General features: G+C 50.7%; 7 protein-coding genes; 3 read left to right on the top strand and 4 right to left on the bottom strand.

The window, feature by feature from the left end:
• Positions 1-7,631: 7,631 nt before the first annotated feature.
• CHC_T00007200001 (hypothetical protein) lies at positions 7,632-8,611 on the top strand. XM_005710673.1 is given in 2 exon segments: positions 7,632-7,994; positions 7,995-8,611. The coding sequence occupies 1 exon segment, from the start codon at positions 7,632-7,634 to the stop codon at positions 7,992-7,994; it is 363 nt and encodes a 120-aa protein (XP_005710730.1). The 3' UTR covers positions 7,995-8,611.
• A 253-nt stretch (positions 8,612-8,864) lies between these two features.
• Positions 8,865-9,283, bottom strand: CHC_T00007199001 (hypothetical protein). XM_005710672.1 is given in 2 exon segments: positions 8,865-9,043; positions 9,044-9,283. The coding sequence occupies 1 exon segment, from the start codon at positions 9,281-9,283 to the stop codon at positions 9,044-9,046; it is 240 nt and encodes a 79-aa protein (XP_005710729.1). The 3' UTR covers positions 8,865-9,043.
• A 16,186-nt stretch (positions 9,284-25,469) lies between these two features.
• CHC_T00007198001 (hypothetical protein) lies at positions 25,470-27,119 on the bottom strand. The gene has a single exon (XM_005710671.1). It carries the CDS (start codon positions 27,117-27,119, stop codon positions 25,470-25,472), a length of 1,650 nt encoding a protein of 549 aa, XP_005710728.1.
• Positions 27,120-28,458: 1,339 nt separating this feature from the next.
• Positions 28,459-28,736, bottom strand: CHC_T00007197001 (hypothetical protein). XM_005710670.1 is given in 2 exon segments: positions 28,459-28,556; positions 28,557-28,736. 1 exon segment carries the CDS (start codon positions 28,734-28,736, stop codon positions 28,557-28,559), a length of 180 nt encoding a protein of 59 aa, XP_005710727.1. The 3' UTR covers positions 28,459-28,556.
• Positions 28,737-56,385: 27,649 nt separating this feature from the next.
• CHC_T00007196001 (hypothetical protein) lies at positions 56,386-57,939 on the top strand. XM_005710669.1 is given in 2 exon segments: positions 56,386-56,793; positions 56,794-57,939. 1 exon segment carries the CDS (start codon positions 56,386-56,388, stop codon positions 56,791-56,793), a length of 408 nt encoding a protein of 135 aa, XP_005710726.1. The 3' UTR covers positions 56,794-57,939.
• Positions 57,940-58,092: 153 nt separating this feature from the next.
• On the top strand, positions 58,093-58,203 carry CHC_T00007195001 (hypothetical protein). The gene has a single exon (XM_005710668.1). The coding sequence runs from the start codon at positions 58,093-58,095 to the stop codon at positions 58,201-58,203; it is 111 nt and encodes a 36-aa protein (XP_005710725.1).
• Positions 58,204-59,488, bottom strand: CHC_T00007194001 (hypothetical protein). XM_005710667.1 is given in 2 exon segments: positions 58,204-59,260; positions 59,261-59,488. The coding sequence occupies 1 exon segment, from the start codon at positions 59,486-59,488 to the stop codon at positions 59,261-59,263; it is 228 nt and encodes a 75-aa protein (XP_005710724.1). The 3' UTR covers positions 58,204-59,260.
• Between the last annotated feature and the right edge of the window lie 11,294 nt (positions 59,489-70,782).

Raw genomic sequence — 70,782 nt, 5'->3', positions numbered from 1 at the left:
TCAACGAAGGCGCTTGCGCCTCTTCAGCGAGCCGTGGGTCACTGGTGGAAAGTGAGAGGTCATTTCGGAGCACCGCATTGATCCACCGTATTGATCCACCGTATTGATCCGTGCGTCGGAGAAATGGAACAGGCGGACTGTGGGCGGGACTTCTGAGATGCGTTTGAAATACCAGCCGAGAAAGGGACTGTGTGATAGGAATTACAGTGTTTGACGGTGGTTGAAGTTATGATACCGTGCCAAGCGAAAATGGTGCTCTTACTGCGAGGTCGTTCTTACTCAAAGTGCTCTTATATCGCGACCCCCCCCCCCTGTAATGGCAAGCGAGGCAACTTTTTCTTTTTCTTTAAATTTTGTGGTGCACGGAACGATTCCTCGTTCATTTTGTTCCCTCAAAAGTCCACTCACCCGAAGAGGCAGACGCCGAAGTCGAGTGACGGACGGCATGTGTGCGCGTGTTACGTGGACACGTATGACTGTCTATGGCGTTCATGACAAATTTTACTATTCCATTTTACCATAATTTACCATAAAATTTGAGCTTCCATTCTCATTCACGATTCACAGACATTCCCCTCCTCCATCGTGCCCCTCCTCCTTCGTGCCCCTCCTCCTTCGTGCCAAGCAGCGGCGCAGCGGCTCGCCAAGTCTCTGCCATCCGACAACGTCCTTCCCTCTCCCTTTACGGAACGTCGGCCTCGTCACTCAATCCAATTAGGAACACCGTCTCTGCAAGGGGCATCGGTGAACATGTGGGAGATCACCACTGGGCAAAAGGGAGAGTGTCGTGGCCGGCACAGGTGAAACAAGCGGCCCCCAGTGACAGATCCACCGCTGTCCGATACAGCCAGCAGCGAGACGGATCAGTAGGAGCGATCGTAGAGACGACCAAGTAAAGAGGTTGCCTGAGTTTGTCGATTCACCAGTGGAATGAGTTTATTTTTCTAACTTTCAGGGGGGGCCGTGGCAGCTATGCAACTCTGCTGAAACACGTGTTACACGTTTCCACAGAAACTATCCTCGCTGTTACTGTAATTCACAAGGGGTGCAAGTAATACTCCTTCCACGCCCTCGTTCCCGCTGCTCCCTCTTCCACGTCTCCTCCCCTGTCCCACCCCATCAGCACCTGCACCTCTCGGCGAGCGCCCTCGTCCGCCACACCAGCCGCTCGTTCTCGCGCTCTACCGCGCGCATTCCCCCCGTCTTCCACGCCCCCCGCACCTTCTCCCTCCCGCGGCTCCGCCTCGTGCTCGCCCGGTCCCGCGCCGCCCTCGCCCTCCACACTGCCACGCGCGCCGCTTTCGCCGCCTTTGCCGCCTTTGCCGCCTTTGCCGCCTTTGCCACCGCCGCCCCGCCGCCACCGCGCTCCGCCAGCAGCGACAGCAGTATGTCCAGCTCCGCGAGCGCGCCCCCGCCCCTTCCATCCCGCTGCTGCTGCTGCCGCCGCTCATCCTCGCACGTTGCCGGTGCCGGGCGGGGCGGGGGGGATGCTTGCCCGCGCATCGCAGCGCGCGGCGGCCCCGACTTCTGTGCACACCGCCCGCGCGCGCGCGAGCAAGTAGAGTCGCAGTGGGGAAGCGTCCGTCACGCGAATACGACGCGGCGGGCGCACGCGCGCTGTCCATGCGTGCGTCGGGTGGGCTGCGCGCGCGCACACACAAGGGAGAGGGGGGAGGGAGACACGACGCGTCGAGGTTAGGGCGCGCGCTTCTGGCGGCCGGCGCGGGCGGCGGCGGGGATGCGCGCATCGCTGCGCGCGGGCGGGAAGCAGGGCGGCATTGTGCTTGCGCCGCAGGTCGCGCGTGGTTTGAGCGGGAAGCGTTTGCGTGCGGAGATGCAGCAATGCTACGTGCGGCTTAGAAGACGCACGGCCGCGCGATTCGCGCTACCCCGCCGGCGTGGGCCACCTGCCCGCACCTCAGCGACTGCGGCCGGCCGCTCCCCGCGTGGGGCGCAGCAACGCAGGCACGTGGAGAGAGGGCGCAGTTGCACGCGGCGGACGGCGGCCCGGGTAAACTGGAATGCCTCTTGTATCTGCAGCAGTCGCGCGGGGAGGCCGCCGGGCGCCACAGGTGGCCGCGCGCGCCTTTTGATCGCGCGCCCCCGCCGGGCGGCCACACACTCGGCGCGCCGTCTTCTTGGCTGGCGGCCGAGAGGCTCCGGAGGGGCCATGCGTTCTATGCAGGCCGTCGCTTTACTCGCCGACGACATGCACAGCAACGGCGTCATGCTCCCCACCCGGAGCAACTCTCGCTCCACGTCGGGATTGCCAATAATCACATGCCGTCCCTCGCCTACGCGTCCCGGAATGCCCTTTCCAGACGCGCACCACCCACCCACCGTCGGTGACGAGTTCAATAAGCGCTCTGCGTACAATGCCCCCACAATGACTGATCCGCACACCCCTGACACCGCCGACAACTGTCCTGCCTCCTCTGTCTCTGATCTCCCCGTCCCCGTAGCGTGCCGCCTACGCCAAGCCATATATTTTATAAATACGCGAACGCGAGATTGCCTGGGTTGTTTTGCGTTGCTTTAGAGCTGGTGAATCACTGCAACTCTCCTGGAGCTTCACGCGGTGAAGCAATGCAAGTCCCGTTTCCAGTGTGGTGACAAGAACGCTGCGTCGGTGTCCGTGAACATGTGAAGGAGATGGCGAAGGATCGAAACTGCAAGAGGGTGTGATCTCTGGCACTCGTGTACTTGGTGTACACGTGAGGTGTGGGTGAATCATGACTCTGCACGCCTGCCTGCCTCTTCGTATAAATACAAAATCGGCATTCCTCCCTTCACCCACCCCCAGTTTTACCATTGCACAGTTCATTAACAATCATTACAGCACAGCACCGAAATGTTTAATTTATTTCCTTTGTTTTTCTGGGACGAAGTCCCACATCTGTCCCCCGCAGCGGCGGGCCCTGTCCCCGCATACATCCGAGCCCCCGGCGAGCCACGCCGCCCACCCGGCCCCGTATGGCTTGCAATGCAGAGGCAGATGACGCCATTGCATAGCGCCAGAAGCACAGTGGGAGTGCACTTGCTGTGAAGGACGGGCGACAGGGATGCCATCGCGGCGAGGGATGGGGAGCTAGGTTAGAAGGAGGATGTGTCTGGTGTCATGTGCCTGGAGCGGGGGGGACACGTCCGCATCCGTGCTTCATTGCTCGGCCGCCCCTCCGTTAGGGTCTCTCAGCGACCTACTTGTACGCCGTCTCTGCCAGCGGCACGGCACTGTATGACTTGAGACAGTCGCGCGTCACTTTGCATGTGGGCGAGCTTTCTGTCTTGTCCATCCAAGCTCACAGACCGGTTCACGCTGTGACGGTGTCCAGCAAGTCCAGCTGCCCACTCGGCACATGACTCCACTTTGGGGGAACGTTAAGGCAGGATACCGTACGTGCCCTCCGCGAGGGTACTGTAGTCGTATCGTCCTGCGGTACCCTTCGAAGGGTACCAGGGGAAGGGTACGGCTTTCGTTGCAATACAGTAAAGTACATAACTGTAATACCGATGCACAAGCCCCTGGAGTACAGCACTGCATCATACTGCATCATACGCCTCCCTGGATTCCCTTGGAGCTCCCACTGCTGACGTAAAAGTCTTGTTTGTGCGTCGCGAGAGCAGCCTTACTAAACTCACGATGTGCCAACACCGCAGCGACAATCCGCACAACCGCCGCCCTCTCCTTTGACGACCGTAGGAAATCACTCCAAAACTCACTGTCAAGCGGGCACTTACCGTAAAACAGCTGTGGGCCACTGAATGCGCTGCACTTATTCGCAACGCGAAATGTGGAAGCATACCTTTCCCGCCCCCTCTGCGAGACGACCAAGAACGAAACACAACGACTACCAACGACTGGCAACGACAAGAGAAAGAAAGATTCCGAGAGAGGGAGACATAGAGAGCAGCTAGCGCCGCTTTGCCACCGCCGCCAATTCAAATCAGAACAACACGCCCTAATCCCAAACACCATGGCTGATCCGTACAGTATCTTGGGCCTCACCGGCCTCGTTGAGCAAGTCGTCTGCCTCATCGTAAGTCTCATCGAACGACACAAAGCCTACAAGGAAAACAAAACGCTCTCTACCGAAATTGTCACCGCCTACACCACCTTGTATGCGGACATCACCAAGCTGAAAGACATGCCGATCCATGGAACTTCGTCGCAGCACACGGACTTGCTCCAACGTGAAATCGAGGGCCTCTATAGCTACATATTGAAGTTCTTCGATGAGCTGCGGAAAGAGTCGGACAACCCAAAAGCGAGACTCGGTGCGTTCGCCTCTGCAGTGGGAGATAGAAAAGTACCAGAGAAGCGCAAGCACCCAAAAAAGAGACTCCGTGCGTTCGCCTCTGCAATGAGCTCCGCAATGAGAGATAAGGAAGTCCTAGAGACACGCAGGGAAGAAGCGGACCGCCTTCACGATCGTATTCTACGAGCAAGCACGAGCATCGATACTCGCGCAGCAGTCGAGCAAGAAGCGGACCGCCTTCACGATCGTATTCAACAGGTAAGCGCGGCCGTCAAGTCGATCAGGGGAGGAACGGGTGATGTGTTCAGGGCGTTGATAAGAGCCGAACGTAATGCCTCGTCGATATATGTGAAGCTTGATTCTCAGGGGAACGATGGATTACCGAACACGTGTGAGTCGCGTCTAAAAGCGGCTGTGCTACAGAGAGATAGGAACGAGCAAGTGGGTGCGACAGCAGTGGGGCAGGGCGGAGTCGGGAAGACATGCGCTCTACGAGCGATCGCACACGACGTTGAGATTAAGGCAGAGTTTTCGGGAGGAGTGTACTTCATGTCGTTGGGGAAAGACGGAAACGTGGGACGGCTGATTGAAGAACTGTGTGTGATTGTGGAAGCGTCCGGTGGCATCCAGACGGCTGCGGAAATGCGAGAGCAGAGCGAGTTTGAAAGGGTGTTAGCGAAGGTACACGCATGGTTTTGTAGTCATGTGTGTCTGTTTATCATTGATGATGTGTGGGTGATGAATGATATAGACGCGAATATCCTTCAAAAGTTGTCTGTTCTGGCTGATACTGCAGGGGGCAGCGGGGAAAGGAGGAGCAGACTACTGTACTCCACGAGGGATAGGGAGCTGTGTCAGATCGGGGAGCGGGTTGCTTTCGAGTCGAGGGAGAAGGTAGGGAAAGAAGCAATTGACATGCTTGTGCACGCGAGTGAGGCGAATCGAGAGGAAGTGGATGATGCGAGATGCAAAGAGGCCGTGGGTGAAATACTGGAAATGTGTGGCGGATTGCCGCTTGCGCTGAACGTGGCGGGAACGAGTGTGAGGTACATGAGGGAAAGATGGGAGGGAGAAGTATCAGAAGCATGGGGGGCGTATCTTTCGATGATGAAGAGTCGTAACACGATTCGCGGGAAGAGTCCGAAGGACGGATATTCGTCGTTGGATGGGACATTGCATACGTCACTAGATATCCTGGAGTCCAATGTGGGGAGCAGTGGGGAGGCGGTTGGTGAGTTTTCGTTTCGAAAGATGCACCGGAGTCTGTGCGTTATGAAGAAGCAAGACCGGATACCTTTGAGTTTGGTTGGAGATTTGTGGGAGCTGGACGACGAGAGGACGGAATGGTGTGCAAAGGAGATGGAAAGGGTTGGATTAGTAGAAATACAGTATGAGAAGGGTTGTGGTGGGTTACGGGTGCATGATCTGACTCACGATTTCGCGGTGCAAGAAGCGAAGAAGGAAGAGGGTGTAGAAGAGTGGTGTAAGAAGATGGCGGATGTATGCAGGGCAGGAGGAGGGTTGCTTGCAATGAGTGAGGGCGGAGACAGAGAGGGCGAGAGCGCACGGGAGGAATATGTTTTCGAGAACATATACCGTGTTCTGAGACAGGGTGGGTGTGTAGAAGAGCTGAAGAGACTATTTTTGAGTGCGCGATGGGTGAAGACAGTGCTACAGAGAGGCGGGGTTTGGCAATATGAGGAAGCTGTGAAGGGATTGAGTAGAGACTTGAAGCGGAAAAGAGGGAGCTCGAAAGTGGGAAGGGGACGTGTAGATGAGGATGCAGTGGATGCAGTGGATGCAATGATTTTGATGATGCGAGCTGCGCGACTGAGTGTACCGTTTTGTGGTGAAAGCAGTGCTGGGATTTACTTTCAACTATACGGGCGAGTGAAGCACAAGGCACGGGATTCAGGTTGTGTGCAAAAGATGCTGGAGGAAATTGAGAGATACGCACCTCGGCCTTGGGTGCGGCCTGTGAATGAGTGTGTAGCGCGAGCCGATGGAAGGTTAGTGGAGCAGATTGTCCTCCCGTTTGACAATTGCGAAGGCATTCAAGTGGGCGTAGATTCCAGGGGTGAAGTGTATGGATGTCTGATAGACTCGTCCAGGGGAGAAGTAACAGTTTTCACGCAATCTGCTGAGAAGGAGACGAAGATGGTTCGATTAGAAGGCGAGTTCGAAACGGAGAGCCAGAGCCCAGGGTACCTTGAAGCACGAAGTGTAACCTCCCAAGTGACCCCACTGTGGGAGAGATATCCCACAACACCATACCTTGAAGCACGAAGTGTAACCTCCCAAGTGACTGGAAAGAGACGGAGCGTGACGAGAGCTACCTGCGCTTCTTTCTGTGAGAGGAAGGGGTATGTTGTTGTGGGATATGAAGACGGGACGTTAAGGCTGTGGAGTACGTCGGAGAGGAAAGTATTGAGAAGTTTCCGCGGTCACAGGTCGGAAGTGAGTTGCGTTGCGATGAGTGGGGACGGAAGACGTGTGGTATCTGGTTCCCAGGACAAGGGCGTGCGGGTGTGGGACGTGGAGACGGGAGCACAAGTCGGGCATGCGTTAGTTGGACACACGAGTTCTGTGTCTAGCGTTGCGATGAGTGGGGACGGAAGACGTGTGGTATCTGGTTCCCAGGACAAGAGCGTGCGGGTGTGGGACGTGGAGACGGGAGCACAAGTCGGGGACGCGTTAGTTGGTCACACGTGGTATGTGTTAAGCGTTGCGATTAGCGGGGACGGAAGACGTGTAGTATCTGGATCGTCTGACGACAGCGTGCGGGTGTGGGACGTGGAGACGGGAGCACAAGTCGGGCATGCGTTAGTTGGACACACGGATTGTGTGGTTAGCGTTGCGATGAGTGGGGACGGAAGACGTGTGGTATCTGGATCCCGGGACAAGAGCATGCGGGTGTGGGACATGGAGACGGGAGCACAAGTCGGGGACGCGTTAGTTGGACACGTTGAAGAAGTGTCTGGCGTAGCAATGAGTGGGGACGGAAGACGTGTGGTATCTGGTTCCCAGGACAAGAGCGTGCGGGTGTGGGACGTGGAGACGGGAGCACAAGTCGGGCATGCGTTAGTTGGACACACGGATTATGTGTCTAGCGTTGCGATGAGTGGGGACGGAAAACGTGTGGTATCTGGATCTTGGGACGAGAGCGTGCGGGTGTGGGACGTGGAGGCGGGAGCACAAGTCGGGGACGCGTTAGTTGGACACACGCGAAGGGTGGTTAGCGTTGCGATGAGTACAGATGGAAGGCGTGTGGTATCTGGATCGTCTGACGACAGCGTGCGGGTGTGGGACGTGGAGACGGGAGCACAAGTCGGGGACGCGTTAGATGGACCCACGGATTGTGTGTTTAGCGTTGCGATGAGTGGGGACGGAAAACGTGTGGCATCTGTAACGTGGTACGATGAAGAGCAGATGTGGGGCGTGGATGTGTGGGACGTGGAGAGAGGGATCAGACTTCATGACGGGATGGAACAGGTAGAGGATTTGGAAGAAATCACGAGTCGGTTCCTGAGGACGGCAGACATGGGTACTGCTTCTCGCGCAGGACGAACATCACAAATATTTTCAACGGAGCGAGAAATTGTGCAAAGGCGAGAGGATGGGTCTGAGACTGTCTTGGTCCAGTTGGAGGGTGATGCAGACTTGCAGATAGACCAGGATCATGGGGTCATATTCGGATGGTCGGGTCATTTGGTTGTTATCATGAAGCTAGTGGTGTAAATTGCGAAAAGCGATAAACGCTTGCCGCCCGAGACATTAGTAATATGCGTTGCAACTGCGCGCGGTAGTAGTGGGGAGGGTTTTTTCTGTTTTGTTATGCTTGCCTGAGAAGCTTGCTTGATAGACGTAGCAGTCCATGTCTTTGTATGTATGAACTACCGACCTGCTTCCCGTCATCGTGCCCTCTTGTGCTCACTACGATATCTTGCATCTTGTGCAATAACGTGCAGGCACCTGGCCGTCAGATGCGCCAGTTGCGAGCGAGTAAAGATGTAGAGTTTGTAAGTGAATCAAGGGTGTGTTCAGAAGCGTTGCAGACCCGCTCAAGGTGGGGCGTGCATCTCAATGTTGAGAGGCGATGGGTACACGTGCACAGGTCCACACGTGTGAGAAGAATAGTGGCAAAGGAGGCCAGCTTAGGGTGTGTCTTAACTTGCCCGGGTTTGCTTTGCTTGCCCGAGTTTGCCGGTCATTTATTAATTTATTAATGTAAGTACACGCCTTCCCCTTACGTTAGTAGTGGACAGGTGTCCCAGAGCGACGGTGCTGACTTACAGAGGCATACAGCGCCATAAATTGCCAGAACACAACGGGGAGGACACTGTGGGTTCTACAAATTCGCTCCGAGGACGCATCGACAGGGACGTGACATGCTGCAGCGTCAAACAACTTCGCCCGAGGGACGCGTCGACATGGACGCGAGACGCTGCAGCGTCGCTCGCTTCCGACCCAGAACGTGGCCATTGCGGGTGATCCCAGATCACCGGGATAAATAATTGATCTCACCCCCTACTTCTCTCCTTACTACTCCGCGGGATAGCGTATCTATCGCCGGCGCTGTTTGGTCAAAAAACGGATCTACAACCACTGCCCAGTATCGCCGTTCGCCTCCCCTCCTTTCTTCTCAATCTAATCACTCCTACGCAATGCACGGCAATAGAATCATCACTGCTACGACCGCACTAACCGCAACCGCAGCTCTATTCTCCCTCCTTTCATTTCACCAAGCTATTTCAAACTATCCTCGACCCCGAAAATTCACAAAGCCCTTAGATCTCCGACGGGGATGGACCTTTGTCAGAGCCAACAGAATTTTTAACGACAAAGAATTCAGTCGTACATACCGTATGGAGGGGGGATAATATTTGGTCAGAAACGCCCGCTGCAGACGAGGAAGCAATAGTGAGAGACTTTGCGTTGGTGGCCCCCGTCTTCCGAATGGTGGGAGTCGGAGAGATGCGCCAGAGGCGCGGAGAACGGCGCACGTGGCATTGAGGTGTGGAAGCCATTTTCAGGAAAGTAGTAGGCAGAGAGGTGCTTCGTAGAGTTGGGTTGCCTTTGCGAGATGGCAGGTGCATAGATTTTTGCAAAGGGGGAGTTGAGGATGTTTTCGGCAAGGGGCAAGCACTGCGTCCACCGGAGCACAGCGTCCAAATTCGAAAGTTACAAACTTACAAAAGTAGCCAATATATGATTGACATTTGTCATTACACACTGACATAACTTGAGCTTGCAGTGTAGGGTCGTACTTAGTTTCAAATCATATATTAACGCCCAGTAGCCAATAGTAGTGCAAATCATGGCTCCGGGCAAGCAAACCCGGGCAAACTCGGGCAAGTTAAGACCCTCCCTTATTTCTTCAATTTTACCATAAACTTCAATTTATATAAATTTGAGCTTCCATCTTCTCATTCACGGCGCACAGGCATTGTTCCCCTGCCATTCCCCTTGCGGTGCGAGGAACGATACCCCATTTATTGTTGCCTGGAGCCCTCAGGCTCCTAAGAGTGGACACCGTCGTCGTGCAGGGACGGTGTCGGGACATGGCTATCGTGTTACATGTGTACACGTGTTCCCATTTATGGCTACAGTGGTGCTCCTCAATAGTTCGCAGTTGAATAGTTCGTTTGGTCAATAGTTCGCCTTTCGGACCATGTCACGCCTTCTCAGACGTGTACACGTGTACTCGTGTAGACGGTTGTGGTCCCGACCGTTGTTTGAGGGAGTGGAGGTTTTAGCAGAAAGGACAGGTCTTATTGCAGCCAGCGAAGGGCTTCGCCGGGCAAAACGAGTCTTTTTCGAGACCTACCGAAAGCAGACAAGGAATAGAACACGGCAGACAATCATTTCAGAGCATTCTAAGCAATAAATGGACATGTGCCAGAAAGGCGAGCATAATAGTTCGTTCTGTCAATAGTTCGTATCTCTGGGTCCTGGCACGGGGGCGAACTATTGAGAGGTACCTACTGTATCGTGACACCCCTCCTTCGTGCCCCTCCCCTCCTCGTGCCCATCCCCTCCTCGTGCCCCTCCTCCTTCGTGCTAAGCAGCGGCCTGCCAAGTCTCTGCCATCCGACAACGTCCTTCCCTCTCCGTTTACAGAACGTCGGCGCCGTCACTCAATCTAATTAAGGGCGCCGCCTCTGCAAGGGGAATCGGTTGTCGTGTGAGAGAAAAGCACTTGACAAAAAGGGAAAGTATCGTGGCCGGCACAGGTTAAACAAGCGGCCCCCAGTGACAGACTGACCGCGATAAGCTGTCCGATCACAGGCAGCAGCGAGACGAATAAGTAGGATCGTGAGTAGAGACGACCATGTATCATAAAGAGGTTTTACAGTATGAGTTTGTCGATTCAACAGTGGCAGCTGCAACTCTGCTGGAACACGTGTTACACGTTTCCGCGGAAAACTATCCTCGCTGTTACTGTAATTCATGTTACTGGCCCAGTAGTACTCTTCCACGCCCCCGTTCCCACTACTGTACTGTTGTGAACCAGCCTACGTGTTAGCGCATAGTATTTGTGAACTGGTAGATACAGGTTGAACACGTTTTACACATTACGATTATGAAACGGGGTCATACTGAAAGTGCACGTGTCACAATTGACGCAGCCGCAATGCGCCGTGGCCGTTCAGTGAGGGGTCACATAGGCAGAACTCAGGGAATGGAGGCACTCTAAGAGAGTGCAAAAGGCAGCGAACGCAAAAAGAAAGAGCGCAGAGAAACGGGAATCGCAGGACGAGAGGAGGGAAGAATGATAGGTACTTAATAGGGAAGCTAGAGTACGATAGTCTAAAGAAAAAGAGTCCGGGCAGTGGGTACCCTTCCCGGAAAGGTCAATTCCTGACAATGGTCAATTCCGGACAAAATTAAACCCGCGTCCAGTGAACCATCACCAATGAATGCAAGGGCCACAAAACATAGCCAAAGGGCAGACAACAGCAAGGACAGTGCGCTGGTAGCTTTCAAAATCAGAAAAGGCGGGATCCCTGAGCGTGACGTAGATTCGTCGAGAGGGCGGTGCATTTATAGCGGTCTCCGTCAATGAAAATTAGGGATAGCATCTTATATAGTCTTTTACAGTCGCCAAGTCACCTTTTGGCCACACCGCAATGGCATTCTCAATGAGACAGCAGACAAAACGGATCAAAAGGCAGAATGAGAAGGCTTCGAAGCGCATGAAGAGCAAAGCTGCCGCAGTGCAGCTTTTGAGAGACACAACAATATCGTTGCGTGCCATATCGAAAGCGACAGGTTTGAGTAGGTCAGTTGTTGGGGAACTTAAAGAGCTGGTCCGGAGATTAGATCCTGAAAGTATCAGCTACCAGGAGACAGATAGGAAACTGTCACAACCAGGGAGACGGACGGTTCTGACAGAGGATGAGGAAAAAATGATAGCACAGCGCCTTGTTTTTGCTGCACAACGTGAATTTGCTGCCGATGTTGAAACATTAAGGACCATGATGGCTAGAATAGCTGCCGATGGCCGCGTGAATTGGAAGAATGGCATCCCTAGTTACGATGCAGTGCGATCTTGTAGATCACGTCATCGAGAACTAACATTTCGAAATTACGAATGCAAAGACAAGGCAAAGCTGAAAAGAGAATTATTCGGTCATGTGTCACGTTACTTCGAAATATTAGAGACTATTAACGACAAACATCCCGGAATCCTGCTTGATGGGGATCGCGTTTGGAACATAGATGAAACTGCGGTGGATGCAACATTCGGCAAGCGTGAAAAAGTGTTTGGTCCCTCCGATACGCATCATGGTGGTTTCATAGCCTCTTCCAAGACACAAGGAGTAGACAAACACATAACTGCCGTTGTTGCACATCTGGTCGAGTCGCTCCACCGTTCTTCATAGTGGCTGGAAAATATGTCATGTCAAGTTGGCTGGAGCCTTTGCCAAAAATGTTTGGCAAAAGTGGAAGCGATTGCTATCCGTTTCAATGCCATGGATGGTTCCCGGCTGACGAAGTCGTAAAGTGCAGTGGGAATGGATCGATGGAAATGGATCTACTTGCCGCATACATGACACACCCCAATAATTTTGTCCGAAAGTTTGTCAACACAAGCCAACACTATGTTGTTTCTCTTGATGGCCACGCATCACGTAATGGTTTGAAGTGGCTCGAGGTTTGTGAAAAGAACAACTGTGAAATTGTGTGTTCACCCGCTAACACATCTCACTTTTTACAACCTTGTGACCAAATGGTCAACAAGGAGTTCAAGGTTGCTATTCGCGAGATACGAGATGAATTCTACAAATCTCAAACGGTGTCAACACGAGGCGTACAGTTTAACCTTATATGCGGAGTCTACGCATTCTCACGCATCACAACGCAAGGCGTTCGGGATTCATTCAGCAGAACTGGACTGTATCCTTTCAATCCAGGATTTGCTCAGACGTTTTTAGATCGGAAGCAGACTGCTGTCAGCGACGAAAAATTACTTGGTGCGGCGGTTTCGAGACCAGCAGTGCCTCAAAACACGGATTTATTTCCCCACACGAAGGAGCGCACACCGGATTTGGAGACTGTAGAGAAGGTTGACAGCATTATGAACGGCGAACTTGGGCCCTCTTTAAAACTGCAGCGCTTAAGCATGTTGCTGCAAAATTCAGGCACGGTTAACAACATCGTAATGGACACTGTGTCTTCACAATCGACATCTACTGCAAAGAGCAGCAACACAACACCAAAAAACGTGCGACTCTACTGCGGGGCTCCCGCTGAACATTTGACTGTCGGACTCATGATTCAGCGTCGTCTTGACAGGGAAAATGCCTAACAGGTGGCAGAATTGGCAAATCATGAGCGTCGAAAAGCGGCTGAGAGCCTGCGTAATGCTAAGAAAGAGGCAGCTCTGAGGAAGAGGAAATCTCGCGAGGATGAGCGAAAGAGGTTAAAGGACCAAAAACGTCAGGCTACTGAGGGAAAAGCTTCGAAAAGACGCAAAAAGGCAACGGCAAGAGGCTCTGAGGTGCGCTTGAAAGGGTCAGAGGGTTGTAGGGGAAGTCGAAAGAAGTGGCGAGCACAAAGAGAAAGCTGGAAGATATCTAAAGCTATTGTCGGGCAAATTGTTTCGGCTGTCCTGGCGAAGAATGTGCTGTCCGGAATTAACCGTTGTCGTAAAATTTTGTGAAACGGGTAGTTTGTTTTGTCACGCTTGTTGTTTTAGTTCCTGACCCTAGTTTGGCGCAAAAACCCACCAGGAGATAGCGAGAGGTGTGCTTTCTGCATTGGTCAGCTCGGAATTCGTCACGGGGATGTCACGAGAGTGCAAGGGCTGCGGCGCCAAAGTTGTCCGGAATTGACCTTTCCGGGAAGGGTAGGGCAGACCGAAACACGCCAGCCAAGTGCTGAATACATCGCAACGACCACAGACACGACCAGCCTTACTGTAGACAGAAGGGAGTCAGCCATATCAACATACGCTCTCTGTTGGTATGACAAGCAACGATTTCACAACTGTACTCCCTCTTCCACATCTCCACGTCGTCTTCCGCGCCTCCTGCACCTTCGTCCTCTCGCGGCTCCTCCTCGCGCTTGCCCGGTTCCGCGCCACCCTCGCCCTCCGCGCCACCCTCGCCCTCCGCACCACCACGCGCGCCGCTTTCGCCGCCGCCGCTGCCGCCGCCGCTGCCGCCGCCGCCGCCGCCGCCCCTGCGCTCTGCCAGCGGTGACAACAGCACGTCCAGCTCCTTGAGCGTGCCTGCCCTCCATCCCGCTGCTGCCGCCGCTGCTCATCCTCGCGCGCTGCCAGTTCCGGGGGGAGGGGGGGGGGAAGGTTGCCGCAGATTGCGGCGCGCCGCGGCCCCGACTTTTATGCGCCACGCCCGCGCGCGCGCGAGCAAGTAGAGTCGCGGCCGGGAAGCATCCGCCACGAAAATAGAACGCGGCGGGCCCACGCAAGGAAGAGGACGGGGGGGAGCGGGGGGAGGGTGCCACGGCGCATCGAGGTTAGGGCGCGCGCAACGGCGGCGGCGGCGCGCATCCGGACCTCCGCGCCTCGGGCGTGCGGGGCGGCGGCGGGGACGCGCGCACTTTGAAAGGGATGCGCGCATCGCTGCGCATGAGCCGAAAGTAGGGCGGCGTGGTGTTTGCGCTGCGAGTCGCGCGTGGTTTGAACGGGAAGCGTTTGCGGGCTTCATGCAGCGGTGCTATGTGCGGCTCAGAAGACGCACTGCTGCGCGATTCGCGCTACCCTGCCGGCACGTGCCATCCGCCCGCACCTCAGCGACTGCGACCGGCCGCGCCCCGCGTGGGGCGTGGCGACGTAGGAACGTGGAAAGGTGGCGCGGTTGCGCGCGGCGGACGGGGGCCCAGATAAGCTGAAATGCGACTTGTGTCTGCAGAAGTCGCGTGGGGAGGCCGCCGGGCGCAACAGGTGGCCGCGCGCGTTTTGATCGCGCGCTCCCGCCGGGCGGCCGCACACCCGGGGCGCCGTCTTCTTGGCTGGCGGCCGAGAGGCTCCAGGGGAGGCATGCCTTCCATGCAGGCCGTCACTTTACTCGCCGGCCACACGCACGGCAACGGCGCCATGTTCCCCACCTGGAGCCACTCGCTACACGTCGGGATTACCTATAATCGCATGCCGTCCCTCGCCTACGCGTCCCGGAATACCCTTTCCAGACGCGCACCACCCACCCACCGTCGGGGACGAGTTCGATAAGCGCTCTGCGTACAATGTCCCCACAATGACTGATCCGCACACCTCTAACACCGCAGACAACTTTCCTGCCGCCTCTGTCTCTGATCTCCCCGTCCCCGTAGCGTGCCGCCTTCGTCAAGCCATATATTTTATAAACACGCGAACGCGAGTGGGGAAACTGCGTGGGTTGTTTTGCGTTGCTTTTGAGCTGGTGATTCTGTATGCGTCACTGCATCTGTCGCAAAGAAGCTTAGATAATGTGGTGCAAGATCGATGACTCCGTTTACTGATGCCTATCGTGTCTCTACCTTATAAGGGAATGGGAGGGATCAGTGAGACGGCGGTGAATAAAGATGATCTAATTGCGCTGTCATGCGTGTGCTACGTGTGCACGTATGGCTCTCATGACAGATAATGGGTACAGCAAACTTAGAACCGATCAACTCCTCCTTGCTTACTACATCTTATTGTGATGGTAGCACCTCCTGCTATGAGTACCTCGTCCTTGCTTGGCTCAGGCGAAAAGTGATTACTCTTTCGTGTTAGCATGTGGAGAGAGCACCCCATTCTGTAGCCAAAATGATTGTAGTGTCTCTCCTTCTGTATCGCAGCTTGCGTCAACAACAACAGTCTCCAGTTAGATAGTTAGATACTGGCTGAGCAGCTCCGCCTCGCAAGCTGCTGGCAAACATAACGGAACTGCGACCTGATCAAAGTAAAGACATGGATCTATGCTTTTCTTCAGAATTCTCTATACCGCTCGCTCGCATTAGCAGCTCGCATCCGTCGGAGACGATGCCGCCGTGCGTCGGAAAACTGCTGCATCCGGATAATCAGAAGACTTTGAAGAGGACACCGCCGCGTGTCTGAAGCAGAAGATCGGTCACCTCCGTGCGTCCGTCGATAAGCAAGGTCGCCTCCGTGCGTTCCGGAGGAGAAGCTGCAGCAAAACGTCAGCGTAACAATCTCAAGCGCCTACTACATTTAAAAAATGGCTATCACTGTACCTGCTACATCGCGAATAGCAAGAATGTCGAAGGCTGAGGTGCAATTGACGTTGATGGTCGCTACAGTCAGTCTGAGAATAACAATTCTTCTCCGACGTTTCATGAGTTGTTCGGCATTCATCGATGTCATGGATGAGATGTGATTTGATGCTGGAGAGTGTAGGTTTCAGTGAAATGTAGGGCGCGCGGAATGGTGTAGTCGGTTATGACTAAAACAGATAAAGAGGTGAGTTTTGTTTTTGTTTGTTCAAGTTTGGAAGGAGGGAATAGAAAAAGTGTGTTGTGTACCACTGCAACTCTCCTGGAGCTTCACGCGGTGAAGCAATGCAAGTCCCGTTTCCAGTGTGGTGACAAAAACGCTGCGTCGGTGTCCGTGAACATGTGAAGGAGATGGCGAAGGATCGAAACTGCAAGAGGGTGTGATCTCTGGCACTCGTGTACTTGGTGTACACGTGAGGTGTGGGTGAATCATGACTCTGCACGGCTGCCTCTTCGCATAAATACAAAATCGGCATTCCTCCCTTCACCCACCCCCAGTTTTACCATTGCACTGTCGTATCTTACACGTGTACATAGCACTCCCACAGTACTTAACACCGTCGTCGCTCATGTCCCCAGTAAAGACGACCTAAGGTCTAGAGTCTCTCCTACAGGTTATAGGCCCTTTTCCTTTCCCGCTTCCACTGCCCACCCCCCTCATCCCCTTTCCCTCAACCCTCATCCAACCGGCCCACGGCCGATCATCACCTCACACAAGCACCCCAACCGGCCCACGGCCGATCATCACATCACACAACCGCCAAAACCGGCCCACGGCCGATCCGCACACCCCCCACACCAACCATTTCTTCTCCTGAGACTCCCCCACTATCCCTGACCTACTACCCCCCCTCCACGTCCCCAACTACCACCAATCATCCACCCACCATGGCATCCCCGCCCACACCTGACGGTCCCCACATTTCCGTCACTCAACTGACACTCACCAATTTCAACTATTGGCACAACAACCTGATCCTCGTAGCCTCCATCAACAATTGCGACGGCCACCTGGACAACAACCCTCCCCTCCCTACTGACACAGAAGACATCCGATCTCACACACGCCAGAAACGCTTTGCCCTTGCCCTTATCTTCCACAGTCTGTCCGAAGAAGTTCGATCCCTCCTATCTGACGACGACCTCCTTCTCTCTCCTTACGATTTATGCAACAGACTCCACGAGATTACCACCGCAAACCCCAGCAATGCTCCCTACCTGCTGACCGCCCTCGCTCGCGAGACAACTCTGCACCCCGGCACCCCTATGCTCGAATACCTTACACTCCACAAGAACATACGGACCCGGATGCGTGCCGTCAACTATCCTGGCATACAGGACAAAGGCACCGCTGCACAGTTTCTCCTGGACGGCTTACGTGACCACCCGGATTACAACCCGATCGCTCTCACCCTCCATGCCCAATCCAGCCTCCTCCCCATCGAACAAATAGAAGCACACCTTCTCCACGCAGAAAACTATCTGTCAAGGCAAACACCCCAACTTGCCCACCAAGCACACCCACCTCAACCCCGCCCGCACGGCCAGTACAACCCTCCCCGCGGCAACCGCAACGCCCGCCGCCCCAACCACTGGCGCGGCAAATGGTGCTCCTACCACGGCACCCCATCACACAACACGTACGAATGCATTTCAAAAATGCGAGAAGATGTTCACCACAGTGCACTTCAACAACAAGCCCTCAACCGTCCACGCCCATCCAACCACGCCAAATGGCCACAACCCCCGATCCGCCCCACACACGCCAACTGGCAACAGGCCCCGACTCGCCCCACGTCCCCACAGCACCAATACCACCCCAACAAGTGGAATACCGATCCCGACCCCATCTCGCAGCCACCCCCCACATCGTACGTACTTGACTCTGCTGCGTTCCCCACACACCTCCGTACTGCACCCCCCCACATGCCCCCTTCCTATGGCTCCACCCTAACCGCCAACGGCTCCCCCTCACCCATATCTCATCAGGGACCCGTGACCCTGCATCCACGTACCAACCTGGCCCACCCGGCCTCCATCCCACTCCGCCGAGCCATTGTGACACCCCACATCAAACATAATCTGCTTCCCATCCCACAACTATCCTCCCATGTCGACACAAATTTTCAAAAAGACAAGGCATATATTTGCCGTCGCCTCCCACCCCCACCCCCTTCCTCCATTATAACCACCGCCAAACTACGCCAAGGACTGTACCACGCCCAAATACCCACCTCCTTCACACCCCGCACGAGCGCACATGCCAATCTCACGAATCCCCCCCCCATTTCATCATACTTCCGCTCCGCCAAACCCCGATCCTCCGCACCCCCTCTCCCCAAACAGAAACCCCCTCATCATCCTCATCATCCCCATCTGACACTCCCCACGATCAAACACTCCCCACCCCCCTCCAAGATAACGATCACACCCCGCAAACCATCTCCGCCCCCCCTCAGCAAACCCCCATCTGCCTCCGACCTCGCCCACCACAACTATCATCTCAAACTGGGCCACATACACCCAAAGAAACTACACTACATGGCAACACACAACCTAGCCCCCGGACTGCCCCCTGCCCTCAAGTCCACTCCACCCCGCCTCACATGCACTGGCTGCCTTGTCGGGAAAAATTCCCGTGCCCCATTCCACAGCCACCCCCGTCAGGCACCCCCGGGACAACACATCCACACGGACATGTGCGGCCCCATCACACCCCTCTCTCCCAACAACAATCGCTACATGATAACCTTCATAGACGAAGGCAGCCGCAAGCTCTTTGCCTCCTTCCACCCAACACGCACTACAGCCGCTACCCACGTCAAATCATTCTTGACGTCGATCAAACCAATTCACGGACACACAGTCCGCCATGTCACAAGCGACAATGCGAAAGAGTATATCTCGCACGACCTCCGTGCATACTATACCGACCAACACATCACCCTCCACACCACCATGCCCCACATCCCGCAAGAACATTCCCGCGCAGAGAGAGCCAATCGCACAATTTTTGATCATGTCCGCGCGGCACTGTCCTCCTCTAACATGCCCCCACAGTTCAGGGAATATGCTGCTCGTGATTACATAGACAAATACAATCACACACCCCATCGCTTCAGCAAACAACTACCAGAGAGCCTCCGGTCTCCCACACCAGTCAATATCACTATCCTACTTCCCTTCGGACAACACGGATACGTAACCAACCCCGCACCAAAAACAAAGCTCCAACCCCGTGCCCAACTCCACCGCTATCTATACCGCGCAGACGCCACCCATTACGTCACCTGGAACCTCTCTACCAAGAAAACCATCCGCTGTCGAGCTTCCGATTCTATCTCGTACGACCCCCACATGGACTCCGTCCCCACCCAATCCAGAAAACAATTACCCCCACCCCCCACCCACAACAGCTCCCCCGTTCTACAGAACCACAACAACATCTGCACCCCCACCATCATACTCGATGATCACATCGAAACCCTCATGTCCATGCCCACATTCTGCCTCAACACCCTGAACTACGACGCAGAACCCGGCGACACGGCAACAAATCCACGCTCCCGTCGCGCGGCGCGCCGAGCACCGGACTCCCACCTATGGGAACACTCACGGAACGCCGAACTGGCCAGCCTTGAAAAACACGGCACACTCTCGTACATTCCCAAATCTACCCTTCTCCCGCTCAAATTCACATTGCGCCTCAAACGCGATGAAACCGACCATGTAATCTCCCGGAAAACTCGCTGCACAGCTCGCGGCGACAAACAAATCCCCCACGTCTATCACGACCCTGACAACGTCTCAACCCCCGTCGCCGACCGAGATGCTGTCCGCTGTGCCCTCGCCCTCGCTGCCGGCACCGCACTTATCGCTGAACACTGGGACCTAGAGTCCGCATTTCTCCACGAAATCCTCGGCCCGGAAGAAACAATATACGTGCACCAACTCCCGCAGCTGACGAGTCATACAAACACCCCGGCCATGTTGGTGTACTAACAGGCAACATCTACGGCACCAAACAAGCGTGCAAAATATTCACCTCAGGTCTCGCGAACAACCTCAAGCTATGGCACTATAGATGCCTCACCAGTGACAGCTGCACCTTTATGCTCCGCAATGAAGACAATCCACACTTCGTCCTCTTTGTTATCACTATAGGCGATCTTCAATCATCAACTCTCCACGCTCCAAATGACCGCAACGCCACCATCAAGTGCGGCGACTGTCGTATCTTAATTTTCTCCGCTTGATGCCGCCACCGATCATCCTCCACTCCTTGTAGTATCTTACACGTGTACATATCACTCCCACAGTACTTAACACCGTCGTCGCTCATGTCCCCAGTAAAGACGACCCAAGGTCTAGAGTCTCTCCTACAATTTATGACGCAGCCAACTTCGCCTACATGCAGAAGGATGATCTCTCGACTAAGTACGTAGTCTTGAGACCTCAAGACTACCACTTTCCTGAGCACTCTAGTGTCTATCAACCTAGCGTTATCATAACCTAATAGTCTGCGAATTTTGTTTCTTTTCAATTTTGATGTCATCCACCGTTTCAATTTTTCTTTTGGGAGGTTTCAGCCACCAAATTTTGCCAAAACAGATCGGGGTGTTCAAAGCTCACTATATGAATTTTGAATTTTCACTTTTTGATTGTGATGCAAGATCGATCGCTCGGTTTACTGTGATCGCGTCTCTATCTACCTTATGTAGGGATGGTAGCGATCCGTAGGCCGGCGGCGATCGTGGTGAGTTGATCGCTGTTGTACGTGTGCTACGTGTGTGTATATGGCTCTCATGACTGCTGACGCATTGCTGTTGCGGCGTCGACGTTTGTTTTTATGGCTCTCATGACACTCCCCCTGTCGACGGCGCTGCAGTTTTGCCGTCTGCAGTCGTGTGGTTTCTGAGCTGTAGTTTGGGGAGGAGGCGCGTGAATGCTTGACGACGCAGCGGTTTTGTGAGGATGTCCGCGAGTTGGTCGTCCGTGGGGACATGTGCAATGGCAATTGTGCCCTTTTGAGCCTGATGCGTGAGGTAGTGATGCCTCAGATCTATGAATTTTCGCCTCTTCGTCGGTCCCGTGCTGTTGGCAACGTGGATGGCGGACTGGTTGTCTATCATCAAGGGGGTCGGGGATTGCGGCAGCATTTGCACGTCCTGTAGCAGACGTCGGATCCACGTGGTCTGCTGTGCGGCGGAGGTGGCCGCAATATATTGTGCCTCACAGGTGGATAGGGCTGTGATGTTTTGCTTGAGGGACCCCCAACATATCGGTGTGCCGTTGTATGTGTGGAGGGTCCCCGATATGGACTTCCTGTCCGTGATGTCGGCAGCGAAATCGGCATCGGCATACGAAACAAGGAGGTTCTGGGGTTTCTCTTTGTCTGGTTGCTTGCCGGCTCGGTACGTGAGGCCTGTGTTTGGTGTGCCCTTGAGGTACCTTATCAGGCGTTTTAGTGCGTTCCAGTGCCTTTGTGTCGGGTTGTTGGCCGCTACTGCTAGTCTGTTTGCCAGGAAGTAGATGTCTGGTCGCGTCGAGTCAGCGACATAGCGTAGGTACCCAATGATCTGCTGGTATTTTTTGAGTGTGTGCAGTTGGGTCTCGTCTTTGTCTGTTGGCTTGTGGAGCAGGACACCGTCGCAGTATGGGGTGTCTTTGGCATTGCATTTGGCCATGTCCACTTGCTGTACTATGTACTTGATGGCGTTGGGCTGGGAGATGTGAATGTCTCCATTTTGGTGTCGTGTCACCGTCCATCCGAGAAAAGTCCTGTGTTCCCCTAGGCGTTTGATGTTGTACGCTTTCGCTAGGGCTGCGGCGAACTCGTCTTTGAGTTTCGCGGTTGAGGCGAGTACTGTGAAGTCATCCATGCTGACAGCAGCAATTATATGTTCTTTGCCTTTTTTTTGGACCAGAGGCACAGGTCTGCTTCGCTTTGCTTGAAGTTGTTTTTTCGTAGGAGTGTGAAGACTGCAGATAGGTATGTGTGGCCGGCGGATGGCGTCCCGTATATGTTCATGTTTAGTTTTCCGCCTTGGCAGGCATGTTTGTATGTGCCATTGAATCTGGCATGCTGTCTCACATATACTGTTTCTCCTCCGTTGTGCGCGAATTTTTCGTGTAGGTACGCTGACTTGATATCGATGTGTTCGATGTGCATGCGGTACTTGGCCGCTATTCCAAACATTGCGCGTACTGTGGTCTTGTCGGCCATGTACGTTGTAGTTTTGGATGGGTCGTAGTGCTTGTGTGGTAGCATTTTGTCCCCCCTTGCAGAGCATCGGGCTTTTCTCGATGCAATTTGTCCTTTGCTGTCCCTCTTGTAACGATATCCCATTTTTAGGGGTATCAGTTTCCGTTTCTGGGGGATTTCAGAGTCGGGTATCCACTGTACTACGTTCATGGCGTCGAGGTTGTCGAGTTCGGCGTTGTGGGCTTTTTCCCATTCGGCAGCGTCGGGGTATTTTTTGGCTTGTCCGGGGTGAGCTGGGGCGGGTGTGGTGCGTGTTATCTCTGTTGGCGTGCGATGCGGAGTGAAGGCTTTCGTGGCATATGTGCGTGAGGCTACAGGATCGGTGGTGCTGTGGTATGGTTGGAAGTTGACGCATCGAACTCGTCGTGGTCTGTTCGTGTCGAGTTCGAGGACCATTATGTGGTTTTCGTCGATGCCGTGGAAGTACCGGGCGGGTGTTGCCCTGTGTGCGAGTTTTGATATTTGTTTCCGATTTGCTAACTCTGGTACTGTGCCGAGCTGTCCGAACAACAGGAATTGTGGGACGTCGGGGGTTGCATTGGTCCACATGGTGTCGGGAAGGGTGTTGATCCCGTGGTGGAGTATATTGTTATACTTAAATGCAGCGTCCCTTACTGCGTCTTCCCAGAGCGTGTTGGGTAGTGAGCTGTGGTGGAGGGCGGCTCTGGCTGAGTTCATGAGTGTACTGTTTATCCTTTCCGCGATCCCATTTTGTTGGGGCGTGTGTGGGACTGTAGTGCTGTGCATGACGTTGTGCGATCTGTATACGGCGCTGGCGCTGTCTGATACATATTCTTTCGCGTTGTCTGTGTGGAACAGTCTCGGTTTGCACCCTTTTCGTTTTTTGAGGGCTATGACGATGACATCCAGCCTGTGCGGTGTTTCTGCTCTTGATTGCAGGAAGTCGACTATGAGGTAGCGGGATCGGGTGTCTATTACTGTGAGTATATATTTGTTGCCTTGCCTGGATGTGGGGTTGAATGGTCCACATATATCACTGCTAAAGGCGGCTCCTACTCGGTAGTTGTGCGTCTTGGGGTAGTGCGGTGCGGGCTGCTGCTTCGCTGCAGCGCAGCTCGAGCAGGTGATCCGCGGTGGTCGTTGCCTGAGTGTGGGCGGGAGGTTTGGCAGGAGGCCGAGTTTGGCCATTTTCTGGAGCGTTGCTGGTCTGATGTGATTGAACAGTACATGATAGTGGTGGAAGTCCCTTTCTACAGCTGGGTGTGCTGGAGTGTGCGGTGGGGGCGCTGGGTTGTGCATTTGGTGTAGTGGAATTTTTTCTGCGCGTGGTGCGGTGTGGCCACGTGCTAGTGTGCGGCTTGGCTTTGGCGTCGCTGTCTTCTTTTTTTGTTTTTGGGTTGGGGGCTTTTTTGGTTTGGGTATCGGGTCTTTTGGAATTTTTTATTGACCGTGGTGGTATGGTCCGGGCTGCCATGGCGTTGCCTTTGGTTTTTGGGAGATCGAGGTAGTACATGCCTTTCCTGAAGCGTGCTTGCGCTACTATTTGTGGCGGGTGTGTGCTCGTGTCGAGTACAGTGGCCTGTGTGGGTGTGAACCGGACCTCTCCCCATTGCTCGGCTATGTCGTGAACTGATAGCAGGTTGGATCGCATTGCTGGGTTGGCGATCGCTGGGACTCGTATGTGCCTATTCGTACTGGTACGTATATGTATCATCCCCTTGTGTGTGGCGGTGTGCGTGATGTTGGTGGCCGTGTTAGTTCGGATGATTTGTCGGAGTGGTTTCATGTTCGTCGTGGGTTTGCGAACATGTGACGGATGCGCTCCTGAGTCGAGGGCATACTGCTTACCTTCGCATATGTCCTCGTCAGTCACCTGTTGCGCGATTGTGTTGTCGTGTTCGTCGCGGGTGCTGGCCATTTTTCCAGTGGTGGTTTTGGGCGGCGGACTTGTTTGCCGAGGGGTTATGCGCTTCTTATCGGTATTCGTGTACCATTGTTCCGCATTTTCCCTTGTGGCTGCATTGCCGCGTTGGGGTTGATCGGGGTGGGTCGTTGATCCTCTGCCTTGCCTCCGGCTGCGGGTTCGTCGTCTCATTGCCTGGTAGTTGGGGCTGTCTGCCCATTGGTCTGTCGTGTTCATGCCTTGTGGACGTTGTTGCCGGATTTCCTGTTTTTCGTCTTCTCGAGCTTGTATGGATTTGAGTCGTTGGACGAGGTTGGCTATGGTTGTGGGGATTGTGTTGTTCGCGATCCACATGTCGGGTAGGTGTCGCAATGCCGGGTGCCGGGTGCGAGTTGAGGCCGTGTATGATGAATTCTATTGTGACAGATTCATCATTTTGAATGCTGGGGTACTCTTCGAGACACATTTTTGTCCGTATGGTTCGGTGTGCTGCGATGTATTCATCGATGTCCCCTCCCGCCTTGATCTTTGTGCGTTGTGCTTCTTGTTTGAGGATGAGGTGTGTGGTTGGCGTTGAGTCAGTGAAGTGTGTTTTGATCTCTGCCAGAAGCTGTTGAGGAGTAACGCTGAGGTCCATGTCGATTGTGCTTGCCAGATCCGCAGGGAGGCTGGTCATGATGCTCATGCGTAGGAATGCACATTTTCTGCGGTATATGGAATGGTACGGGCTCTTTACTGTGGGGGGTGGTGAGCTTTCGTCGAGGGCTGCCTCGACGTTGTTGATTATTGCTATGTCGTGGAGGGTTTGCGTCCATAGCTTGTAGTTCGTTCCGTCGCTTGCGAGTGGAGGTAGCTGTCCATGCATTCTTGTGTCAGCTTGGGGCATTTTGGGTGCTATTTCTTGCTGGTTTGACATTTGTGGGCGCTCTGCAGGGGTTGTCGGGGCGTGTTGTGTTGGCTCTACGGGGGTGATCGGAGCTTGGTGTTGTGGCTCTACGGGTGTGGTCGGAGCGGGTTGTGTTGGCTCTACGCTTGCTGGCGGAGCTTGTGGGGTTGGGGCAACGGGGCGTCGTGGTGCCGTGCTCTCGTTGTCCTGATGTCGTCCGGGTGGTCGGTATACGAGATGATCGTCTTGTAGTGGTGCGTGGTTAGGGTCCATAAGCTGTGATGCAAGATCGATCGCTCGGTTTACTGTGATCGCGTCTCTATCTACCTTATGTAGGGATGGTAGCGATCCGTAGGCCGGCGGCGATCGTGGTGAGTTGATCGCTGTTGTACGTGTGCTACGTGTGTGTATATGGCTCTCATGACATTGATTATCATGTTGAGCCGGTGGTGCCAAAGCACGAAGTCGGCACCTTGGCTACTCCTGCCCCGGCCGCCCCGACTCTGTTGAATGTTGCATGGCTGGAGGCAGCGTCATAAAAGCTGGTCCCGGTTGGGGCAACCGCTGCGGCAGCCCGGACGCAGACCACGAGCTGCTCACCGCGGCCGTCTGCGATGCAAAGTTGTCAGTCGGGGCCGCCGATGATAAAGTCGACGCCTGTCCTTGCAACCGCGGATGCACATCCCCACGCCACAGCTCGTCGGCCGGAGCCATCGTGCCAGGCGCGGAGTCTGGCAGCGCACTCGCTGCTTCTATCTCCGTCACCACTTGCGTGCAACCACACACGTTTGTAAAGGAGTCAAAGCCCTGCACTGGGACATCTCCATCTCGCCCGATGAAGCCTTCATGCGCAGCACCAGCGCCGCAGCGCCATTTGCGCAAGGGCAGTTCCATCGCCTCTCCGCGATTCGAGTTTTCTTCCAGAGGGTTGGAAGTCGTGTCGTGCCCCAGTGCTTCCTTGATGATATGGAAGCCCATGTCGAAAGCGTTTCCGCGCCTGGATGTGTAAATGCTAACGAGTACGTTGATGATACCCCACAAGACGAGCATGAGGGCGAGCGGGAGGATGTTGACGATCGGGCGACTTACAACAACGTCAATTGGACATGCCGCCGTTTCACGCACTTCGTCGGTGAGGGGATTCAACTCCAACCGATTGTCCATTTCGCCACGACGAAGCTTGTTCAAAGTCAATGAGCCTGTGACATACGCTTGGACCCTTGCTATGAGACTGAGGGGATCAAAATCGCAATCCAATATCTGCGCTTTCGCTATAAGGCTGTTGTCCTCTGACGGTAACTTGTCAGAAGTACCTTTGGCTGTGCACTGCTGTACTGTCTCTGAACGGAGTGCGTTGGCAATGACTTGGAGATGATCATCAGAGTCGATCTTTTCAACATTTGTGAAGAGGAGCGATTTGTCATTGTCTCTTTGCCGTCTGTTCTTGACCCACTGGATGTAGAACGCACTCGCCGCTGTCTTGTTCTTACTCACCAATGCGGTCCATAGTTGACCCGACTCTGTGGTGATTGTAACTATTCCGCCTTCGCCTTCCGATACAGGGACGTTAGATCCAAAGTCCACCAAGCAAGAGCAGTACGACACACGAGATCTGACTTCGCCTAGTGTAGTTGTCAGCGGAATGTCGGCGCAAACCCTATTTAAATCCGGAGCTGGCTTTCGAACGTTAGGGTCCATGTGGATTCGAAAGTCGCCCTTCTCACACCCACTCAGACGCTTTTCACTCGGGATGGAGATGGCAACAGATGTGATGGCAGTAACCAAAATGAAGAGCCTCGCCAGAAGGGGGAGGAGAAGCCTGCGGAGTTGGATTTCGTTCCTGTAACGTGTGCAGCCCTTCTCCTTGTATGAGTACCTGTGCCAAATCCAGGAGAAAATGCGGATGGGGTCGTCGCTGTTGACAAAGATAAAGGAACGGACCCAGGAGAGGTACTCGAAGCTTTTTTCGCGAGAGCTGAAGATGAGCTTGGAAGTGACTGACAGGATGTTGGAGATAACGAAAACAGTGAGCAGTGATATGATGAGGGCGTTGATGATGTCGCTGGACGTTTGGACTGTAGAAAAGCTAAAGTCGGGCGTGGCATTCAACTCCTGGAGGAGAGTCATAGCTGCGAGACGGAGAGGCGAACGAGAAGGATGGATTAAAACCTGGGGAGGAGGAAGTGGATGGTTAAAAAGTGTTGTCTTTATGTTCGAAACAGAGGGCGGTTGGAAATGTGAAGCAAGGAAGTGCGGTTTGTTGGGGAGATATGGACAGCTTGCCCGGGGGCATGAGACGGGATACACCTCTTACGGGCGCGGTGTGGGAGAGCGGTGTTCTTACTGCTGGTGTGCATTAACTCTGAGACAGCTCGCTAGCATAGAGTCTGAACACGGCAACAATGCGCCGCTCTCATGTACAGTAGCCGCGTAGTCGCGGATGTGTACAGTATGACGGCCGTCGGCCAAGCAAGAGGACTCGAGATCTCTTCGGAATGCGCAGCATGGACGTCTGGGCACTCGAGATCTCTTTTGAATGTCCAGAATGGACGCCTGGGCGTATTTACAGTGCGCCGCCATGCGTGTACGATAGTACCACATGTTCGACGTCATCGTTGCCGCCGCCGATTGTGCCAACGTGCACATCTCTTGATCTCATCAAAGGTTCCGTTTCCCATACCCAGGCTCTCTTTTTCGGCCACACTAAAACACCGACATGCACGTGTCCGCCGCACCATCTCGTCGTTTCACAAATGGGTTTCCGCTGCAACGCCTTGGTCACCTGAATAGAGCAACCAAGCACTCGGGGAGTTTAGAACTTGCGACACTTTTAAGACTAGGATTGGCCCAGGGAAAACGTCTTACAAGGCCATGAATTCGTTCCAGTCGTAGCACAACTCTGTGCTGTAGGACTTGATGCACACAGCGACAACAGTGAATGTACAGTTCGTTCGTGGTACAGGGTATCATTTTAAGGGGGCTGCAGCGACAAGGGTAGCGAGACAATCATCAAAAAAACGACTTCTGCTCCCGGTACAGTATCCAAACACTAGTAGTCAAAAGCCCCACACGTCATCCCAAACTAACCGCCCGAAGAAGTTGGAACTGCAACCTTAGACACAATAAATCACGCTTCTTCGTTATATATCTCCTAGGGCAAGAGCCATCTCGCTCCCTCATGAAAGCAAAATCAATCGATGGCCACATCGCTAGGGAACTGCCGTACAGCGGTGTGATAACGTCGTAACTTAAAGAACGCAGAAGGTTGAAGGTATCATTGGAAACCTTGGTTATCGCAACAGGCGTCGATAAAATCACGGTCTCGCACCTCGCTTTCTTTGGAGTTGATGGAGCAGCAATGATTTGCGACAAATCTGAAAGGATCTTTATACAGTTCCTATTGCGCTAAGAGCATCGCCACCGCCGCGGTTCTATAGCGGGATAGAACTGAAACGTGTAAGCTTACAATTCGCCGGTTGTTCCAATAGATTTACAGTATGTGACGTGTAGTCAATCTATTCACGCTTATTCTAACCGCGTCAACCCCAACGCCAGTTTGCGTTTCTATTGCAGCAGATTCACATTGCCAACGCGCGCGGCGTCGCCCGCCGCCTGCCTTGAGACTTTTGTCTGACTATCCTTCCCCTGCTCACCGCTCTCCGAAGCTTGGTCGACGATCCTCTCTGGTCTTCCCCCAAACCCCCTCTCCACGAACTGCACAAACTCTTTCCCCAAACACAGCATCTCCAATCAGCGTCCCCCGTACAACACCTCCCTCATCCCCACACGCATCCCCTCTACCCTCGCGACTTTCACCGCCTGGCTGTCTGAGCACGGCATAGACGTACTGCCCGGGAGAGGCACCGTGTTGTGTCTGCCACCTGGTGTCCGCCGATCTCCGCTTGCAGTTGTGGCGCAGGGTGCGCCCGCGCCGACTAGAACGCGAGGTGTCTGGCGCGGCTTCCAGCCGCTAGCTTGACTGAGTGACAGACATGGACCCGCGCAAAAGCTCTCCCGACCGTTCTGCAGTCGCCTTTCCGCCAAGAGGAACTGAAGTTTGCGGGAAAACATTGGAAGGGCAGCGGACACGCCGTCCACGTGGCATTCTATAGGGAATTCTATCTGAGCTATATATATATACTGTAGATCGTTTTCAGATCTACAGTATAGGAGCGGGCATAGAATCAGAAATCGTCCAATACGATCTTGGAAATGCACAGAATTTCGCGTTAGTGTTCCAAAATTAATTCTATGCAACGCAGAATTGCGCGTTGGAAATGCTCTTACACTTTCAACGTGGGGAGATTGGTCTGTTGTCGGTGGCGTCGTCTGGTTGGTGTACATACTGGGATCAAAGGAGGTGCGGCAGCGGCGCAACACGGAGGTGTGGGGGAGTTTACGTGATGCGTGGTAGAGTCAGGAGAACTGTATCGCTGCATAAACTTTAAATGTTATTGCAGGTTGGCTTGACCTCACTCCGGCTTGATCTCACATTGGCTTGATCTCAGGACCGTTACTACTGCAGCAGGGACGAGCACCGAGGTCGTTACTCCAAACAACAGGACCCATTTCCACGCGCCTGTGCCGACGACACTAATTTGCGACATCCACCTCTGGTCTCCATCCGTACGCTGTGCCGGCGTAGCCTCTCTCTCGAGTACTCTGTGAGTACTCTGGAAACACGTAGCACCTCCAGCTTCGCGCGCCACCACTGCACAATAAACTCAATTACAGTAGGGGCAAAAGAAGCCATTGAATTTCTTGAAAAACTCAAAGTATTGCAACCTATCACAGCACTCCGCCTGTCCAGTCCAAATATCCGTCAACAAGTAAACATTTACTTGCCAACAAGTAAACATTTACTTTCCACGGGGTAAAAACCTATCACAGCACTCCGCCTGTCCAGTCCAAATATCCGTCAACAAGTAAATATTTACTTGCCAACAAGTAAACATTTACTTTCCACGGGGTAAAAATTGACCCCCGATCAACAAGTAAACATTTACTTGCCACTGGGTAAACATTGACCAACCGTCCAATTTTCTAGTAAACATTTACTTGCCACTGGGTAAACATTGACCACCCGTCTAATTTTCTAGTAAACATGTTCCCGCTACTGGGCAAATCAATATGAGAATACCATTTCCACTGCTGCATGCGCATGGACACTCTATATTACCTATGTACCGCACTTGATCTTCTGGATGATATAAACTGGACTGTTTTCGGTAGTGAAAAATCGATACAATCTTGGTAAATCATACAAATAGATGAATTTTTAACAATTCTCATGAGTTCGATCTGTAAAGTCCAGTTCTCTACCATTGGTGAAGCTGTCACGGATTACGCTGCGCTAATGAGATTAAATTACTTAGTAATAAAGCGCAAATGAGAAGGCAACATCCTGCAAACTTTAATATACTTAATGCGACTTCAAGATAGTGAGTGTTTTTCTATGGCAAAGACGCTTGATCGTGGCGACATACATACTGTGCTCTCTTCATGTGTATTGAAACTCCAAAAAGGACCCAAAACTCATTATGAGATTTGGAAGGCCGAAAAGGGACCCAAAACTCATTATGAGTTTCGAACCCCCACAAAAAGGTATTCAATATTCAAAATGAGGTTGACACTACATATTCCGTAAACAAGTTAACATTTGCCTGCTGCTCACTTAACATTAACCATTCAATATTCAAAATGAGGTTGACACTACATATTCCGTAAACAAGTTAACATTTGCCTGCTGCTCACTTAACATTAACCACCTCAGCAAAGGACAAATGCAAACATCGACCCTTAAAACAGGTGGCTTACTCAATTCATGAGTATAGGACCCATGAAACAGGGCGTTCCATACTCGAAGTGGTAGTTTAGTCAGTCTTTTAACAGGACTATACGCTTTTTCAAAGTCCGTAGGTCGCTGAGTGATCTTCAGAAGAAATATGGGACTCAATAGGATAGCACAGATAGCATCAACACATAAGTCTCGATACCATTTTACTTTCGTGCCTACTCAGAGATCTCTATCAGAAGCATCAACATCAATACAGTTTACGGCAGAATCATTCTTTTCCAAGCCTTGAGCATTCTTGATATCGTCGCCACTCGTTTTAATTTTCAAGAACAACGTCGAGATAACTTTGCGCAGGAGAAGATCCTGTGTTACTTCCTTCAGGCAACTCAGAATCTCAATTCGGGCATCAAATGCTGATAACGCATTTTCAACTTTCATTGTCAGATCGGTAAGCTTTTCCATCTGTACAGCTGAAGCTTCTTCGACAATTTCGTTCATTGCCTCAGCTACATTCTTCTGAATCATTTTCATTTCCAACAAGTCTCCCTTCATTGTGTTCCGACTTTTATGCTTCGTGTCTGAACGAGATACGGAGGCTTTAATTTTTCTTTCGGAACTGCCTGGGATATTACCAAGAAACTTGGATCTCTTCTGTTTTTTCTGCGGAGATTTCGATCCAGATGGGGCAACCAAAGAGTCAAACCGCTGTCGCTTGCGAAGGATGTTGTACGCGCCAACCCCGCTATCCAATCCAAGCGATTCCTCGACTGAAATGTTGTCGAGATCTTCGAGTCGTTTGGCGGCAATGGCTGGATTAATCTGCACGCCACAGATGTGATGTCCTCTCCTATTTTGGCTCTCAACGATGTTTGTGTCCTGAAATCCAGTGCGGAAATTTTGATCAGCCATATTTGAAAACGCTGTAATTGCCAACGTCTTGAAGGGATATTTTAGTACCCAATCTGCCCAAGACCTGTCCAGCGATCTGACGTAGTCCAGAGCCTCGTTTGCCTCCATAACGCTTCTGCAGTTGCGCATTTTCATCATCGTTCTATAGAACACATCTCTGATATTCACCGGTAGTCGGGCCGCTCGTCGCCTTGCATCCCTGTCAAAATGAACAGTACAACCAATCATGATGTTTTCCACATGCATACGTGCTGAACCTCCGATTGTCGATTGAAGGGCCAGGGCAATTCCTTCTATTTCGGCGGCATCGAAGTCAGTAGTTATTGACCTGATTTCGATGCACCGGATCCCGCATTGGTCTACATTGAACACGTATGGTACGCGTATTAAGCATAAACTTTGCGGCGCACTCACAGCTCTTCTCCAGTATGTCTGCATGTGATCCAGGAACAGTTTCCATCCCATACAGTACGAATCACGCGTAAGTCGGTTCATCATGAATCTGGCGACGACAATTCCCTTCGTTCCTGATAGGCCGGGATGAGCTTGTGCTACAACATTGTATAAATACCACGAAACTTTAGCCGACAATCGAAATGGCTTGAAACTTTCTTTTGTCGACATGACAACCTTCACCATAGAAACGTCATTTTCCAATGTCTTGAAGGTCGCATCTCCGGCAAAGCTAGATGACGTCGCTCCTTTTGCGATCATTGAATTAGTTGCTAAAAGAACCACCGCTCCTCCTTTTTCCACAGTTCTGGCTTCTCTCACATATTCGTTTCTCTCATCCGCTGCCATTTCAAACAAAGTTCCAATGCTTTCTCTTTCTTTTGCGCCAGATTGCATTGCCGTGCAGATATCGTAAATTCTGTGGTCACTTACAGAAACCCCGGAACCTCTAGCTCCAAAGCTATGCAATAGTTTCTTCTGAACCTCCAATTTGATGTGGGCTGCGGGGGCTCCTCTCGACTTGCGAGCTTCTTCAACAATAAGAGTATCTTTCGCGAAAGAGGATACAGGCGGGGGTGGCGGGGGATGGTTGTGTATTCCTTGAAAGTAGGCAAAACAAATTGTGTTTTGTTCTCGAGGCAGTCCTCGCAATATATCACCTCTTTTGTAGACCGCGGTATCGCACGACACCTGACCGACCGGTTGCATGAGGATTAATTTTACAGGGCAAGCCCCAGTCTCGATAAGAGATGTTCCGTGATCCGGACATTGAGCAGTTCTCTTTCCCTTGCTGAGGAAGAACATACAGTCCTCTTTGCTGCAGTCTGCGACTCTCCCGCTATGTAACATCTCTTGCAATTCAACCAGAGCCTCATCTGTCAACGCATGTAGAGATTGAGATGAGTGCTTCCGCGACGCCCAACCTTCGATGCTAGACCGTTTATCCCCATCTCCCTTTCGAAAACCAGAACAACCAAGGAAATATTCTCCAGTGGATCTGTTTTTCCTTAATTTAGGGACTCCTCGACATTTTTTCACTACCCCTGGAGCTCCTTGTGATGCAGTTGGAGTCCTGATGTATTGACAATACCCACCCGCACTGTTGACTTTTTTTGTACCGACAAAAACAAAGTCCTTGCCAAACGCTTAGCGGTATGCTTCGCAGAAGCGCTACCATCCTTCCTCTCCCTCTGTTCGGAAAGAAGCTGCTCAAACGTTTCACTATTTCCATGGCTTCTCCCGCTAAATGAAGATGGTACCAGCGCACAATGCTTCACTCCGAGGCACTTGTATCTCCGCTTCTGCATGATTTCGCTGCTTTCCAGAAATGGAACGCGCCCATCCCAATTTCCGTTAGCCTTGAAGCGATAAACCAATTGATTTAAAACCTGACTGCTTGTCTGACCGCGGATTACATGCAGAACGCCATCTTCACTTGTTTCAAGCATGGAAATAACGAGAGAATTATGAGATTGCAGGCTCTCTGCCATCATTCTTGAACAAACATGGTACATGACAGACGCAGACTCTCTCATAATCCCAATAACAGAAGTCTTTGGGAGCCACTTGGTCTCCTTCACGTCCATGACCGAAGTAATTTGTGACTTATCATGACATGACGATGTCAGTATAGGAGTTCCAACATCAGAAGGGAAAGAGGAGACTCTCTGGTCTTCACTTTGGGACGTCTGTGGATGAGTTAGATCAATGACTTCCTCTAGCTCATCCACTGTTGCGTAATTGGTACTGCTCATCCTGTTCGATCTGCAAAATGCGACTTTACAAATCAGTGAGACTATACTTTTCTGAAGATAGGGATTGACGTACAAAGCTTCTCTGACTCTACACAGTTTTGGTAAACAAACACCACACTAAAATGGTCTCAATGAAAAGGCTACACTCGACGAAGAACCACAAAAAAGTAACGTTACAAGCGAGTACAGGAATTGTATATTCTACAGTCAAGAGTTAAGAGTAAGCAAGAGTTATAGCTCGGGCTCGAAAAGGTTAACGGCTTCAAAATGGTCTAGATCAAAGAAAGGCCCACTCTACCCCTCTGCGTGGGTACGGGGTGCGTGGGGGTATGCCATACCGTTCTCTTTGGGGCATTCAACCCAGCAACAACGGTTCATTAATGATCAAAGGTACAGGTATATAAGTTACAAACCACATCACCCACGGGGTCCCGACCCACGGCAGCTATCCTGGCTTATTTTTGGTCCAAAAGCAAACGCAAATAACACTGTGCGTGGATTATACAAATGAAGGACAGATGATGTACTCTCATTATGAGTTTACCAAAAAAGCAAAGCAGGGGACTCGAAACTAAAAATGAGAATGGCCTCGAATCATGCGCCGGGCCCTTTCAGGGGCGGGGCAGGTACTGTACTGTGCGCATGTACAGTATCGCCATTTTGAGTTTCGAGTACCAAAAAAAGGGGCTCGAAACTCATTTTGAGTTTCGAGTACCAAAAAAAAGGGGTTCGAAACTCATAATGAGTTTCGAGTACCAAAAAAAAGGGACTCGAAACTCATAATGAGTTTCGAACCCCCGAAAAAAGGTACTCAAAACTCAAAATGAGAATTTTCTCGAAGTATGCACAGGGGGGCCAGGGGGCGCTTCAGGGACGGGGCAGGTACTGTACTGTGCTCATGTACAGTATTGCCATTTTGAGTTTCGAGTACCAAAAAAAGGGACTCGAAACTCAAAATGAGCTTGAAACCCCCAAAACAAGTGATTCGAAACTCAGAATGAGTTTTGGAGTTTCGAACCCCACGAAGGGACGCGAAACTCAAAATGAGAATTGACCTCGCAGCATGCGCAGGTGTGCTCCAAGGGCGCAGCAGGATTTGCAATTTTCGCGTGTGCTGTAGGTTAATATTGCGTTTCGCAGCCTCAAAATGGCGCGTGCGATTCTCATGTTGGGATGCCCTTAGTGTTTGCTTGGGAGTGTGCTGTGGCCTGTAGAACAGTACACTAAATATGCTTTGGGAACCCATGTTTTTTTGCTTTGAAACGCAAGATATGTTTCAATAAGTCAGATGTATGTTTAGTTAGAAAGAAGGTTCGGTCTCTACAGCTAGCGTCAATACCTCTTCCCGTCTGCGACTCTTCATTTGTGGTTCAAGGTACAAGAAATCTTTGACGTCAGAATCATCAGATTGAGGGAAATGCCAGTGACTTGTCAGGTACTTTTTCCAAAGGGGACTCCCAACAGCAATTTTCTGAAGCTTTCCTAAAACGATTAGCACTTCTCTTGCGCGTGAAATTGCCACACACGCGGAGTGCTTGTCGTTTAGAAAAGTCAATTGTGTAGGCTTGTTTCCGGCACCACTGTGCTCAACGTATGTTCTCACTAATGAAAGGAAAACAACATCAAACTCTTTTCCTTGGGCCGATGCGAATGTCAATACCGACGCATTGCGAAGGTTTGATTTTTCCAGAGCCTGTGTCAGAAAGTTTTTCTGAGAAATATACGGAGTGAGAATTCCAATCGACATCTTACTTGATGGGGATGCCGACTGCCATTCTTTCAGCATTTCAATGATGACATGACACTCGTATTCATTCCTATAACCGCCTCTTGGATCATGTACCTCATTGTTTGTGGCATTCAAGGCATGGCATTGCTTCGTGTTCACGAAGTTCACTACCCGCAACGGAAAGCGGTCGGAAGAAATAGTCTCCATACAATTCTCAGTTGCCCAATACCTTTGCGGTAACCGTGGTCCATTCAATATTTTCCCAGCGTAGAAGTTGTCGCTGACATACCGTCCGATAGATGGCGCACTTCTCATCTGCTTCTGAAACTGGAACATGACACGTGGTGTCTGCTCCCACATAGCTACATGCTGTGCGCTCGTTTCTGGAGGAAACGAGGGTTTCATTGTCATCACAGACATCGCCTTGGAAAAGAAGTGAGGAGTACTAGCTCTGTGTCTCGTCCAGATATGAAACGTCTTATCGTCGTATGGCGGAAGCTGAGCTTGATCGCCAACCAAGACCACAGAGGTACCAAGCACCGGTTCGCCAACGTTTTCGAGAACCCGGCAGAGTACCGCAGTTGTTTCCGTTTCACACGCGTAAGCAGCCTCATCAATAACAATGAGATCAAAACCATGAATGTTTTGATTCCAGTCAAACGACATTGCTGACCCAAGAGTGCTAAAGGTTGCTTTTCTCTCGTTGATGATAGCGTCCGGTCCCAATTTTTCGGATTGAGATAGTTTGTGTATCTGGAACTGCTGAGCTGCCTCTTCTGTACTCATGGAACCCAGACGCAAGGGCGAGTACTCAGAATCAATGTCATTGCCGCCTGCCGTGAAGTACTTCATCAGAAGATCATCGATCGCGGCGTTTGTAACTGTCAAAACCAAGGCCCTTCCAGTTAGGAGATCAGAAACACTAGAATACCGATTCCTCTCATCTCCAGAACCAGGAATTAACAAAGAACCGAGAGATTTTCGAGTTGTGGCCCAGACAAGAATCGTGACGACGTGAGACTTGCCAGTACCGGGCGGGCCTTGGCAGAAAAACATCGATGATGAAAAGTTCACGTCTCCCTTTCTCCCTGGACCAGTCGAGTTGCCAATATCGCACCACCACCTTTGTGCGCTCTGGGAAAGAAGATGGTATGCTGTGACATGAGAACACCACGACACAAGAAACTGGAGCTGACTGTCGTTGACTGTGGTTTTCATAGCCCGGAGGACTTTAAAAATCGACTCACGGGCAAACCGGAGAACTGTTTTGGCAACAGCACAAGGGTCGACTGACAAAACGGGTCGATGTTGAACGCTGGTTTGATGTAATGCTTTCCGTATGGTTAAGCAATGCTTATTTGCATTTTCCTGCACCAAGCGCCATTGAACAATCGAAACCATGTCCCAGAATCTCTGCGTATACGAGCAAACGAGAGAAGACGGGTCCGACAATCCAAGAATCTTGAAGCGATCCAATTTGAAAAACCCCTTCCATATTGCAATGAACGATTTCGAGTATTGACGGATGCTTTCGGTTCCAAGTTTTTGGATGAAAAGCCTGTTTTCCATGTCCCTATTCTTCGAGAAAGAGAGTAAATTATGGAAAACCCCGAATCGCAAACCACCTTCTTCGTTGTTTAGGATGGCAACTCGAACCATTCGAGTTTCTGCGTTTTGCTGAACATGCGTGGGGTTTTCCAACAGTATCCCGAAACGCGTTTCGGTTGCACCCTTGTCAAGATGCGAAAGAGCCACGAAGTCTAGTTCCATGAAGTCAAAAGCACGTCCTCTGGAATCTTTAGGGACTCGCTTTCCACTAGGGCTCCATACCAATTTGTACGACACCTCCACTTCTATCAGGTTCGAAGTTGAAAGCTTGCCATCCCTTCCGTCAGTTGGAAAGCATATCTCCCCGATTGCAAGTGAAGAAGAAGTTTTCCAGGTTGGGTACGAGTACGATTGTGGGCTTTTACGGATGTCCAGCACGTTCCCAGCCCAGCGGACTGCTCTCCCAGAATTGTTCGTAACTGTCTGGCCGATGGAACTGTACTGAAACGGAAACGTTGCATCCTTTCTTCTTTTCGGAATATTCACCACCTCAATACACGCGACATTAGGAATAGACGCAATTCTCATACTTCCAAGAACAATTGCATCTCGCAAACGTTCGAGTCTGAAAACGTCTGATTTCGACATGTTTGAGGTCATCCAACCGTGCTGTTTCCACTGCAAGAAGGAATTAAAGGCTCCCGAGAAAACTAGGTGGTTCCTTCTTGAACACGCCGTTTTGCACCTTCTTGCTTCTGGGTGGCGGAAATGCAGCACACTGAACAGGAGTTCAAAGACGCATGGTACATATATCACATCATTTGGTGAAAACGTTTCATGGTGCCTCACCATAGTGTGAGCAGAGTCACTAATCGTCACCGACAGTTCCGGACTGAACGATTTCGATGATGCCAGGCCTTCATTCAATTTCTCCGGAACTTGAGTTCTTCTGTCTTCATTCGTCTTCTGCCGAACTTGAGTTCGGAAGTCTTCTTTAAGATCAATTTCGACTCTCTTCAATGCTTCATCTTTGCTTGGCGTTTCCAGAACAATGGCCTCTTCCTGTTCGGGCTCATGATCAAGATCCTTTAAAGAGGCCAATTTAATCTCCTCAGGGGGCGCTAATCCGTGAGATGCAGCAAAGCATTGATTGGAGAAAGAAAAAAGCTTCTCTACGCCTTTCAGAGTGGCACTACCAACTGCACAACCAAGAACAGACTGCATTCGGTCTTCGATAGCAGAAAGGGTTTCGGCAAATACCGCATGCGGTATTTCTCGAAGAAGGAAGGGTGAGGGCACGACGGTGTTTTTTGGCGTTTGCACAGCCCTTGCGGTATCTTTCTTGTATCCTTGAGCCACACGCGAGGCCGAAGCGTTCATGATTCTCACGCCGAGTTCCAATGAAGATCTCATTCGCATGAATGTGGCCTTCCCGAATGTTTCTTCTGATACAAATTCGGAGTTTTGAACAAAACGGCCTGAATTACGATGCGGTGCATGCTCTAATTCGACGAAGCCGATGTTTTCGAACTGGATGGCCAGTGCTTTGTCTTTTTCGGAAGCAGACATAGACGAATCGGAGACGACAAGGTCCACGCATTGCAAAGTGTATTCCACAATGGAGACGACGTGGACGCTTATCTCTTGCATGATGACTCGACTTCGTGAGCTGAACTTCTTCGAAATATGCTTGGAAGACTTCCTACTTCCTTGAAAAATGTAGAAGAGCTGACGAACATATTTTTGAAGCGGCGATGCTTTCGAAGAATCTCCCTCCTCGCCGATAGTGATCTTCGAACAAGAACCGGCGTTGAAGAGAAGGTCACATGCTCTACACCAAACTTCCGACTGTGGATAGGTTCGCATGGCAATGAATATGTGCTCCGATGCATCTCCTCCCGGCAGAGCATAACAGCAATCCACGGCTTGCAGTATTGCCCCCATGCTTAACGACAATACAGTTCTACGGAGCCCTGGGCGAATCTTGGGGCCTTTTTTGACCTTATCGGCATAAAGAACCTTGAACTTAGTTTTCAACAATACTTTTTCAGATTCTTCGCGCATCGGAATTTTCTCCCTGTCTTTCCCGCATGCGTTCCAAAGGCAACTATCAATCCAATGGTTGCATAGCTGAAGAAGGTCCGCGGGAGACTTTGATTCTATAACGGAGTCGAGCTCGATGCGATAGTAGTTCTCATCGAGCTCGTCTGTTATGGAATCTAACGAGCATTTCCGTGTGCGCTTCCCAGCAGTCGGACTCCGCTGTGGCGTTGAGACACCCTTGCGTATGAGGAAGGAGTCGTATTTCAACGCCACTTCGTGCTGAAGGTTGTGTAGCATGTCCAGCAGCAGTTCTCTCCTCTCCTCCTTGTTTGATTGCAAGGGAATGTTGTGCAGATGTTGCCTGAAGTATAGTGCGACAAATGGTCCACAAGTCACATGGCCGGACGGCTGATCCTTCTTTTTTGTGATGCGAGATATCGAAATGTGCGCTTCGATATTCGACTCGGAAGAATTGAGTCCAATTGAAAGAAGACAATCTTGAACCAGCCTTGACACAGCTTTCTTCACAACGCCTATTTTATGTGTTGTGTAGAGAGCGAGGCTGTCATAATGACAAGCTTTGATAGCCAGAGGCGAGCATTCACAGGCCTCCCTCTCGACGCATGACAAAAATTGAGAAAGACCCTCGATGACGACTAGGGAGAAGTGCTCTCGAAAGTGAAGTGGCACGTAGACAACGACATCCTTTTTGAGAACTGCTTCTGCCGTCTTCCGACTCATAGAGTAGCCTAGGGGCATGGAAGGTCCACCTTGGCCGCACATGTATGCACTTGAGCGATGGATGATATCGAATAAATAATGCTTGGCCGGATCGTACTTGCTGAGCCCCACCGAAGACATGAACCACAAAAGAGCATCCGAAGAGATGAAAGCATGGGGTTGCTTCAATATCTCTTCGCAGTCAGTTTTTGTTAGAAACTGACTGTGTCCATTGAGAGTTTTGAACGAGAGGACAGAACTGCTACTCGAATTATCTCTTTGGGGGGCCTCGAATCGCCGCTGACGGGAGTGATGGGCTTGTCGTTCCCGTCTATCACCTCAACCGAAGAGCCCGAAGAAATCAAGTCTATCTCTTCTTCGGAGGTTTTTATGGCGGTATTCTTCGTATTTGTCTTCTTTCCTTGGGTCTTCTTTCCTTGGGTCTTCTGTCCTTGGGTCTTCTGTCCTTGGGTCTTCTGTCCTTGGGTCTTCTGTCCTTGGGTCTTCTGTCCTTGGGTCTTCTTTCCTTGGGTCTTTTTTCCTTGAGTCTTCTTTCCTTGAGTCTTCTTTTTTATCACACCCATTTTTATCACACCCATGTAGTCCTTGCTCGCCTTGTCAATATTGATTCGAATTGACTTCAAAGGACTGCTTCTTCACTTGATGTGTTCCCATCGGTTTCCGTTCCTTCTCCGATTTCTTCTGCAAAGTCCAATCTCCTGGGCATTTTTGTGTGTTGAGGTGGCCTCACCGCGGACATCATCACAATGCTTTTATTCGGGTGAGGAGATTTGGATATTGGTGGCTTAGGTGACCTCGGCGACCTACGGATCCTTTTCTTCCCCTCCGCATCGGCTGTCGGAGGAGAAGAGCTGCGCTTCTTCAATTTTCGGGGGGACATGTCGGAAATTGCGAACAGCAGCCGCAGTCTGCGACAATCCTAGCTGAAGATCGAAGATGCCAATTACGCTATGGAAGAAATTTGACGGAGAGGGAGAGAACCGAGAAAGTGTGGATGTATTAGGAAACAAGGTAGAGGACGCTTGATCGCAGAGATGTAAAGGAATCCCAAGTCGAAACAATGGAATTGCCAAAGGTCGCAAGCTCGAAGGATTTCTAAAATTGAGTTCAAACTGAGACGGTATCAGCACCAGAATCCAATATCCAAGCTGCTCTCCACTCGGGACGTCGCTCTGCAATAGGTCTTACGCGCTACAGAAAGGTCGTGAAGGGTGCAAAATTCCGGTAAATTCGGAATTATATTCAGGCTCTGGCGCGAAGATCTGCACAGAACGCTCATTTTCCGATCCAACCCTTGAAAAAAGTGAGTGAAAATCATTCGAAACTCATTTTGAGTTTCGGGTCCCTTTTTTCAGGGGTTCGAAACTCATTATGAGTTTCGAGCCCCTTTTTTTGGTACTCAAAACTCATTATGAGTTTCGAGTCCTTTTTTTTGGTACTCGAAACTCAAAATGAGTTTCGAGCCCCTTTTTTTGGTACTCGAAACTCAAAATGGCGATACTGTACATGCGCACAGTACAGTACCTGCCCCTCGCCTGAAGCGCCCCATGCACATACTTCGAGACAATTCTCATTTTGAGTTTCGAGTCCCTTTTTTCAGGGGGTCCAAACACATTATGAGTTTCGAACCCCTTTTTTTGGTACTCGAAACTCAAAATGAGTTTCGAACCCCGTTTTTGGTACTCCAAACTCAAAATGAAGATACTGTATGCGTCAACAATTGCAGGCTATTCAGACATAGATAGTTGACAACGACGGCGTAGCAGATAGAAAGAAGAAGATGGTACGAGTGAGTCAGCATTAATTTCTGGGGTCCTTTATCACTTTTTTCTCTGCCTAATTTTAGTTATGCTTTATTAAATAGACGCTTCTTCACTTCAATGCCTGCACTGCTCTTCCGCTATGTCCTGCTACCTCCATCGCTGCAGGCGCCGCATTCGCAAGTATTCGGATTATCTGTCACCCTCGCAATTGCATGCCTGCGCGTTCGTTTATGTAACCCTCCGTTTGCTCCTAATTGGGCGCCCAGCTGAGGGAAACGTTTTTACCAGCAAATCCCGACTGTTCGCCCGAACAGTGCTTTGGCTAAATTTACTTGATTACACTTGTTGCTGTCCACGTCGATCAGGAACACCACAATGACCATCCCATTATTGCAACTGACCCGGATGACGAACATGATTCTCTATTCCAACCTTCCTCCCTTCCTCCCAAAGACGACTTTCAGCATCCCACCAACAACACAAAACAAGGAACAAGAAAACAAGTAACCTCCTGACATCTGCAGCATAGCATTAAGGGTATCGATTTGCTCAGGGGTGAAGGCAGTTGGCGGAAGGATTTTATTGAACTGTTAAGCAAGAATCACCATCGCTTGCATCGCTTTTGGTCTGGAAATCGTCGTCGTCATCATCAGCACTGGCATTCCATTCGCTGTCTTCATCATCATCAGCATTGGCATTTCTTTCGCCGCGGCTTCTATCCACATCATTTCCGTCCTCATCATTGTGCTCTCCCGCCAATGGCCCAATTCTGGCAGCGGTCCTTTCTATCCTATTCTCACCTTCTGTCCCCTTTTCGCACAGCTCCTTCTCGATTATTTCCAAAACATCGTCCCCTTCGAACCTCAGCGAATCCCCGAAGGCAAATGCTACTGAATCAGGGAGAGATACGTCTTCTGGAATGAAATAGAGGTGGTAGCGAGTGGTGAGCTTATCTGATAGGCGACTTTCATAACCTGCGCCAGCATGCGTTGCATAACCATGACCGACAAATACGGAGAAGGGGGGAACGGTGAGTTTGCGTAGTGTCAAACCTCTTGACAGGTGTCCCAGCTCAACCACGGACTTGAATACAAACTTATGAGAGTACTCACAGAACCAGATAGAGAAGGGGTCATTACCGTTCACCATGAGGAAGTACCCCGAGCACTTATCTTGCTCATTCCGACTTCGCACCTGAAAATCGTTGTGCGGTACTTGGCGAGGGCAATTCTTGCCAGTTAAAAGCAGGCGTCCGCCTGTCACCGGCGTGCGCATCTTTCCAAACACTCCATCTGTGAGCCCAATCAGTACAGCCAACTGCCCCAACCATGCATCAAGCATAGCTCGACGAACAGAGGACACATTTTCTGGGTTTTCTTCGGTTTCTTCCATGAGCAACATCCTGGTGCTGGAATAACGGGCCTTGCCTTCGTTCCGGGATTTCTTATCACCTTCTGACTCCCCCAAGTTGACTATCGGGTTCCAAAGAGTGCGATTCTTCTCCTTTTTCAGCTCATTCTCTCCTGGAAACGTTGAAAGATAGTGGTCGAATAGCTCCTGAATACCAGTGTCCGTGTTCACAATGCTAAGAGGGGGTTGCCGGGCCTGTATCACTTCTTTGGCCAGCGAGTGTGGTTCTGCAAAACCTTCCAGTATGCAGAACCCACGCTCCTGCAGTAGCATTCCTTTCCTCATAAAGTATGCCCTACCTTCGCCTTTCTCAAAGGACGACGTTACCGTATTCCAATCTAGCTCACTTTCTGAGTCACCCAAAACGGGGTTTGCCTGCCTCACTGATTCGAGGTGCTGCTTTTGAGCAGCCATGAGCCAGGCCACTCGATGCATATATGTCAAATCTTCAACGTCCACGAAATTGTGAGCTCTATGACCTAAGGGAATATGCAAAGCTTCTAGCAATGGAGTGTGGTGCAATTCGCCTCCGTCCGCTTGCACTTTATTGGCAATAGAGACGACTTCGGAGGGAGTCCTCAACAGGGCATCTTTCCACCAAGGGTCAACCTCACCACGGTAAACGGGTGCATCTCTGTAACCGACAGGGAGCAGAGGAGGCAAGAAGTCATCGAACGGCACTTCAGATTTGCGTAGGAGGGGCTCACGAGACCCGTCCGTATCAACGATTTCGATCGGAGGTCGGACAGGTTGGACAGAAAGCGGTGTGTTCGTGGCAGTCTGCTTGGCCCAAGTGGCCTTCTTCTTCGCCTTCTTCTTCGCCTTTGGACGGGATTCAGTCGTGGTGAAGACTTTAATAGGAGGTGAAGGGGGAGGTGAAGCTTTCCGCTTACGACCACTGCGACGAGATGGGGCTGGTTCGGGAGATGATGTGATGGGCGTCCTCGAGCCTGTTTTCGCGGGTGACAGCACGGGTGTCTTCGCACCACCAGAGCCATTTGACTTGACGACGACGGAAGATGGCACTGCCGCTGTAGAAGTCGATGCACCTGCCGCTGGCGCTGCTTTGGGCTTATTCCCGGCTTGTTTCGGCTCGAAATGGGAGGTAATCCTTGAACCAAAACGTGAGGATCTCTGCGAGTTCTTATCTTCATCAACCTTCTTGCTGGAAAACAATCTCATACTGTTCACGAAAAGATCACCAATGGAACTTGTCTTGTTTTTTGGTTGCTTCACTTGTACTTCTAGGAACTCCGAAAAGGACAGTCGTCCTGGAATGCCATATAGGTTGAACTTACGGCGAAAAATCTGGTAAAGTTCCATAGCCGTTCCAAAGAAGGGAGTTGCGTCAAATGCCCCTGAAGATGCAGGGTTGCGGACATATGCATGTATGCTATCCAGGAAGAGCATAACACCGCACTCATCGACCTCGTAAAACTTGCTGTGGTCAAGATGCACAGCCCCAATCTTCGGTCGCTCATCGGGTTTGAAGGACAACAGCCTATCAAATGCACGGGGATATTTCGCGAAAATCTTGGCAATCCTTGCGTAGCGGCGATACGTGGGCTTCTTCATGTTCGGAATAATCTCCGATGTGCACATCTCTGCGGCAACATTCGACGGCCTTACTTCATCGACGGTGAGGCCAGTTTCTAATGCGAAAGACTTCAGATAGGACAGGACACCGTGAATATGTTCTTCCAAGCTCTCGAAAAGACGCACTGTCGATGCTACCTGATTCCGATGGGAGCCAAGGTGAAGCATCTCGGTGCTGTTCATGTCCTTCCCATCACGGCGAAGAATAAGCACCATACGGAGCGGTTCATGTAGCCATTTCAGCCCGGGTTCCTCACCTCGAGTATGCAATATATTCTTCATACTCTGTCGACGATGAAGACCATCGACAACAACCGCACGTATATCACCCCTCAAATACCTTGAGACGACCTCACTACCGTGCCCATCATCGGCCAACCGATTTTCCATGACGAGGCCACCAAGGTCCACATCACCCACATTCGGGTTCTCAACACGACGAATAGTTATTGTCATCAACCCGCTTCCGTAGTCGTAGCCGTAGGTTATGAAGCCCTCCTCAAGCCGTTTGACATACTTGGTTGCAGTATCCCGAAGTGTACAAGGTGGCTGGAGAACTTGGGACAGCATAACGCTCACTTCCACTCTCACGTAGGCAGACATGTCGTAGCAGCGGATATTGACATCTTTTCCATGCTCAGCGAGCTCGATCGTATCACCCAGATCCTCATCTTCTGGTGCGGCAGGAACCATTTTGTCAACGTCAATCACTGGCGCAGGCATAGCAGGGGTAACTTCAATGGCTTCGTCACCTTCTGGCGCACCCGGATATGGCTGCGGCACAGGCGTCGCAGCGGTATCGAATTGCATTTTTCCTGCTTCTTCGGGTTTCGGTCTTTGGTCAGCTGGTCTCGGTGCCGGCGGTAATTCACACGAACTTTTCAGACCGGAAGGATTGTTCTCTTCTTCGGCCTGAGCTTCTACTGGAATCATCATCCTCGTATCCCAGGCGTAGAGGCCAGCAGTGTGCAAATCACGTAATTTTTCAGGTGGTCCCTCACCTCCTTTGAATTTGTAGGGATAGGGATGATTACTTGCATTCGTCGTGAGCGATGCACCCGTTACGACCACGAGGTCTTGTTTCGCGGTTTGGGGAAGTTTATGCAAGTGTAGTCTGCGTTGCACAATTTCACTCTCGTCCCCAGCTGTAGACAGTTTCGCAGTCCCCACTTCCATAACTGCATCTCTCACAACTGCGAACAGCTTGACATGGACGCCCTTCTTGATGCCACGAGCTTCTAAACCCTTGCCATAGTCACGTCCGAGGACTTTGCGGACAAGGGCTTCGTTAAGGGCACTCCCTGTTGCACCACTGCTTCCGGTACGGGCACCGCTACGCCCACGGCGTCGAGATCTTCGACCACGCGTAGTTGCATTTGGCATGGTTTTCACAAGGGTGTACTTAACGCGGAAGACTGGCTTTCCTTGCGAGGGATATGTAGATAAGCGGGGAAGACAAATGTGATAGAGACGCAAAGAGATGGATGAATGGGGGGTTCCGAATGAAAGCTGTCCGTCGCGCCACGCCGTTAAGAAGAGATGAGATGCGACTGGCTAAGGGCCTGGCTTTTTTACCCGATTTTACGGATTTTTACGGATTTTTACCACCTGGGATGGTGGTACTTTGCAGGCTTCGTCCCACTTTGAAAAAGTGTTCGGGCGAACAGTCGGGATTTGCTGGTCATGGTTCGCGAACCATGACCAGCAAATTATAAACGCCTATAATTTTAACAAAAAAGTAACAGTCCATATTTTGCTGGTCATGGTTCGCGAACCATGACCAGCCCAGTATAAACATCTGTAATTTTAACAAAAAATAACAGTCCAGATTTGCTAGTCATGGTTCGCGAACCATGACCAGCAAATCCCGACTGTTCGCCCGAACACTTTTCCGAAGCATACCCTTTTTTCACTACGCCGTCTCTAACAGCCCATCCAGTCCTTACTTTTCCAGACTTCACTTCGGAAAATAATCACCATTGAATTATGACTTCCGCTCCTGTCAGCTTCACCCAGTTGTGTCTCACTCACTTGTTTCACATTCTGAGAAACGAGAAATTCAGAACAAATTTCAACCTTCGCGAATCCAAGACGTCTGATGTACTACGCTGGATACACAAGCAAGATGATGACAGCGCGGTCAAAGCACTAAAGGCGTTACTGCTGAACAAAAATAGGAAGCGAAGAGATCCCGGAAATTTTCGATCTTCATTCAACGACGGACCACCTATTCTCAGAGAGCTCGGTACAGAACAGGTGAAGCAAATCTTCAAATCTGCAGTTTCCTTTGTCATGTACGGGGAAAAAGACTCTCGAATCTTCGAACTTTTCGAGATGCTCTTCGCGTCGGGTAAGATCAGCCCCTCGTTAGTGGTTGGGAGCAAGTATATTCCAGCCAAGGGCAACAGATATGCTGTGCCAAGTTCGTCTAAGTCTTACTTCGCTACAAAGCCTCCTGATACATTCGAGGTTATTATCTACATTCACGCCTTGAAAGTTGCTGTGGACTACTTTCAGAGAGAACGGAAACGCCGGAACAAGATTTCGAGTCCGTTTCGGATAAGCTATACCTGCGGAAATCGTCTGGGCTTCGCCGTTCAACTCATTGTAAAGGCGTGGACATCCTTGGCGAAGAAGATAGGCCTCGAGAGCTGCGAGTCAATGATTTCCCCGTACATTCTCTTCAAGGAATCAAGTGGAACCTTTATGGTTCTCGGTGAGAGCGACAGCGGCTTTGCGCCTACGTCACAGAGCCATACATTCCGGGGACACCGAAACGCCGCGATGGATTTGAAGCTTGCGGATCCTACTGCTTGGAAGAGGACCAAGGAGCAAGATTACGCGTTTAGGGAACTCGCTGCTATGCTATTTCACCACTTGAAAGAGGTTTCTATGCATGAGTACACAGGAAGGTCAGATTTATGATAAATTTAATAAAAGCAATGATGTTGCTATTTTTGGGGCCAAAAAATGCTGGATTTTTGCCAGCAATGAACGGTGGCCCGTGGGTCATTGGTTCGCGGGCAGCCATATTTTGCCAGCCTTTTTGGCCGTTCCCATTCAGCACGGGGATGAGGGGCGTTTCTGGTTCCGGCCAGTGACTGGACCAGAACTTTTGCTGGAGTACCATAGTTGTAACGGAAATGTTTTTTTGATACCTCGATGTAGCAAAGTGATGTGCTATTCTGCTGCCTACTAAACCAGCGCTTGCCCGTGATGTCCTTAACCTTCACGTGCTCGTACCAGAATAAGCTCATGCCTAACCCGCGCTAGTACCAGAGGCGTTCATCGACCTTTTCACGTTTTCTCAACTGATTGAGTCCTCTCGCCATCATTTTTCCTTTGCTTCCCGACTTTGCGCATCTTGTGTTCCTACTGAGGCTCAATGACCCCGCGAAAAAGGTCTGGGAAGAAGGCAGGGCGTGCTCATTCGCGTTCTGCGGCCATGAAACCCGCTGCTTCAGGCAATCAGCGAGGCCGCTTGTCTCAGCAGAAGGGACCCCTGACATCTCGGAAGTCTAACAGCCAAGCGCCTGGGGCTCAGGTCCCCGCGGAACGCCGGTCATCTCCTCGTGTTGCGGCCGAAGCTACTCCCGCAGCGGCTGGGCAGGAATCCCGGCGGGTTTCAAGCAATACAGTCAGGACACCCCAAGGCAGTCCGCCATCTCACACGTGCTCGCTTCCCGTTCGAAGTCAGGGAAGTGGTCCGTCTGATGCAGCACCTCCGCGTGCGGGCAAGCGCAAGCGCGCCATCGGTTCGTCTCCGGGTGAAGACTTTTCCCTTTTGTTCGGGGATGGAGATCATGGCGAGGAAGATGAACACACAGAACGCAAACGGGCGAACCGTCAGTTGCTCGAGCTCCATGGACGCGAGCCAGAGGAGTTCGTCGACGAGAGTGTGCAGGCTAGTGCAGCAGAGATGGACGGGGTCGCCGAAACTCAAGATGTGGAAGACGTCGTCGTTCCCACGCGTCGTGAGTGCATGGCAGGTTCCTTGCCGAGTCAGCCCCGGGGCCCCCATTTGGCTCGAGCACTTGGGGAAGACTCTAACCACGGAGTACTTCGAGTCATGCAGGAACTGCATGCTCGTTTGGAGAAGCAGCTCGCCATTGAAAAAAAGGAAATTCTGGGTGCAATCAAGGCTGTATCTTCTCGTGTCTCGACCTTAGAGCGGACGTTATCACGCTGCCAGGACGCCGTCAACATTGTTCTTCTGAATTCCGCCCTGCCGAAGACAGGAAAAGCAGCCGAGAAGGCCTCTTTAAACGACCTCCTTAGGCCTATGGAGGACATCTTCGCAGGGAAATTCATGTGCATTATCTTCACAAGAGCGTTGATAAATTGCACCATGAGAGTTCTTCCTCAGAGAAAGGAAGCGAGTGAATCCTTAGAGGGTGTGAGTCGTGACACACAATTTTCCAAGCTTCAATTGGACGTCAATAGTTCCGAAGTGTTGGGGTTCGGACTTTTACTTGTCGAGGTCCTTTTGTGGAAAAGGGACCCAAGCGAGGAGAAAACCGAGGAGCTGCTGGGTACGAAGCAAGCTCGTCAGTATCTGGTCCTGCGAAAGGCTTGGGGAAAGAGCTTGATTGCAAATGCAATGAACAATCCGAGTATTGGGACGAAGTCACTCGAAATGGTACATCCGAACATCCGCGGGAAGCTGAAGACCGCTGAGAAACCTTTTTGGCTGAGGCCGGGCTACATAACAATGATCACAGTCGAGTCTTTCTTCAACGAAGAATTTGCTTCAACGGCCATCAAGAAGGCCCGGCGTGTGGCTCGGCGTCGAAGCGATAAGATGGGCGAAGATGAGCCAATTGGATTCATCAAGGACGAAGACATTAGGGTTGAGATCGTTCGCCGCGTTTTCAAGATAGGTAATCAGTTTCTGAACAAGTCCAGGGAGCTTGGGCGGAAATCCTTCTTTCAAAACTTCTCATATGTTTTCCAAAGTCAAGTGGGAGTCTCATTCCAGTATGAGAATCCACCCCGCCCGCACATGAACCTCCAAGATATCCCAGACGGAACCTGTCGTACTGCTATGAAGTCGGTCGCTGAGGTGAACCCCCTGAATTTGATAGCATGGAAGAAGCTGATTTCTGAAAGCGATCCCTTCATATTTATCACTACGTATGACGTTGAGACGAAAGACAAGGATGGAAGGAAGGAGACTCGAAAAATTGTTATCCGACTCAATGCCATGCACGTCGCCTTGAAGTTCTTGGTGGCTTTTACCAGGTGTGGCAGTGATGAAGACCTCTATTCAATATCCAAGGAATCCTTTCGTGTGATTTACATGACTGCTGTCCTGTTTCGGGAGATCATGCTGATGAAGGTGATCGAGGCGAGGGGTGCATTTTCTCGAAACGAGCAGATATTGCATGAAGTGGATGGCCAGGATCACCACAATGGATCATGGCGGTCGCGACTGAGATCGCTCTACTCAGATCTTTTGACTGAAGGACAGGGAGAAAAGCGGGGTGAGCTTCCACAGCAACTGTCCAGTATTTTGAAGGAGAAGCTAGTGATGTCCGTAGATATGTACAACTCCGTGCACGATCCCCCGGTCCGTTCAGGTTCACATCACGAGGATAATGATGATCTGAGCGTGGTGGATGGTGAGGATGAAATCCAGGCGGATCAAGTCGAAGACGATGAGGATGTGGTCATGGTCCACGACTTCGATTTATAAGGGGTCGTATTTGATGTGAGAGTGAAACTTCTTAGTTCACCACAGTGAAAAATGCGTAAAGCGGGAGACTGCTGTAGCATGAATGAATTGAGTTTACTTAAAGAGGCCCAGAACTTTGGCAACAGTGATGAATTGCTTCACATGGGCAGACCCTTTGATAGAGATGAATGGGACATGCACTTCAAGTACTCCTAGTACGTCGCTGCGATTTACATCAGCAAATATAGACTGACAAGGATTGGATTGAAGATTCCATCGCAGGTAGAACGACTCCTTCCGGTCCGATGGTCCGCTGACCACTTTTTCAGCACTCATTACCTTGGAAATGCGTTCTTGGAAGTTAAGCTCTGATAGTCTTATGTCTTCCAGTGGATAGGAGTAGGTCTGCTCTATGGAATCCCAAGTGCAATCCCGACGAAATACAACGTGCCGTTGTTCATCCTCGTCATCCCTTATAACAGCAAGAGAATCTCCAATTGTCATATAGCACGGGTCAGAAAGAGATTCGGTGTTGGGACCGGCCATACAGCCTATCACTCTGGCAGATACATAATTGTCGGTACCTTTTTCCAGCCTTTTTGCGATGATCACGTCTCTGACAACTTGCGGTGATGCTGGTCCGAGTGCTTCTGACAAGTCTAGGAAGCTCCTAAAGTATATACTCGTCTCCTTCACAACTGATTTCCGGCACATATAATCTTCCGGAAGAATAGAAACCTTTGTTCGTAGCTGAGCTTTGACTCTTTCGGATATAGAATCAAACTGGAGCAATGTGCAGTCTGCTCGCGCCTTAAATGAGTCTTGTACAAACCACTTCGTTCCACGGGTTATTTCAACTGGGGTAGGACGTGTCGGTGTCTTGAGTAACCAATGCTCTAGACGCAACGAAATAAACTTAAGAGGAATATTGGAGCCTGCATCAGAAATGAGGAGCGGATTCTGAGTCCATAGTGCAGTCGTAATCGAGGATTGCTGTCCTTTCACCACTTCCTCAAGATACTGAAGGCGTCTGGAAAGAGCATTTAGCTCACGAGTATCTTTGATTGTATTCTGGTCAAGTGAGACAGTCGTCGTGTGGTTAACCTTCTTGCATTTTTCTACCATGGCACTACCTGGAGCATAGTCCATATCATCTGCATCCATCGATGCGCTTGCCACGTCTGAGCTTGCGCTGTTATCCAATCGCACGGATGTATCTTTGAGTCTCCAGCTAAACTTTTGTCCATCTTGTACAAACTCGTTTCCCTCCTTGAAAGTAACCTTGCTTTTACATGCCCTGAATCCAAACGCTGCCTTGTATTGAATGGTCCCTTTGAGCACCTCTCGACGATCATCATGAAGGTAGTTGAGACTAATGACTGTTGCTGGGAACCATGCCTTGCTTTCTTCTTCATTCTCCAAGGTATAGTAGACCTCTATATCACTCCCGAATTGGAGGCCATTGAAAAGATCTGATACCATTATCAACTGGTGGATGGTATCGTCCTCCGTTAATTTCCCTTGGAAAGTGATACTTGAGAAATTTGTTTGAAATATATACCGAAGACTAAAGAGTTGGGGGTAACCATTGGAACGTAGTCAGTATATAGACATATGTGTTTTTTGTGAAATCGATATTTTTGTAACGGTCACATTTAAAGATGCACGGCTCTGTGCAGCATCTAAATACCATGAGACTTAGACGTGCAAGTGAACAGCTGGGTATGGGCTCCAAAGGTACCGACATCATCCAGTCCGGATTGCTTTGAAAGTCAGTCATGTGTCATTGAATTACTGTTCTTTTAATCATAGTTGCTTTAGATTTAATTGTGCAATGAAGATAGAAGTGTCACTACAGAGTGATGATGATACTGTTCTCGCTATTGAAAGTATGAAATACCCAGTACCTACTCTTGGATGTCGTCCTCATCAGTGCCCTTCCTCTGTGAATCACTGTCACCACTAGAATCACTTGAGCGGTAATCAGAAGAAGAGTTCGGGACCGTTTAGAATTAGGCCTCAAGCCAGATTTTACACACGGTAACGTACGGACCCTACGTGTCCGTACCGGTCTTTATATCAAGGAGGGAGAAAACTCACCCTCAGAATGGGTGACCGTGGAATAAGGCCAGGCACGGTGTGTACAAGTGGTGCTAGTGAACCCTACGGACGCCGAAAAAAGAAACGAATATCAAATCATTGCATTAGTCATATGAAACTGCAGTACGTAAACGAACTTTATTGCGTTTGAGGACTACAAGTGAACACGAATATTCGTCAGAATCCTCCCGCCTGGTGAACGCGCTCGAGCAACACAAGCTTGCGATATACATTATAATGCCCTAGAATCCCGTCCTAAGGATGCGGGGCGCAGAGGCACCGTTGTTGTAATGATGGTAATTCCGGTCCAGATGGAAAATGGCGTTAGCTGAACTTCATGCCACAGCGCGTTGCGCATGACTTTTCATTTTTCGGGCTGAGGTTGGAAAGGGTGGGGATATTGAGAAAGCAATGAGTCGGCTGCCTGGAGCCTGCGATTACCTTGGTTTAAAAATAGCCCGAAGATTGCGTACGCTTAATGATGGCACCTCCGCATATGCACGTTCTGGGGAAGGCCGGGGTTGGGTTTCGGCTCGGCGTTTTCGACGGCCGCTGGTTTCTAAAAGGGAGAAAATGTCCGAATACTTCCTGCGTCGCGCGACACAGTCCTTGCTGTATAAATTTGCATCGGATTTAAAGGCAATGTTTACGTATTTGAACCGGATGCGTCCTGATATCAGTGGCAACTGATCACGGGCCGGCGAAGAATGCCGTCCGACATAGTCATTGCTGTAAAAATTTGCAATATTTGGGGTGCAAATTTTGAGATTTGGGAGCTGTGATCAGTCGCCACTGATCGCAGGCCGGCGAGGGGTGCCGTCCGTCACCGTCCTTGATGTAAAATTTGCAAAATTTGGATGGTATTGAATTGTGATTATACTTTGGTGGGAAATGATACCTAGTGTCGTACGGCACCCCTGTCAGGCATGTGATCAGCGGCGGCTGATCACACGACGCCAACGGAGAGTTAGAACTAATTAAAATACGTAAATAATGCATTTGCACAGGATACAGAAAGTACAGCAGGAACACGTATACGTTTGTTCAAAAATGATGCAAATATGCAGCAGGGTCATGAAGACAACTGTGTTTCGAGAAGTACGCAAATTTTTTACAGCAATGACGGTGTCGTACGACACCCTTGCCGGCCTGTGATCAGTGGCCACTGATCACAGCTCCCATCCTGCAAAATTTGCCACCAAATTTTGCAAATTTTATACAGCAATGACGATGTCGTACGACACCCCCTGCCGGCCTGTGATCAGTGGCCACTGATCACAGCTCCCCACTGATCACAGGTCCTAACTCTCAAAATTTGCATCAATATTTTGCAATTTTATACAGCAATGACGGTGTAGTGCGACACCCCCTGCCGGCCTGTGATCAGTGGCCACTGATCACAGGACGCAACCCACTTCACAACCACCTTTTTCAACGTCCACCTCTCATAGACAAACAAGTATTTATAAGTGCCGACAATTCGTGTCCGCCCCAGTCACTGAAAAAGCGTCGCTTTCGTACGACAACAACGCACCTTCACGAATACTGCAGAGAAAATGGGACTACAATATAGAGTATAGGGAAGGAAACCCCAAAAATCTTTTTAAAGACACTTGTTTACATAAACAGATAGAGGGAAGAGGAGATGCAGCCAGAGAGGCGGAGAGGGAGGGATAGAGAGAGAGAGGGATACAAGGAAGAGAGATGGACACAAATATAGAGAGATGGACACACACATAGATAGATGGTCACCATAAAGAATTGGATAAACATATAGAGAGATGGGTATAAACATAGAGAGAGACAGAGACAGAGACAGACAGAGAGATACAGAGGGAGAGACAGAGCGGTTTATCCAACCATTTGTGCAATCGGTGGTATGCACTCCATTTATTGTCCAGCTAGGCATTATGGAATTCTAAAGGAGGTGATGGTTACTTAGTCAATATCGTGCCACCGTTAATTTTCTCAAACAATTAGACTAATGGCAGTAGGATGACTAATTCTACTTTAGTGGTCCTTGTCTACTTTACGAGCGGTCCTGGGCGAGTAAGGTGATTCCTTACCGGCTCAGGTGCACCTTGTCAATAAACAAACACTTTCATATGTGATCTTCGTGATCCCCTCACACAACTCACACAAAGCCATCACAAAATGCACACTGCCATCACAAAATGCACATTATCAGTGTGAGAGTTTTTATTTCAAGGTTGACGTTTGAGAGTTTTGAGATGCGTCTCACAAAACCGTCACAAAAGATTCACGAAAATGTGTGATGTTTGAGACGATTTTTGTCATGATCACAAAACGTTCTCAAAAAGTGCTACAATTCAACAAATAATCACAAACCATGTGTGACGAATAAGAAGATGGAGTGAGACGAATGAGATGAAGGCGGCGAAAAGAGCAAAACTCTCACAAATCGTCACACAAATCGTCTCACTTTTGTGACGCCCTAAATCGTCACAAAACGGAGCACAGGGATATAGTGCCATCCCCCCAATAGTGCCATAGCTAAAGGTATGTCACGCTATAGCACTATATCGTAGGAGGCACTGTATACGATTCCGTATCATAATCGGCCAATCATCATCCACCAGCTTCTCGCACGTGTAAAACATTGCGTTTTGGTCACCACGTGTAATACATTGCATTTTGGTCGCCACGTGTAAAACATTGCATATCGATCCACACGTGTAATACATTGCATTTGGGTCCACACGTGTGATGTGTTTGTCGCGCGACAAGATCTACAAAAGCTGTATGGGTGGCTACCCATACTAGAATCAACCTCTAAAAAATTAACAAAAATTAATCTAGTTCCAGTATGGCTGGCCAGCCATACAGCTTTTGTAAATCTTGTCGCGCGACAGCCATTACATATTACAGGGTCGCTCAATAGTGCCTACTTTAGTAGTGTTTCCCTCTTTATAGTGCTATGGCTCACTCTCTGGCACAGGTTTTCATACGCTCACATGTATCATCCGGCATGGTTCTGTCTTAAAGTAGACCCTGACCAAATGATGTTGTGTTATGCAGGCATTGTTTGTGTTAGCAGTGAGCTTTGTCCCCAAATATATGTATTTGAGCCTCCTTTATATAGTGCCATCCCCCCAATAGTGCCATAGCTAGAGGTATGTCACGCTATAGAACTATATCGTAGGAGGCACTGTATACGATTCCGTATCATAGTCGGCAAATCATCATCCACCAGCTTCTCGCACGTGTAAAACATTGCGTTTTGGTCACCACGTGTAATACATTGCATTTTGGTCGCCACGTGTAAAACATTGCATATCGATCCACACGTGTAATACATTGCATTTGGGTCCACACGTGTGATGTGTTTGTCGCGCGACAAGATCTACAAAAGCTGTATGGGTGGCTACCCATACTAGAATCAACCTCTAAAAAATTAACAAAAATTAATCTAGTTCCAGTATGGCTGGCCAGCCATACAGCTTTTGTAAATCTTGTCGCGCGACAGCCATTATATGTTACAGGGGGGTTGCTCAATAGTGCCTACTTTAGTAGTGCTTCCCTCTATATAGTGCTAGTTATTTAGTTGTGTTATACAGGCTTTGTTGTGTTTGTGTTAGCAGTGTGCTTTGTCCCGAAATATATGTATTTGAGCCTCCTTTATATAGTGCCATCCCCCCAATAGTGCCATAGCTAGAGGTGCTTGTCATTCTTGACATTGTGAGCGCGAAAGACGCGAGGAAAGTATATTGAGGGGTGCTGTTGCGGCAATTCTGCCGCGGGGCACCGAGCGACCTGTAATGACGGGAATCCACCCGTATTCTTTTACTCCTCACAAGTCTGCTGCCTCCCCCTTCCTATCTTCGGGGATGGCTTCTTAAGTACACGTTCCCCGGGATGAGTCGGCTATCCCCAACCCTCCCTCCCGTAATTTCCCCTTCGATCCAGCTTCCCCTTGCCCCACCGGTAGCCACCCCCTCGTGCCATTTTCCCTTCGCGCCCTCGGCCGGCGACCTGCGCGGTCTTTCTGCCCCAGCCCGAGCCCCGTGCGGCCTATGGTTTCCCTTCGTCTCCCCGGTGGCTGGCACCCCCAATTCCCCGCGCGTGCTGTCTCGCTCCCTCCTTCCCGCCTTTCGCTTGCCCGTCCTTCGGCGGTATACGGATGCGCTCCGCCCCGTGGTACGCGTGTCCAGCCGCCACCTGGCAACCGAATGCCTCGTAACACTGCTTGAGACACACAGCAATCTCACAAAACTGGGCTTCGTCTCGTTGAAAAATTACGGAAGATGGTTGGTGTGGCATTGAAATTGAATTTTTTCATTCTTTTGAGATTGACCGGTGTTTTGAGTAATCCCACGACCTCAAATTGACCAAGCAAAGTCCCAGGGCACACATCAGTGCAGATTGCAGCACAAGCAGTTGAGGACACCAAGTACAGCTTTTCGGCTCCAGCTTCAAGTACGTCTTGCCGCCACAATTTTCGATTTCCTGCTTTAGGACGTGCACAGCAGTCAGAAAACAGTCATAGAGGCTTCGTGAGACTGGAGTCTTGAAGCATTCAAGCGTCACCCTAGAAAGGCTGCACTCCAGAATACATTTTGCTTGCTTTGCATCATTCTCACCTCCAATCAATCGTTTTGGGAATAGGCCAGGCTGGTCGCATTAGAAGAATCCCTCCGTGTGTAATCATGGCTTCTCAGAAGACAGCGTTTGAAGTCTCGAGCCCATTGGCGAGACCCATGAATTCACGCATTTCTGTGCAACTCCAAGAGAGCCCGTGCCAAGCACTTCAGAGTCGCAGGACACAGAAGGTCGCAAGGCAGAATATCGATGCAAATGGAAGTGGACAAAAGCAGTAAGCAACGAGATAACTCCAAACCCCGGCAGACTCATATTTCCCCGGAATTGGCAAATCAAGCCATTAATGATGCTATTACATACTCAGGTGGGGACGTTGTGGTTATGGCTAGAACCTGTGCAAGTGGATTTTGTGATGCATTACAACAATGCTATGGTTCAGAAGAAATATCAGATGTGTTTACTGCTTGCGGCTCAGGTTTAAACGGCTTAATTGGATTGCAAGTCGCTGTAGAGCTGCAGAAGAGAGGTTATGCACCAGCGGTCTATGCTGCAGAGCAATCTAAGCATGCTAATTTCCGATATGTCTGCGATGAAGCCGGAATCGACTTGCACGACTTCATTCCCAGCACGCTAGAGTTTTATTATGACATCGTTGTAGATGCCTTGCTTGGAACTGGCTTTGATGGGGGGGACATTCGACAACAGTACTGGACTGTTTACGAGATGCTAATCTCAACTCGGCTTGCGATTGTGAGCCTTGATGTACCATCTGGCTGGGATCTTTCGACGGGTCCAAGAAAAATTGATGTGACAGCAGATTCGTTTATCAAACCCGAAGTGCTAGTGTCTTTAGAAGCACCAAAGCTTGGATCAAATGTGTTTGCCGGGGGCTACCACTTTATAGCTGGTCGACATCTTCCTCAAAGCTACTTTTGGAAAAGGGAATCTCTGTTCCGGCTTTTCCCGGCGAGGAGTCAAACTGCGTGCTCATGTCAAGTAACCCGTTTCGCTTCGAAGGTGCTAATGGAGAGACATATGGGCGACCTGGACAATTCAATGCCACGCTCTACACGAAAAACCCTACCCGAGAATGGGTCGATATTGACAAGCACGATGACCTGTGGGACGAACTAGACTAGCATTAGAGTGTGCTCAGTGAGTTTAAGAGTGGAAATCATTGTCAAGTGCTATACAGGGACTCTAGCTGCGAAAAAACGCTGTCTACTGGCCAACTTTTTTGCTTAACGCGACGCGCCACATAATGTAATTCGACGTGGCCTGCGTCAGCGCGGAAGCTGTGACTTTTCCTGTTTGTCGCCATACGAACCCACACGCAACACCGGTGACACAGGCGGAGGCCATGTATCGAACGTTTGGCGGGTCATATCCAAGTTTTGATTTCCCTAAGTGTGCAATGCCGAAGGCACCAGACGCGATGAGTAGTGCAGATATGGACCCGTGGCCTAGGCGTTGCTCCAACATATTCTGAATCATACCCCTAAATATAAGCTTCTCGGTAACGCCGTTCATGAATATGCCTAGGAAAGTGGCGGCTTCTTTGGCCGCGTCTAAACGAGGTGGCGTCTTGACGTCAGCAAACTGGGTTAGGGCGGCAAGTGGAACGGTGATGAGATCAGAGGCAGCACCCACAGCTAGCGCTATCAGCACATCGACTGGGGTTACCTTGAAAGTGTAGCCCAAGTCACGAGCGTGGGCCAGCTTTGAAAAGGGCGTAGAATTGTGAAGCAGTTCACGACTGTCAAAGCTGCGGTGAACAAGCCCCAGGCTGTAACCTTTCCAGTCGGTGATATGTCCGATGACAACAGCTTAAATTCCAGTGGAAGCCAGATGCAAAGAACGGTAATCAGGTCGGCCATTTCGGAGCGAAGCGATGAGTGGTCGTCTGGCTTTGTGAGCTGAAGCAGTGACGGGATGAGGATATACGCTACGTAAATTGCCAATATAGGGACTGCGCGGCGGCGACCGTCCATGATGTTGGGTGCACCGGCGAGGCACACTGGAACCAAAACTAATAGCACCGTCCAAGCTGCTTGCCATCCATGTCCAAATTCGTTGACAAATGTCGAAGAAGAGTAAGCCAGGAATAAAAGAGTCCAGCACATCGAGGCTGAGGACTCCAAAGTATGGGCTCGGCCGCCTGGTTCTGGCATTTTTGGAAAGCCGCGGTCAGTCATTGGCTCCATGCTGAAGGATGGAACGAAGATTCTACTCGAACAGTGAAGTACAACACGGTTGAAGCTGTTTCAAATGTCTCTGCGGTAGCCGGAAAACGCTCTTGTAGAAAGCAGGGTTGCCTTGAGCACTTTGTCGTTGCTCGCTGCGATTTTTGCGTTTCTAAAAGGTTTACTAGGAAGGTACTCTTGCTGGGCCTTGCACGTGTTCGGGTGTGTGTGAACATCCGCACACGTTGCAGACTTACAGTGTATGCAGGCGAAGTAGGGGGGGTTTTCTCTGGGCAGAACGGACCGGTTGCAGGGGGGGGTCGCTCAATTGTGCCTACTATAGTAGTGCTTCCCTCTATATAGTGCTATGGCTCGCCCTCTGGCACAGGTGCTATGGCTCACTCTCTGGCACAGGTTTTCATACGCTCACATGTATCATCCGGCATGGTTCAGTACTCAAAGGATGAAGTTATTTTGTTGTGTTATGCAGGCTTTGTTGTGTTTGTGTTACAAGTGTGCTTTGTCCCCAAATATATGTATTTGAGCCTCCTTTCTATAGTGCCATCCCCCCAATAGTGCCATAGCTAGAGGTATGTCACGCTATAGCACTATATCGTAGGAGGCACTGTATACGATTCCGTATCATAATCGGCCAATCATCATCCACCAGCTTCTCGCACGTGTAAAACATTGCGTTTTGGTCACCACGTGTAATACATTGCATTTTGGTCGCCACGTGTAAAACATTGCATATCGATCCACACGTGTAATACATTGCATTTGGGTCCACACGTGTGATGTGTTTGTCGCGCGACAAGATCTACAAAAGCTGTATGGGTGGCTACCCATACTAGAATCAACCTCTAAAAAATTAACAAAAATTAATCTAGTTCCAGTATGGCTGGCCAGCCATACAGCTTTTGTAAATCTTGTCGCGCGACAGCCATTACATGTCATTCCAAAGAAACTTGTCTGCGCATGCAGGCCTGCGCGGTATACCCTTCCCTAAAGCATTATTTGGTAAAAAAGGCTAATTTGATGATTCAGTTCTCGTTGCTGCCAGTGCGGACAATGGGTGCAGTCTTTCATCCCTGGACTCCAGGGAAACGCTCCGGGGCCTAAGCGTTCACCTCTTCTACAGTTTCCCGCAATGTTACCTCCGTGCCTCTCCGCGTCCCGCCAAAAAAGAAAATAGCCGGCACACAACACCTTTAAAGGCCAAACAGTAGTATTTGATCCACGATCAAACACTTTCTCGTCATGTTCACGAAACAGGCCTCCAGTTTCCCGAAATGTTACCTCCTCGCTTCTCCCCGTCCCGCCAAAAAAATGGCGGGCACACAGCACCGTTAAAGGCCAAACAGTAGTAATTGATCCACGATCAAACACCTTCTCGTCCTGCTCCCGGGATTGGCCTCCAGTTACGGACAATTCACGCCCCCTCCGATGTCGATTGGAATGCGTCGTCAGGCAGCGCGCGCCAAGCAAGGGACAGACGGGACGCAAGGGCCAAAGACAAACGGCAGACAGCGGTAAATTTATTGAAGATGAAAAAAAGGTTGCCGATGTGGTTCGCCTCATAGTCGACTGTGAGGCGAACCACACTGATGATCATCAGTCGTGGGACAGCAGACCGATTACAAAAATGTCTCAAGACCAAGGACGACGACAAACTGTCCCGCCTTCTTGACCCAGCCAACAACTGTCCCGGAGCCCCCCGTGTCGTCAAAGCGGACGAGGACAAAATCATTAAGCAGCGCATTAAATACACTGCCTCCCGGGGATTTGCAATTAACAATTATACATTGCGAGCTATCATGGCTCGCATTGCCAATGATGGTCGACGCGGTTTTCAGACGAAGGACAACATGCCCTCCCCGGACGTTATTCGTACCTGGAGAACCCGAAACAGGGATATCACGTTTCCAACAGCCGATCCCACGAATCTTCTAATCCTAGTTACTCCCCGACTCCTTTAAATCTCCGAAGCACTGCGAATCCCTAAAGTACAAAAACCATCCTACTCCTTACTCCTGAATCCCCTGCCGGCCTGTGATCAGTGGCCTCTGATCACAGCTCCCCACTGATCACCGGTCCTAACTCTCAAAATTTGCACCCCAATTTGCAAATTTTATACAGCAATGACGATGTCGGACGACACCCCCTGCCGGCCTGTGATCAGTGGCCACTGATCACAGCTTCCCACTGATCACCGGTCCTAACTCTCAAAATTTGCACCCAAATTTTGCAAATTTTATACAGCAATGACGGTGCACCGGTTGACAAGGAGAGTGGGTGTATGTTGAGGAAAACGAAAAAGTTAAGGATCAGACTGGCTGCAGGAACTAGAGAGGTGTAGGGACACGGACTTCGAAAGGTGGGGATACATAACGTGCCCCCTTGCAACAAGCCCACAAAGGTAGCAGACCTGAATTTTGTTTGCAATAACGATACAGTTTATATGTCGCAACTACGGATATAGAGGCCGGCGCAGAGCTTATAGTCAGTGCATAAAAGTATGCAGAGCTGTGTGGTAGTACTAAAAACTGTTGAATAAAGACCAGAGTTCTTGTTCCGCACATATACTTATGCCTGACGTGGCGGATACCCTTCCTTTCGCCCCCACACTTGATAAATTCCACCGTCTGGGAGACTCCTGTGTTGTACTGCTGAGTTTGATGTGCATATGAGACACATATGGTCGTCGCTTTCGTCGCTGTCCTGCTCGCAGTAGTGCATAACTAATGCCTTTCGAACGTAGCTTCCAAGCTCAACCAGCGCTCTTCTTTCGTTTCGTTGTTGTATCATCACCCCGTATCCATCTTCTTCAGCTTCGCACTCCTTCACTGCGCAATATCGTGTTGTTTCTTGACTTTCTTTCTCACGAGCGTCCAGAATCCGGACTTGAACCACGGCTAGCACCATCCAGAACCTTCTGTCCTCATCATGCTCAGAATCATTGTTCTCATGAAGAGTGAATGTGAGATCAGGATCTGCGGTCGAAACTACAGAAGAATGCAAGGCTTGAATCACGCTCCCATAAGATATAGTGGCCAAAACAGATGTCTGGTCTCTTTTTCGCCCGTCTGTTATTTTGCACCACTTGGCAGTTCCATATATCTGTACGGTTACGGAATTTCCATGGTCCGGCCGGCCACTTCTAAGACGTAGCTTTTGTTTCCATAAATGCTCTAAAAACTCCCTTGCTTTCAACAGAAATGCAAGGTCAGTTGATTGGAACATTTCCGAATGTTGACCTCCGTCTGCAGTGTTTCCGAGGTTCATAATTACTGAATTGTCTACGCGCCAGTCCTTCCTACTGAGAGACGACGATAAGAGTCCTTTCCGATGTAATCGAAGGTTCTGCAGAACAGGAGTTGGGAAGCAGTCCTGAAGCTTTTGTAGAAATCTTCCCGCATCCTGAAGCCCAGAACTGTCGTAGCCCAAGAGATTTAAAACCGACTTCGCTGTCTCAAAGCTCCAGCCGTTCTCACTAGTGTCAATGCCTTCAGTTTCAATTGCCAGACGAGTCTTCCAGTCGTTGGCAAGACGATGTTCCATAGCCTGTAATTGTGAGTTTTTCATATTGGATTGAGCTACCCCCCTCTTCAATGGCTGATGAGCGCTTTCAAACAACAACTCTTGTACATGTCTTACACTACCGAACAGTGGCAATGTATGTGTGAAGAACTCCAACAATCTGTGAAGGTTTGGTTTGTCCAAATGAGTGGAGGCAAAGCTGTTTGTGCGACACAGCTTATCTACTCGAGATAGGTAACGAAGTGCCATATTACGAATCTCCAGAAGTCTCTTGGTTCCTCCTTCTTCATTGTGTGTGTCTAATGACCTCTTACCATCTATCCTTGAGTCCGGAAAGTACTGTGTTCTGCTCACGAGAGAGGAAAACAGGTCGAGGAGGTCGAGAGCTTCATCGATAGTAGCACAGTTTCCGCTCTCTCTCTCGCCTGTGATTTTGTTCACGTACCAAGCACTCTTCATCGCCCGTGGTGCTACCAAGAGCAGGCAGTACATAGACGATATCGTCATTGAATGTAGCACATGCTTGTCATGGTTGATTAGGCTCTCCTGATATATGAGATAGCCATCTTTCAAAGCCATCTTGGCAATTGCCTCGGCATCTTTGCGTACATCTTTTGGTAGCAGTGTTATACAGAGATTCATGATGTCGCGACCAATCCCGAGGAAAAGATGATCGGGAGCCACAACGCATGAGCGATACGAATCGAAAACAGAAGGAACAACCGGTTTGCTACTGCCGAGTACACGAGGCACACGAGCGCGAACTTGTCGCAGTTTCTCAGAGAGTTGATGAAGTGCCTGCAAACTTGTCTCAAACGTATCTGCGTCATCCATTCCGAGGGCTTTCAACTCTTCCCTGGATAACTTGGATCTCCTCAATGCAGTAGCCCGGTTCTCATCTCTCGCGAAAGATGGATGGTCGGAATGGATGAGGGTTGTGTAACAATACTTGCTTCCTTGAAATCCAGACTTGTCGTACCTACCATAGCTGCATAAGTGACATGGAACATTGGAGCAGTGCCCTAGTAGGTCCAGAGTGTGGGACACTGCAGGATAGTCTCCAACGTACCCGACGACATCGAGAAAAAGAACAACCTTCTCTCCTTTTGCAGTGGTCATCTCAAATCCCTTTTCTGTCCCCTCAATGATATCATCAATAACTGCCGCCAGTACCTCGTTTGTAGATACCCCTGGAGGAGTTAGCCCGATAGGTCTGATGGCTCCTGCTCCATTGCGGTTCTCCGGAGCCATACCTATTGGCAGCATGTATACACCACCCATGCTTCCTTTCTTTCCAATGTACGGCGTAAATCCATCAGAGTACAGAAATATTCTATACACAACGTACTTTCTTCCATCTTCCAAACGTCCACTGCTTTCCGCATCGACGCGATGACCCTTGTTCATTGGATTATCATCGGCAGATACTCGTTTCACTACGGTTTTGTCAAACATCTGGTTGTAAACGCCCCTATTCGTTCCAGTGAGATTCGAAACATTTCTTTCAGAAGATACAACCAAGCTGGTGGCGTAGTCGTCATCACAGTTCTGTCTTCTCCACATCCTATACACAAGGAAGGGTGTTTGCGTTGGTTCTTCCGAATCTTCGGCGTCTGGCTGTCCTGGGAGTGCAAGTTCGACGACCATGTCACTGGGAAGGAATGCCCGAGATTCTGGTCTCTTCGTCTTCATCGTTTTGGTACGCTTTGAATTGGACTCCGCCTGCGGTTCTGTCCAGTTTGGCTCATTGTAAACAAAGAAGGAAGATACAACTGCATCAAATCTCATGTTCGTTGAGGACGTTACTGCAAACTGGGCTTGCATCAATCTGCCCTTCACCGCGTCACTTGTTTCGAACGTAATGTTAAGAAGGAGCCCTTTTCGCAGTTTCACTGTCACACCATCTTCGGTTGGAATCCGATAAACAGATAGACTCCCAGCCCTATCCTTGATTATTGGAGTGTCCTCAATATCCGAAAACCTCGGTATCTCGATTGACGGATCCATATCATGCCGTCTTCCTTGCACCATCTCCCGCAATTTTGCTGTCGAAAAGTCAAGTTTTGCCCAGTTGCTCGGTCTTACAATCATGGTCGGAGCGCTGTCCTGTGAGGTATACTTTCCAACGCCAGCCTTCGACCCAGACTTCGACAAATCCACAGTAAACATTTCTACATGACAAGGAACGAAGAAGTTGGATTTCGCAAATGGACGAACACGTCTCTTCAGAGTAGATGTACTTGGCAGTTTGAGAGTGAGCTGCCTTTCATTCGGTCTCCAGTTCCTAAAGTTGGCAAGTGTCTGATACGCAGTCTCGCTGAGATGCGTGCTCCCAGTTGCTGTTATTAGTGATGCAATATTTGTCCAGGTCAATCGAATTCCACCAGAAGCGCTTTCGAACATGCTGTCTATCAGCTCCTCAGACTCCTCAGCTTCGTAGGCATTGTCCTGCTCAACGCTCAATCCAATGTCTAATCCAGAAATTCCTTCGCTTTCTTCACAACGGATCGTGTTATTCCGTTCGGGGTGAGGACTTGATGGAAGTGCCTCCACACCGTCATGCATGACGCCTTGGTATTCTTGGAGGTCGCTTAAAAGCCCGTCTTTCAAAAGGGAAGCGTAGGATTCTGACTGACCGTCTAGTAACATGAACCCATCTCCTGGACGTTTAGCTGGCTTTGTAGACAGTTGCCTACATGGCCTTGCTCTTTTTCGATTTCTTTCAAGCTGAGGTTCAGATGAAGATGGTGCGTGCCCATCCGAAGTAGTCCCTTGTGATACAACATCTTCGGAACGCTTTGCATAAGGTCCGCGTTTTTTAAGAACCCAACGACTCTTGCTTTGACGCCCCATCTGTGACAGTTTCGACCAGGTCCGCAACTAGAAATGGGGCTGCAGTGAAGTTTGGCATGGACCTCGGCATTAACAAGATTTCAGCAAGCTTACTGCTCTACAGCCGAAAGAAGGTCTTTTGTTACATTTGGCGATGCATACGGTTGTGCCGTTAATATTAAAGCTTGGTTCAATGAATAGAAACGGTAAAAAGGATATGCTCCTACTCGCATTTTGATGTGATGCCGCATGCAAAAGCTCAATGAATGGCTGTCGTTAAAGACAGCCATGCCATACCGAATTCGGTAATTTCAAATTGAGATTTCAGTACGACACGTGCCCATGAACAGTTTGAAATATCTAGGTACCGGTTTTTTCTGAACACTGCATATATATATGCAGCAATATAGTTCCAGGACCAGATCCAACTCTCCGCACGCCCGTCGTCCGCAGTCTTGATCCACCATGCATCCCGTTTTCTGACAGTTTCCTTTCTGCGAGTTGCGTGTTCGGTTGAGATATCATCCACACAGTAAGTGAAGCTACTTCTCCCACAGTCTTGACCCACAACGCATCTGTTTCTCTAACAGTTTCCGTTCTGCAAGTTGCTTGTCTGTTTGAAATATCATCCGCAGTAAGTGACGCCACTTCTCCCACAGTTCTGACCCACCACGCATCCATTTTTCTAACAGTTTCCTTTCTGCTAGTTGCGTGTTTGTTTGGGATATCATCCACAGTAAGTGACGCCACTTCTCCCATAGTTCTCACCCACCACGCATCCATTTTTCTAACAGTTTCCTTTCTGCTACTTGCGTGTTTGGTTGAGATATCATCCACAGTAAGTGACGCCAATTCTGTCACAGTCCTGACCCACCACGCATCCATTTTTCTAACAGTTTCCTTTCTGCGAGTTGCGTGTTTGGTTGAGATATCATCCACAGTAAGTGACGCCACTTCTGCCACAGTCCTGACCCTCCACGCATCCATTTTTCTAACAGTGTCCTTTCTGCGAGTTGCGTGTTTGGTTGAGATATCATCCACAGTAAGTGACGCCACTTCTGCCACAGTTCTGACCCACCACGCATCCGTTTTTCTAACAGTTTCCTTTCTGCTAGTTGCGTGTTTGGTTGAGATATCATCCACAGTAAGTGACGCCACTTCTCCCGCAGTCCTGACCCACCACGCATCCATTTTTCTAACAGTTTCCCTTCTGCGAGTTGCGTCTTTGGTTTAGATGTCATCCACAGTAAGTGACGCCACTTCTCCCATAGTTCTGACCCACCACGAATCCATTTTTCTAACAGTGTCCTTTCTGCGAGTTGCGTGTTTGGTTGAGATATCATCTGCAGTAAGTGACGCCACTTCTGCCATAGTCCTGACCCACCACCCATCCATTTTTCTAACAGTTTCCTTTCTGCGAGTTGCGTGTTTGGTTGAGATATCATCTATAGTAAGTGACGCCACTTCTGCTACAGTCATGACCCACCGCGCATCCCCGTTTCTGACAGTTTGCTTTCTGCGAGTTGCGTGTTTGGTTGAAATCTCATGCGGAGACACGAGTGCGCTGCAGACGTTTGGTAAGTGAGCGCTTTCTCTAGGCAATGCCGTTTTGCGATTACCTACAAAGCTGTAACGTAAGTTCGCACATTCTCTAACACATTGAAAGTTTCGAAGAACTGTTCTGACCAAGCCTCACAGCGTTCCTTGTCTCACTGCAGGTCAACCCGCCCGTCTTCTAACTCAGGATCAGGTAAGCCATCAGTACACCCTCCTTGGTCTATCAGAATTCCAATCCACCATCATGACGTACTGTGACCGTAACTGACCTCTCTTGTTATGTTTCTTGGCGTTGATTATTGTATTTAACGGAAGCGCAATGAACCACTGCTGCGGTATTCCGGTATTTGGACGGGGTAGATGTAGTGTATGTAGCCGTAACAATACTCTTTGGTTGCTACAAATAAATGTGATGTGAACGCCGCTGGAACCGCTCTCGGTTTCATCCTTCGGGTTGGGACCGTTTCTGGACCGGCGGGGTGATATCACCTTTGCAAGAAAGGTACTGGATTAACATTTCATTGACTGAGAGTAGGTCGGAGCATTACGTGTAGTGTTGCATTGGGGTTGCGAATGGAGACATATTTTCACTGCCCTGGAGCAGCAAAACATGGTCGTCGGTGGCTGCGCATATGCAGCGATGATCACCGTCTCATCATTGCATCAATGTAAAAGCGTTTGGCCCTGCGGGACCTGCCTGTGTACAGCGCCAGCCAGCCATCTACCGCCGCAGGCCAGGCAGAGACGCTGTGCCATAACTATGCTGCTTTTCAGCCAATGGCGTTTGGCACTGCGAGACTTACCCGTGTGCAGCGCCAGCCAGTCATCTACCGCCACAGGCCAGGCAGAGACGCTGTGCAATAACTCTGCTGCTTTTCAGCCAATGGCGTTTGGCACTGCGAGACTTACCCGTGTGCAGCGCCAACCAGTCATCTACCGCCACAGGCCAGGCAGAGACGCTGTGCCATAACTATTCCGATTTTCAGCCAATGGCGTTATTGGTAAAAATGTGCAAAATCGCGACATGAAATCAACAAGCGTTGCTACATTTATGACACATTTTTTGCTGGCCCGGACCAAAATATTTGCGCCGATTTTTTATTGCCTCCGATAGGCTGATTTGACCTTCCTGTGATCCTGATCGTCCCCCGCGCAATCAGAAAATCATCCCAAAAATTGTCATAATTTCCCGCGAAAACAATTTCTGCCAAAAAATCAGAGCACGGTTCCTGATTGGTGCGCTGTCGTCTGAGGAAGAAATCTTCCCAAAATTAAATCATGGCACGCGCCGTGATTAGCGACAAAAAGTTCTAATTGGGGCTGACAGTACACGTGTGTGCGCGCTCTTCGGTCCCGCGCGTAGACGTGTACACGTGCGCCCCTGTACTGGGGGGTACACGTGATGGTACTGTAGAGCATCGAGCCCTACAGTAACCGATCCGATTCTGAGTTGATCTAATCTAAAATAAAGCCCCAGGGGGCCCTGGGTACGGATGGGATCCACTCGTCCGTCGTGGGCAAGGTAGGGGCGGGATCCGCCTTCAGTCCGCCCCTCTCTTTCGAAGCGACGCGATGGGAGTACTTACGGACGCGTCGAGGCGCTTGCTTCCCCCCAAATCCTTCCGGCGTGTCTCTTCTGAAGGCCTCATCGTGTCAGCGACCTACGTCGGAGTCGGGAGCGCCTTCTTTCTACGTCGTCCTTCGACCGTGCGTGAGGCCGTCGACGCGACCTGAATTATTCAGGGGGAGGGCAATGCGATGAGCAATCGGACACGGCTCCGCGAGTGACGAGGGCCCACCGGTAGAAGCATGTACGGCGAGCCCATCCTTCCGCCCTGTAGCGCGGGGGTGTTGCGTGAGGTTCGGGGTCCTTGACACCCCGGGTATGCGGTTTCATAGCGACCCGTGAGCGCTGCGTGACGGTCCCGATGCCGTCCACCTAGCCTGCCCTCTGCGTCACTACCCCGCCAGTGTGTCGACCGTGTCGCGACTGTCCTCCTCCCTGGCATTCTTGTCCTTTTTCGACGACCTGACAAAAATGGTTCTGAGCCGGCGACACCACGGCGACGGCCGGGGCCCCTTGTTCGGGCAAAGTAATGGCAGCGATTGGGTCGGCGCGGCCGAACTCTTCGCTGCCAACTGGTCTATAAAGTCGTAACGGACGGGGTAGTCAATGCGGAGCGCCTTGTGTCGCAGCACAACGTCTCCCCCGGTCGGCTGTACCATCTCGGGGGGCGTTATCCCGATTGGATGCTTTTGACTCCCTGCACCGTATATAATGAAGCTACCTATCTCGACGCGTACGCTCCGCTTCTGAGGCCCTCCGGATCCACTGTAGCAGCAGGCTCTCGTCCCTGATCCGCAGGTTGTTGGTCTTCTGTTGGGAAGACACCCGTACCCACCACCTACACTACGCCGTCGCTCGTAACGGGAGTTTCTCCCGAGTGCGTTACGCCGCTGACAGTCCGTCCGGGCATACCGCAGCGTCGGCGGACTTGTCATGGCCTTTTGCCGTTGGTCGGGGGCGGCACGCGACTCGTGCGGCAGAAGCCCGTGTAGCATAAACACACCCAACGGAGAGGGGTGTATGCACAGCTCGACGTAGACCCCGTTCGAACGGGAAGACGGGGGTGAAGCAGGACACCAGCTAACGGCACCGGGCAGCGGGCCCGGGTAGCGTGGTAGAGCGGGAACGGGGAGGACGCCGGTACGCGCGAGCGGTTCGACGCCTCGACGCCCCGGCGCGGTACTGGGTGACGATGCAGTACCAACGGGCGGAGGCGGAGCCGACTCGTGGGCGTACCGCGTGCATCCTCAACCCGCGCTCGGTGCCGCTCTAATGTAGTTAGCGAGCGCTACCTTAGAATAAGCGGGAAGTCGGACCTTGACGGTCGGTGGGTGACAAGTCCGTGCTTGTCCCCCTCCGCCGCCGTCGGTCCGCTCCATATTTAATATACAGAACAATCTATCATAACAATACAGTACCAAGGTACTGTAGTGGGCTACTGTAGTGCAGGTCGGCCTGCACTGTAATACTGTCAGCTATGTCGAGGCTGACAGTACACGTATTACCCGTGGTGCGTGTGCGCTTCGTTCGCGCGTGGTACACGTGTGCACGTGTATGCGCGTGTCCGTTGTCCCCGTGGTGTACACGGGGACACGCGTGGTTGTACTGTAGAGCGTCGAGCTCTACAGTAGGGGATCCTGTTTTTGATCCAATCTAACTAAAAAGCCCCCACGGGGGGGTTATACTACACGGCCCCCCCCACAAGTGTGAACGTCCGCGTTCACATGTGCTTGTAGGGTGACTCGTGCTTCCTTCCCAGACCCGATCCTCGTTTCCCTATCGCCCCTCCGCCTGCGTTCGTTCCTCACTTCCTCGTGCGTCGTGCTCTCCGTTCTCGTTCACCCCTTCCGTTGGCTGTCGTCCTGTCCGGGGCGACGATCGCGTACAAGGCGCTTCGTGCGGCGCCTTTACGGGTCGCGCCTCTCCCCTCGCGGTTGCCGGCGGTCGTCACTCTGCGTGCCCATCATGCTGTTCGAACATGGCTCTCTTCGTAGAGCAACGGGAGGCGCGAGAGTGAACGGCTCCTCTCGTACG

Source organism: Chondrus crispus, genomic scaffold (assembly GCF_000350225.1).
Source record: "Chondrus crispus Stackhouse genomic scaffold, scaffold_65, whole genome shotgun sequence".
In the NCBI taxonomy this organism is placed as follows: Eukaryota; Rhodophyta; class Florideophyceae; order Gigartinales; family Gigartinaceae; genus Chondrus; species Chondrus crispus.
The sequence above is the reverse complement of the archived record's forward strand: the minus strand, read 5'-3'. Positions and strand labels throughout refer to the sequence as shown.

Bases quoted from the DNA above. Each gene is read 5' to 3' on its own strand.
- CHC_T00007200001 (XM_005710673.1), top strand. From the start codon at position 7,632: ATGAGTGGGGACGGAAAACGTGTGGCATCTGTAACGTGGTACGATGAA.
- CHC_T00007199001 (XM_005710672.1), bottom strand. From the start codon at position 9,283: ATGGCTTCCACACCTCAATGCCACGTGCGCCGTTCTCCGCGCCTCTGG.
- CHC_T00007198001 (XM_005710671.1), bottom strand. From the start codon at position 27,119: ATGACTCTCCTCCAGGAGTTGAATGCCACGCCCGACTTTAGCTTTTCT.
- CHC_T00007197001 (XM_005710670.1), bottom strand. From the start codon at position 28,736: ATGCTGTGTTTGGGGAAAGAGTTTGTGCAGTTCGTGGAGAGGGGGTTT.
- CHC_T00007196001 (XM_005710669.1), top strand. From the start codon at position 56,386: ATGAGTCGGCTATCCCCAACCCTCCCTCCCGTAATTTCCCCTTCGATC.
- CHC_T00007195001 (XM_005710668.1), top strand. From the start codon at position 58,093: ATGGAGAGACATATGGGCGACCTGGACAATTCAATGCCACGCTCTACA.
- CHC_T00007194001 (XM_005710667.1), bottom strand. From the start codon at position 59,488: ATGTTCACACACACCCGAACACGTGCAAGGCCCAGCAAGAGTACCTTC.